Raw genomic sequence first — 72089 nt, 5'->3', positions numbered from 1 at the left:
CAGTGCCATTTCTCCTCCAAACATGGTGTGTATTATGGCATCCAAACAGTTCAATTTTGCTCTCTTCTGACCTTACTACATTCTTCCAGTATTTCACTGGCTTTTCCAAATGTTGTGCAGCAAACTTTAAACAAGCTTTAACATGCTTTTTTTCAGCAATGGAGTCTTGCGTCGAGTGCATTACAAGTGGTCCTTGGCTCTTGGACAACTCTTCTGATTATTCTTTTCACTCCTCCGTCAGAATTCTTGCGAAGAGCACCTGGTGGAAACAAATTTATGGTGAAATGATTGTCTTTCCACTTCCGTATTATGGCCCCAACAGTGCTCACTGGAACATTCAGAAGCGTGTGCCTATAACCAATGCCATCATTGTGTTCTGCAACAATTAGGTTGCGAAGGTCTTGGCTTTTACCCATCATGGGATGTGTCTTGTGTGACACCTTGGCAATGAGACCTTTTTGTAGGCCATCAGTTGGGACTGAACCAGCTGATATTAATTTCCACTTACAAGGGTCTGGATTGCTTTTTAATTACTGATTACTTTTCAGCTGTTGTCTTGGCTTTCCATACCTTTTTGCACCTCCCTTTCTTCATGTGTTCAATACTTTTTCCCTGTGTCATTTCACATTATTATACATAACTTCATTTCTGTACTTCTTTGTTTTGATTTCTAATACTTGGGTTGTTACCAACATCCGTGGACTACTTTGGAAATATATTTACTGAGAAAAATTGTGACATGTTCAATACCTATTTCACCCGCTGTATGCATTCACAGGAGGGTCAAGGGGGAAGTGGGAGTTTAACATGAAGTGATGTGAGGGGATGCGTAAAGTGTGCCTCATTTTATATGATGTATGTACAGAAGCAGCGGGAATATTGCAGTCTTCACTCAGCCATATCACAGCACATGTACTTAATGCTTTGCTACAGCTCACTTCCCCACCACTAATGTCGAAATAAGACATCAACTTCAACTTGAAGTGACACGTTATTAGTGAAGTGATAACGCTACGTTTGCATGTGTACGTACATGAGGCCTGGAATGTTTACTTGTTCTTTTGCTCTTTATCACTGGCTTTTTATCTCCTCAGTCTCACAACATTAGAACCATTTGGGGACAATATTGTAGCTTACAGAGGACCCAGAGGGCCATCGATTTCCACCTGAAGTACAGATGGATTGTTAGCAGGGTTTCTGTCCATAATCACAACAGGGTTTTGACAACAGTAATAATGATTGTCCTGGTGAATAACACACTGCGTCTGACGGAGGCTGTTTCTGCTGGGGAGCCGAACACAGAGACAGCTCAGCTGGCCTGAGTGATCACAGATGCTGAATAGATTCCTGCCTTTTCTCTCCATCATTAAGTTATGTGGTGTGCATTCCTATCCTGAGCAATAAGGGCACATGATATCAAATTCATGCCTGCTGCTCGTAAGGTAAAACAAATGTTTGAGCGTTCTTTTTGGGGACACTGCAGACATGGAGATGAAACCATTTACCTTAAAAACTTACCAAAAGGCCCATTTTCAGGTCAGGAATGTGCCTGGTATGCCAGATGGCAAGTCTAGCTCTGCTCTCCATAGTGATCTGTAGCTGTTGGTATGAAAGCTGGAGTCTGTACAGCAGTGCTCTAAAGAGGCTTACTGTTAACAGCATCTTCAGATCTTTTCTTGACTGTTGCTACTTGTTGAGCAGCACCTGACATCGTCCCTCCAGTCAGTGTTTCAGTAATTCATTATTCTCTGCTTTGTTTGAGTCACACTTAGGCAGTAACTTCAACAATACCAAGTGACAAGGTTTCCCATATGTCCCTGCTACCGGCACGAGCTGAAAGGCCCAGCCCCTGTGTGACAGCGCTGAGTGGAGAACAATGGCATTAACTGTTGCGCAGTACAATGCTCCTTTAATATTCTTTGACAAGGCACAAGCTGTACAAGCAATGGCTAAGCATCTTGGTTGTCACTGAGGTTATAAACGACTGCACTTATAGCATGTGCATCTATTTTGCTCTATTTGACCCACGCTCATCCGCCTACCCTCATTGGGGTTTGTGGCCTCGCCAGCGTGATATCATGGGGTGGGGCATAAAAAGCAGTCAACATGCAGATTGAAAGTTTTTGGGGAGACATTTGTCAGGGCAGGGTTAAAACAAATTCGCAAATGGTATGTAATGACAAGCCATTAACATAAAATGGACATATTTTAAGGAACAAAAGATCTAACATAATTATGGAAAACGCGTGACCAAAGCCCACAACATTTCACCCACCGTTTCTGAGTTTATAAAAGATTTCACTATTTCTGTGCATAGCTTGAAATATTGCAGTTCAGTCAAACTATGTGAAATAACACAGCAGTGTGTTGGCCAATCAGGTGCAAAAGCAGATTCTTTGGTAGATTACTTAATATATATCAGCTTTACTGCCAAAGTCATGAGATCATAAACTTACCATCAGGTGAGCCTTTATAATGAAACCAGAATTATTCCGTCCTCTTTTCATTACATTTGATGAGATTTCGCAAGTTTTTTTTAACTCTAATGCCACTTTGACCCTCATGCTTTCCTCAACACAAACATATAACAACAGAGGCACCAATTTGTTGACCAGACCAGCGGTCCCCAACCTTTTCCGCCTCACAGGAAGGTGTGGTGGACACAATTCTAAACACGACAAAATAACCAGCTGATGGGTAAACGTGAAAAATGACGCTTGGGAAAAAAAATTGTATTCATTCTTTCTGTGCGGCCCAGTAACAAATGGCCCGAGGACCGGTAGTTGGGGACCACTGATTTAGACCACACCCTAGTGTGAGATGTATTTTCCTGTCTGTGTGGGTTTTTTAATACTCTTTTTCTAGTAGAACAAAATTGTGACAACGTATGAAATAATCCTGGGCTTCGTATGACAATATATGGTAGACACTTGCTGCTGTGTTTCAAATGACCATATCTGGTAAAAATTTGGACTGGGGAATGGAGAAGTGGGATAAGTGTGAAGAGGTCAGGCCTGTGGGACAAACTGTTATGGCACAACCACTAAGGCAGAATGGAGGAGTAACCTTTACCTCGCACCTAATTAGGAAGAATGGAGAAGTACAAAAAAAACATCTTGTGAGACGAGTGCCTAAAACGAGCCAGTTTAGATCAGTTCTTAAGGGGTGGGGAGAATATAAAACAGGTCAGTCTGACAGCTGGCAGACTCTTTGATGGATCGCTTTTTGATGCGTGCTTTGGGGTCTCCATGTGCATCTGCGTGAATTGTTAATGTGTCTTTGTCTCTTCTAAATATATGTTAACTTTTTTTAACAATTGATTGACGTCAGATTCTTCTCAACAACCAACTCGGAGGGATCGGATTTCCTGACACTAGTCACACTTCTGATGGTGATATCATGTTCATGTTTACTATAAGCATAAGAAAAAAAACAGTCAATCAAATTACATGAAAGCAAACTGTGAGTGAGTGGATCAGGGGAAAGAAACACACACAGAACTATAGACACATGAGGCTAACGAGAGATTACAAATTCAGTATATATTATTGGGGCCTGAGCCGACTGAAATTGCAAGAATTCTTATTATTTCGGCACTTTGATCGCACTTTTGGGGACTTCATCATGTTCAAAAACTCTTGAATTTTTGCACGCGCTTCAGAAGTGCGAAAAATTTATATATTCTTCGGGTCGTGCCATTGGGGGATGAAAAAAAGTGCTCTCTAGCGCCCCCATAAGCAATTCATATGGGGACATTTTTGACCACTTTTACCGATTGAGCTGGAACCTTTTCACACAGGTGCTCTTGGATGTGCTCTACAAAAAAGTCAATTATGGTATGCAAATCCACCTACCGTTTTATGTCCGCCATTTTGAATTTTGTGAAAAACACATTTTTGCGAACTCCTCCCAGACGCCTGGTCCGATTCTTACAAAATCTCCGGCAAAATGATCATTGGCTCAATGCCACCAAAAGTTATGAAAGAATGTTGATATCTCATTTTTCATTAAAGTTACGGACCAATGAAGTTTGTAGGGTTGTGTCCTGAAAATTGAAAGGCCTATAAGTTTTTTTTTCTAACCTCCATTCTCACCAAATCATTAGGACATGTTCACATTGAGTCCTAGAACATCCCCAAATATTTTCAGAATATTTGAACATTAGGGGGCGCTATAGTGATTGTCTGTATTTTTTGCATTTACAAACGAATGAAGTCCTCCGAGAATTTAAATCCGATCCATTTCAAAATCTGGCAAGTTGATCCTGACACCCATGGGGTCAAAAAAAGAAGAGTTTTCATAAAACTACCTGGGCGTGATCGTGCATCCAGGTTGGACAATTTTTCGACAAAATGTAAAATGATATAACTCCAAGGAACATTGATATTTCTGGCTAGAAATGTTTATTTATGATGCTTGTGTAGGCCTACAAGTATTCCCATGCAGTGATTTTCGAAAAAGTATAGCGCCACCTATTGGCTTAGGTCAATGCAAATTTCTACAGTTAGATGTCAAGCTCCTAGCCCTTTAATCCGATCCACCTCAAATTTGGGAATATAAGCCTTAAGACTATGATGATAGGTCACAGTGAAAATTGGGAGTTTTGGACCAACTTTGTTGCCGTGACGACGCCATCTTCGCATGAAAGTTCAAGCACATCTTCTGAGCCTTGGCAAACTCAAACTCTTGGAAAGGTCTGTGAGTGTCCTAGGTGATGACTTTCACAGACCTGATGTGGAGTTAAAAATTCCCTCCATAGCGCCCCCTGGAAGTTTTTGACGAAGCAGCGCCGGCACTCTGTTTGACCTACAAGTGTGGTGATTTTTTAACAAATGTATTACGGGGAGACTTAAAGTCTCTGAGGACTATGCTCTAAATCAAACAGGAAGTCAGTTATAACTTTTTTTAGTGTGAATATTCCCTGTATTTTAGCAGGAGAGTGACCAATCCTATTTTAGTGACCTTTTGACTCTGCAATCCTATCAGAGAATATAGCTCTCCTGCTAAGCTGTTGGCCCCCAATGCTGTGGGAGTGATTTCAACTCCCGATGCAAGCATACTTTTTTTTTTTCCTTCTCTTTTTAGACGCGTGTCAGGCTGTTACAACAAACAAATGGATCCAGATTACTCTCCTTGTTGAGGTTATTGACTTACATTTTTACACTTCAGATTAGGGGTGTCAAACTCATTTCAGGTTCAGGCTAGATACTGATGCGGTGCACATACGATCAATGCGAACAGCTGACGAGGGGAGGGGAGGGAGAGGGGGCCCTGGCGGTACGCAGTTCAATATAATTGAATCTATGATTATCATATAATCTATGGTTTAAATACACGTATTCTGCCACATACGGGTGGAGATGCGAACACGTTTACTCTGCGATCTCCATACACTGTCTCTGCTCTGCTCACTGAAGTAACGGCAAAGGGGGTGGGGGGGTGCTGGCGGTAAGCACTCTTACTTTGGGATGTCAATCTTAAGTTCCACACCCAAAAGCACCCCTGAATTTGGCCATAGGTTCGGCCAATCATTGACCAGGAATTTGGTGCGCAGGCAAGCAGAGGGGGCGGGACAGACAAAGAGCGACGAGGAGAAAGGATGGCGGGGACATGATTGTTCAAAACACTGGCCCTTTCTCAATATGCGTTCTTGTGTGGACTTTTGTTCTCGTGGACTCGTGAAACGTCATCAGTCGCAGCCCGAGTACTGTTCCAATTCTAAAGTCCGCATCTGGCCGAGAACGGTTATAATACCCGGATGTGACTCGCCCCGCCCATTTTACCGGGCATGCATCGGAGCAGGCTCGTCTGTTCTTGTGAGAGCCAAATATCCCAGAAGGCATTTCACCTCAGCAACAACTTTATGTCGAAGTTTATAAATACTACTTTATTTAAGTAACGTAATGTAATTTTATGACTGAAGTTAGTTGTTTAAGCAACTTTTGTTGTTACAATCTGCTCCGTGGATCGAGATGTGAGGTGAAGTTAACGGACCGTCAGACCCTCCAGCACTGGGCGGTCAGCTCATCTCAGCCCACAGAAAGCAGCCTGTTTTCGGCGAGTCTTCTGTGAAATGCTCCGCCTGTTTTCACGTCTCCGTAGCGCTTATACATGAGATTTAACTGTACTATAACGAGTCTTCATACATTTTAATGTGGTGTCAGAGACTGATGTTGTTCACCGTCTGTTTGAGGACAGAGTTTAGATTCATAACTTCATGTTTAAATGTAACTTTAACGTATTGTCTGTATCCGCAGAGTGCAGCTTGTTTATTGTCCATCATTGTGCATTAAAACTAACGATGTTTTCATTAAAGGACATGAGGAGACCGTCCTCAAGACTCTAAACCGGCAGCAGAACTCCAGCTTCAAATAAACTCTGAAGCTCTGAATTATAAAATAATAAAAAATTCCACATATGAATTATTGTATAGTTCTCTGTAAGATCTTTGATGTGTGGTCAGCAGCTTGCTGTACGAGGACCACTACACTGATTATCAGCCTCTTGATATTTGAGTAACAAGACAAACGGTAGGTGTGTGTGCATTCAAATATTTTAGTATAAGTTTATTTTTTGTTACTGTATCCAACCTCCTCCTCCTAAAATGATAAAGCTAATTATTTTATGACTGATTTTATATATATATATATATATATATATATAATGGTTGTTACGCACCAGCTCCCTAGAAGGGAGGGGACTGCTGACACACCGCTGTTCAAGGTCCAAGTGTGTCACTGACCGGGGGCTTGTGGGGGTCGTGGTGCAAGCAGGACACAAACAGTTTTTACCGTGTATAGATTATTTATTTGGTTTCTACTCACACGGATTGCAGGGAAAAGGGCTGGACAGGACCAAAACAACGAAACAAACAAAAATACACAGGCTTGTTCCTATCTATAGTGCCGTAGCTTTGGCACGCTAACCAAAAATACAGGTGGTGGTCTGCCCAGGTCTAAGCTAGTGTTTCTAGACAGAGACTCACTGCGGGCAGGGCTGGACTGGGACAAAAAAAGGGCCCTGGCATTTCTGCTCAGACCGGCCCCCCACAATCGGTCGGACACAACCACCAACCAGTACACTATCCTAGCTTTTCCTGTAGATATGCATATCTACTGTTCCGTTCCCAAAAACCCATACAAGGTTGAGAACTACTGTAAGTGCCATGGACAGTAATGTCGGTAATCAGACAGTTGATGGACCCCATTGACTTCCATAGTAGAAAAAAAATACTATGCAAGTCAATGGGGTCCATCAACTGTCTGATTACCAACATTCTTCAAAATATATATTTTTGTTTATCAGAATAAAGAAATTCATACAGGTTCGAAACAACTTGGGGGTGAGTAAATGATGACACAATTTTCATTTTCCCCTCTTTAATATGACACCAAACAACATTTACCTCTAATTGTTGAGACACATCCCATAAAAAACCTATACAAACAAATTACTCACACAAAACGTCCTGATATATATATATATATATATACAATTTAGAGTATTCACTTGCCGTAATATTGGATATTGATGATATTGGAAATTCAGAAGAAACATTAGAAAATATCTAGTTGGTTGAATATACAGCTTTCAAAATGCAAAGCGGGTTTTTAACCCCCATATAACATACGTTAGCTACCTCTTCTAACGTGTAACTCGTTGGTGAGTAATAATTAAAATAATCAAATGGCATCATTTAAGTTTTTTTCTAGAGAAGAAGGGCCGTCGACGACCGTTATGAGTTTGAAATGGTTACATTAGAATATCCGAAGTTGCAATTGAATAAGTGAACTCTCAACTCTGCTAGCTACAATAACAGTGCTAAATAGCTTATGCTGTGTTATTTGACTTTAGCTAACTGAGTGGCCATTGCAGTCACTTTTAAGTGACAATTTGACAAATGACAACCTGACACTCAGACTTTCTAATAGCAACAACCGACAACGATAATGTTTGTTGCCTTATTATAATATGCATTAATTGAGGTAACTGTTAAATCGTCATCATCTTCGTTGTGGCCCAGCCCAGCCACACACACTATCCACATGCACCCGCCCTGATTAACACTCCCTCCCTGTTCATTTAGCTACCTGCTTGCTTACCGTTTCAATGACACTCTCCTGCTCACTCTGCCACACTGACACCTGCTGCACCTTCTCCTCTGCTGCCTGCGAGCTAGGTTTGCCAACCGTCCCGTATTACCCGGGACATCCAGAATTATGGGCAATTTTGATTTGTCCCGGCCGGGACAGCTCCAGTACCGATTTCCAATCACAGCCTGCTAAGTCAATGACGCGCGAAAAACTCCCGGTTGTTGTGAAGTTGTGGCGTATCAGACCAGTGTGTGCGCGCGGGTGCCGGGTGGCCAGAGCGGAGCATGTGAGGTTTTGCAAGCCCGGCCGCCGACTGCTAGCACCCCCCTGTCAGCCCGCGAAAGTGTCCCTGATTTGGGGTTGGGAGAGTTGGCAACCCTACTGCGAGCCGCAAGCACCGCTATCGCTATGGCTAGTCACCTCTCCTCCTCCATGTGCTATTTATGATGTTTATGACATGCTGTTTCTGCAACATGTCGTCAGGTTCTGTAGTAGTTTTGGAAACTGAAGCTACAGCACTAAACACGTCGGTTATTTTTGAAAATGTTGAGGCATCAACCTCTAGATTTTTTTTGGCCCGCAATTTCTCCGCAGCCCCTTGCTCTTACGTTTTTGTTTCTCCATCTTAATCCACACATTTCTTTCTAGCTTTGAGTCACTGAATGCATCTGACTGACACACGGAGAGGGAGGGGTGGAGCCTGCAAAGAGATGATTGGGCCAGCCCAGTGTCAGTATGGAAAATGAACCAATGGGCCGCTGTCCCTGCTTTCGGAGGCCCCCAAGTGCGTCGGCCCACCGGGCCCGGTATGCCCGATTACCAGTCCAGCCCTGACTGCGGGTGATGTATGCCCATGGGCCTCTAGTCTAGCCACAACGGCTCCCTTCCCCCTGGGACAAAAAGGGAAAAAAAAGAACACAGTCGTTAGTACAGAAAAATGTATCTAATATATATGAAGAACAGATATAAAAAAAAAAACTAAAACACCCACAGAACAGTAAATTCCAAGACACAATGAAAAGCAACTTTCTGCCCATACAATAACACATGTCGAGCCAGCCAGCCCCAGGGGCCTGAAGACTGTGGCCTTTTGTGGTCTTACTGGACAGCTTGGAGTTTCCACAACCGATACAAAGTAACCTTCCCGTCCATGACACATCAAAACCTACCGTAGCGGCATAAACTTCTTCAGCAAAATCTCAACCGGGAAACTACGTGCAGCCTTAAATCATCCCCAATTAGCCTCACTCCTTAAAGGTCTATCAAAGAAAGAGCCCTCGTCACCAAACCCTCACCTTTTGAACTCCTGTTCACTTATATCTTCACTATCTGTTCCAGATACACCAACCCGCACCTTGCCTTAATCTCGGGAAGTCATGTTCTCGCTGGCCTTTTTTGGATTCCTTAGATCAGGAGTGCCCAACCAGTCGATCGCGGTCTTCTGGTTGAGGGGTTTTTTTTTGTTGGTGCGTATGTGTCATTTTATATTACACTACAGCCTATCATGAGTCCTCGGCTGCGCACCCTATCAGTCTCACCCCACGTCCACAAAAAGTATGAAAACGAAAAAAGGTAGACCGTAGGTCACATTTAACCTACGGTTGGAGCGGCATTTTAAAACGGTACACGGGAGCTACGAGGGGGATTTCCCTTCAAAAACGCCTTTACGCGCCACAAAGGTGCGTGATTTGAAAACACAGCTTGCAGCACGGCAGTCAATCTTCATCAAACCGAAGACACTTTTCATCAGGATGGTTTTTGAAGACATGAGCGCTAAGGAAGAGCTACTCACAATTTTGCCATTGAAAGGACACACCGGAGGTGAGGATATTTTTAATGCTTTCATGGGATTTGTTAGCGAGACAAAACTGACGCTCTTCAAGCTGATCTCCATCACAACTGATGGGGCGCCTGCTATGATGGGCCGCACCAGTGGGTTCATTGCACTGTGCAAAGAAAGTGAATCTTTCCCGGATTTTCCCGGATTCCCGAGCTGCAGGGTATGGGTAAAGATGTAGTGAGGAGTTCAGTGAACATGTTTAAAAGCAAGCTACAGCTGATGTCAAGTAGGCTGCAGTGTGGTAACCTGCGCAACTTCTCTCACATGCACGCAGAACTACAACTTCAAGGCAAAGATGTGACACAGCTTGATAGTGCACGCTATGAGGAGCATGTGCAGAGCATCTTGTCAGAGTTTGAGAGGCGTTTTACTGACTTTGGATCTATCGAGCCTGTAGCAAGCTATGTGTGTTATCCATTTGGTGCAAGTATTGATGTTGGTTGCCGCCAAACATTGCCACCAAAGTCAAATTACTTTTCGTCTTCGAAAGCTCCGCTCTTGAGGATGAGATTCTGACTTTGCAAAATGTTATTGAGATCTTCATCTCAGAATTCGTCCTGGGCGCACGGCAGATCCTCCGACGTAGCTCCACACAACCCATCCGATCGACCAAACTAAATCAACGACACGTTCACTCATGTTAATCGCCTTCACAAATGTGAAACTTGCGGCCCGCGGGCCAAATCCATATGCAGGGGCGTCCGGCTGCCCATCCAGTGCGTCTAGGGTTGGTGGCGGGGCACTTAGATAGGGCCATGGTGTGTTCTCACCCAGTTTGTCACAGTATCACTCCACGAATCAGAAAAACTTTTAGTTAATTTCTTAGTCCGACACAGATATGAATGTATTTTAATATTTCTCAATATTGAAGACAGTACAGATTTTCGTCTCATTATTAAAGGTTAATCTAATAGATTCACTGGTACATGAGTTACAATTTAGGTTTCTATTAAAAATGTTCTCAAATGTTGTCTTGAAATGCAAATGAGGCCTTATCTAATATTAACTTTTAGGTTTTCAGGAGAAATCCAAAGACACTATTCAACAAAATAGTAAAACAAACACCTGACTGTGAATTGTGGATGTTTTCTTTCCCCACGTCTGAATGAAGACTTATTTAAAAAAAATAAAAAGCTTGAAAAATTGTGTTTTTGCTGATAGCTATATGGTTTTGAAAGTTTTATTTTTACTTGAGATAATTTTGTACTATAACTTAGGATCTTAGTGCTTCTTCTGCTAATGTCTTGGGAGTTTGGCACTTTGGGAAGGAAAGGGCCTGGCTCGTTCCAGAGATGGGTTAGGCTCCTGCCAGAGGGGAGAGCAATCATGCATTTCTGAGTTTTAATTAATGTAAATGATTGTCAATCACGATAAGACTTTAACTCTGCTTTTTGTGAGTCACTGTGTCCTTCTTAAAAAAAACTGTAAAGGAGTGCAGGGAAGAGAGTGCACGTCACTGAACAGGTTTTGCAATGAAAGAGGAGCAGCCTTATACACTCACCGGCCACTTTATTAGGTACCCCATGCTAGTAACGGGTTGGACCCCCTTTTGCCTTCAGAACTGCCTCAATTCTTCGTGGCATAGATTCAACAAGGTGCTGGAAGCATTCCTCAGGGAGTTTGGTCCATATTGACATGATGGCATCACACAGTTGCCGCAGATTTGTCGGCTGCACATCCATGATGCAAATCTCCCGTTCCACCACATCCCAAAGATGCTCTATTGGATTGAGATCTGGTGATTGTGGAGGCCATTTGAGTACAGCGAACTCATTGTCATGTTCAAGAAACCAGTCTGAGATGATTCCAGCTTTATGACATGGCGCTTTATCCTGCTGAAAGTAGCCATCAGAAGTTGGGTACATTGTGGTCATAAAGGGATGGACATGGTCAGCAACAATACTCAGGTAGGCTGTGGCGTTGCAACGATGCTCAATTGGTACCAAGGGGCCCAAAGAGTGCCAAGAAAATATTCCCCACACCATGACACCACCACCACCAGCCTGAACCGTTGATACAAGGCAGGATGGATCCATGCTTTCATGTTGTAGACGCCAAATTCTGACCCTACCATCCGAATGTCGCAGCAGAAATCGAGACTCATCAGACCAGGCAACGTTTTTCCAATCTTCTATTGTCCAATTTCGATGAGCTTGTGCAAATTGTAGCCTCAGTTTCCTGTTCTTAGCTGAAAGGAGTGGCACCCGGTGTGGTCTTCTGCTGCTGTAGCCCATCTGCCTCAAAGTTCGACGTACTGTGCGTTCAGAGATGCTCTTATGCCCACCTTGGTTGTAACGGGTGGTTATTTGAGTCACTGTTGCCCTTCTATCAGCTCGAACCAGTCTGGCCATTCTCCTCTGACCTCTGGCATCAACAAGGCATTTCCGCCCACAGAACTGCCGCTCACTGGATGTTTTTTCTTTTTCGGACCATTCTCTGTAAACCCTAGAGATGGTTGTGCGTGAAAATCCCAGTAGATTAGCAGTTTCTGAAATACTCAGACCAGCCCTTCTGGCACCAACAATCATGCCACGTTCAAAGTCACTCAAATCACCTTTCTTCCCCATACTGATGCTCGGTTTGAACTGCAGGAGATTGTCTTGACCATGTCTACATGCCTAAATGCACTGAGTTGCCGCCATGTGATTGGCTGCTTAGAAATTAAGTGTTAACGAGCAGTTGGACAGGTGTACCTAATAAAGTGGCCGGTGAGTGTATATGTAAGTGCATATATGTAAGACTGTGTGTTGCTAGGACTGGACTATATGACGATCCAGCCGTGATTTGGTTGGGAACGTGTGCGCAGTATAGTCCCAGACGTATTCTTTTACATGGTGACTTCATGTGAGAAAAGCTGCGATATTATTCCTGGCTACGTCTATTTTTGGAAATGCAGCATGTCATTAGTTACAGGCACGGCACACCACAAATTCTACCTAGCTTCCCTCTGAGTTTCCATGGAAATTTTTATACTAACAGAAAAAGACAAAAATCCTGTCCCTTTAACACCCACAATTCATCACTTGAGGAGAGTTTCTCTTTAATGACAACACATCACCAACCTCTTAGCGAGGGCTGAAAGGCTGACCTTTAACATCACATTTTGAAGCAGGGTCCAGGGGTCACGCCATGACCCCCTCAGGGTTAGGGATGAATGAGGTGTGACTATGAGCCAAAGCAGGAGGGCAGGAAGGTGGGCGGGGGCACAGACTGCATGGTTTCTGTCTGCAGTGTGTGACAGACGAGTCAGAGAGGTTTGTGTTAAGGATGCTGGAGGAGCATGGAAGTTATATATATATATGCTCAGTTCTTAATGAAGTGAACTAACTTTTTCCAGAGCTTAAACTGGTATACAGTTTCCATCAGTGAATGGCGTTTGTACATTTGTCATTCTATTAACAATGCAAGCCTAGTAGCTGGCATTTGTCCATTTTTAGGATAATTTATCCACTATGGAAAATAGGGTCAATGTTTTATTTTGTGACTCAGTTTTTATTACTGATTTTAGTGCATATAAAGTACTTAACTAAGGCTACTTAATGGAAGTTAAACATAAATAAATGTCCCCCTTATTTAGCTTGTCTCACACATCTAGCTATACACTATAAAGAATTACTGTATACTCATAGTGCATTTTTAAGGGTATCTTACAATATTTCATAGTTACTGTAACAATTTTATCCCTTGCATGTAAATGTCCTGTCAATTAATGATAACAGCAGACTGATTTTACAGTATAATATACAATTATACAAGTTCAGTGGATCACTGAACTTGTATAATTGTATATTAGTGTTTCTGTAATGATTAAAGAACATGTTTAACCGTTCATTGCTTTAAAAAAGTGACAAGACATGATCAACTGTTCCTGAACGTGATGTCAGATAACCTCAGTTCATCCTGAGCACATTTCATGTAGAGTTCAATGGATGAGTTACTCATTGCTTTGTATCTTGAGGTAAAAGCAATGTAAAATCAGGTGTAAACAAGACTGAGGATTTCTTTAAATTTGCCTCCGGGTGAAATGACCGCAGGGATCCGAGCCAGAAGGCGACACAGGCCAAGGAGACGAACTGAAACGATTTTTCCAACAAAGATCACATTTTTTCCCTTGAGGGAACACAAAATCTTTTTGCGTTACAGATTAAGTAGCCATGCAATATTACAGTTACTGGAAGAAATCAAAGATGACATAGAATCTCCCACTCAGCGTTCACATTACATTCCAGCAGTTGTTAGACTCACTTGCTACATAACAATTATTGACATCTCGATAATTTCAAACAGTCATAGCCGTATCACAGCACCTAATGCTTTGCTACAGTGCACTAGTCAATACATACAGCGGGGGAAATAAGTATTGAACATGTCACCGTTTTTCTCAGTAAATATATTTCCAAAGGAGCTATTGACATGACATTTTGGTAACAACCCAAGTAATACATACAAAGAAATAAAGTTCAGAAATTAAGTTATGTGTAATAATGTGAAATGACACAGTAATGGTTTGTCTCTGTCTTAGCCCTGTGATTGGCTGGCAACCAATCCAAGTTGTACCCCGCCCGAAGTTGGCTGGGATTGACTCCTGCGACCCTGTTTGAAGATGGATGGACCATTTAATGCAGGCTATTCTATAAATCAAATCTTCCAGTTGATTAACTCTTATCATAATAATAAGTATACATACTGAAAGTTTCAAATCCAAACACTGTTCATCATCACGTAAGAGGGAGTCATTAAAGTGCAGTGCTCTTCACCAAACTCATTAACATGTCACACATCAGGTAAACTGTTCCATGACCTCACAAAGCCGACAGGATGGCTCAACACCATTTATTCTCTAAAAATTCAACTGAAACCATGGTTAATATATCATACAGAAGATGTCCCTGGACCCATTTTGATGAGTTTTTCTTGAAACCTGTATATTTTATTATTCTATGCAATGATGGCGCCAGTTATTTACCCGTTTGCTATTTATGGTTGACAAATCAGGTCACTTTTTAACCAGCCGTCCAATCCCAGTGAAAGAGGAAAAGGACAGATACTATGAGAGTAGACTACTCCTCCATTTCCTTCAGTAATTGAACCAGACGATTGTAATCTCATCGAGATGCGTCTTCACACAAAATCCAGAGCAAGTACTCGATTATTTTAACTCCTCTAACTTTCTGTTCATCGCAACCCGATTAAACTGTGCACCTCAACATTGCTCTCAGCTGAACCTGGCTTTTGTGAACACAAGCTTTGTACAAAAAGGACACGTGATATCGTATGACTTTCACATGTACAAACAGATTACTTGTTCAGATTTATAAAGAAGTCTTTTAACTTTCATCGTTAACTTTTTCCTATGATCACTGGGCAAAAGATTAACGGATCATTGATGTTAAAACAGTGAACAAAGACATGTGTCTATGCTTAAAACCTAAAGGCCTACATTTTATAAGTTAAATTACCTTCACTAATGGATCATTAGCTCAACTAACTAACGCTAAGTCGTCATGTCTTAAAAATGCTTTCTCAATGAATTGTTGTTTCCAAAAACGCAGCATTGATGTTTGTGATGAAATTAAGTGTGGCTCAATATTCTTTATTCATTGTGGGGAGGTTTCCGTTCTCAGGCTCCATAAACAAAATGCACTGGGGGGTTCTGATGAAGACTGTTCCAGGATGTGGAAAGGATGACGCTGCAGAAAGACCAGCTTTCCACTCCAGAGCAACTCAGAGTCATTCAATTGGAACAGTCCAAACAACTCCTATCTAATAAAACCTTGCATTCTTTACTGACTTCCCCCCTACTCAGCTCACGCATTCACTAGTGAGGCTCTTTTCTGACACAGTAAAACAAAGAGGTCCTCATCAGAAAAAAACCACTCCATGTCTTAACCCATTAGCGGTGAGCACTGTGGCAGTGTGTGCCGATGCATACATGCCTACATATACCAAGTGACCGAGCATGTCAGTACATACAATACTGTTTGTGTACATGTGCCTTCACGCCTATGTGCACACACATGTGTGTGTGTATTGAAATTTCATATTGTAAAGAGAACAGTACACCAGCAAGATCCTTTGGCCCTGGCACCATCTATCTCTCACTTTCAGGGTCACAGAGGCCAATTAGCCCTTTCCAGTACTCAGGTTCCTCCCCCTAGGATTCAACACGATTAATGCGAACACCAAACTAGTGTTTTCAAGTAAACGACACTCTCTACAGACAGACACACATGCAGCAGCCATCTTGTCTTCCAAATCCAGGCCTGTCATGCATGCATTTTGTCCCTTTTCCCAAAGCAGTGTGTCTCAGAGAGAAGTCATTCTGTTGTTGTAACTAACACCCCACTTCCACTCCCCTCAGTCAGGGTAAATATATATACTGGCCCAGCCTGTCTGGCTGGCTGGCCCTGCCCTGCTGCACACAAACACACACACACAGGAACTTCTCATTTATATTACTGCATTATAAGAACTTGTGAGATGGAATTGGCCGAGCAAAGGTTGTAGCAGTAGTGAGAGAAAATGTGTGCATGTGTATGAGAGATTTGGGAATACTTGAGGCGTGTTAGGGCGTTGATGTGTATGTGAGGACATAGTAGGTTTTTGAAGTGTATCTGTATATGTGATCTTGTTGTGTTTGTTTATGTACCCGTGCTATGGCCTGAGGGAAAAACTACCTCATAATTCTCAGCGTTACTCCCTGCCAACTCCCTCTGGGAAAATTATTGCTTTCTGTTGCCTGCCTGCACAGGGAGGTCAGAAGTCTATTTTTTGTACACCATGGGACTATATACCTCCGTCTAGAAGTGGTCACTGTACAAAGGTTAGGTGGTCCTTTAAGATGAAGACGATTATACTTTGTAACTATCCCCAATCAGCCTGATAGACCATTTAACAATTTGATGCAGAGAGTTTCTGTTCTTTAAAGATATGTTTCCCAATCATGATAGCAGACAAACAATAAGATTGAATCTACAAAAATACAATAATGTGAAAGTAAAGACAGTTTTGTCAAACATAACAAACACTTGGGCCTTTTTTTGTACACAAGTATAATGTTTTGAGTCATTAATTGTCCAAAGATATTCGTAAGATTACACACATTCCACTGTCTGAACCTTAATGGTTAATGGATATGAATTCTTCGACATTCATTCAACTATCATATCTTTGGTTTTGACACAAGCATATGTGCACTGCCCTTCAGATATACTCTAATAAAACTGGTATGAAATAAAGGTGTGACATGAAAAGAGTAACACGTGATGTATTCGTGACCGTCCTCATCAGAAAAATCTCACCCTGTAAAGACCAATGTTCATATTTTCTGGAAGTGTGCTGTTATAACAAGTCTGAGGTTGTTGTCTGTTGGGAATACAAAGCCTGACTTATTTCAACTTGTATCGAAATTGAAAAACGCAAGTTGCATCCTGCGTCATAGCAACAGTTTACTTTTTATTTTGTTTGTTTCATTGTTCATCTAGTATAAGTTATACTCCAAAATACCTAAATCCCACGTTTCCATCAATGTATCAACTAGAATATTTCCTCAATCTGTGTAAAACTAATCTAGAGCCACATTCGATATCATCACACAACACACTTTGCAATTGCAGTTGTTTCAAATTGTTTCCTCATATTGCTGGGATTAAATCATTCTGTTTCCATTACATTACATGTCATTTAGCTGACGCTTTTATCCAAAGCGACGTACAATAAGTGCATTTCCACATAGATAAACTCAGAAAACAAGTATCAAGAAAGTACATTTTTCCTCAAATAAGCAGTTACAAAACATGTTATAGAAAAGTGCCATTATAAGTACATTTTAAGTGCTATCATTTGTTAGTGCTACGGTTTGCTAGTGTTTTAGTCAAGGTAGAGTCTAAAGAGGTGTGTCTTGAGTTTTCGACGGAAGATGTAGAGGCTCTCTGCAGTCCTGATGTCATCGGAGAGCTCATTCCACCATCTCGAAGCCAGGACAGCAAAGAGTCGCGATCTCGTCGAGTGCTTTTCTCTCAGTGAGGGAGGAACAAGCCGCTTTGCAGATGCAGATCGAAGTGTGCGAGTTGGGATGTAGGGTTTCACCATGTCCTGGATGTAGACTGGTCCCGATCCATTCACAGCATGGTACGTCAGTACCAATGTTTTGAACTGGATGCGGGCAGCTACTGGTAACCAATGAAGTGAACGGAGAAGCGGTGTGGTGTGGGAGTATTTCGGAAGGTTGAAGACCAGTCGAGCTGCTGCATTCTGGATGAGCTGCAGTGGTCGTATGGCGGTACCTGGGAGACCCGCCAGCAGAGAGTTGCAGTAGTCAAGGCGGGAGATGACAAGCGCCTGAATCAGTACCTGTGCCGCCTTCTGAGTGAGAAGGGGACGTATTCTCCTGATGTTGTAGAGCGTGTATCTACAGGATCGGGTCGTCACTGCGATGTTGGCAGTCAGGGAGAGTTGGGAGTCAAGTGTCACGCCGAGGTTCCTGGCACTCTGAGTGGGCGTTAACACGGATTTGCCGAAGTTAACGATCAGGTTCTGGGTGGGCGAGGTTCTTCCAGGGAAGAAAAGTAGTTCGGTCTTGTCGGGGTTGATCTTCAAGTGATGAGCGGACATCCACTGGGAGATGTCAGTCAGACATGCAGAGATCCGTGCCGCCACCTGAGTGTCCGAGTCGGGGAAGGAGAGAAGTAGTTGGGTGTCGTCGGCATAGCTGTGATAGGAAAAACCGTGCGAGCGAATGACGGAGCCAAGGGAGTTGGTGTAAATTGAGAAGAGGAGGGGACCCAGGACGGAGCCCTGAGGAACTCCAGTTGTAAGGGGACAAGGTTCCAACACTGATCCTCCCCAAGTTACCCGGTAGGTGCGACCGTCAAAGTAGGATGAGACATGTGAGGAAGGGAAGAAGATCAGGGGCGATCGACTGTAGGATATGGGATGGGATGGGGTCAAGGGGACAGGGGTGTGAAACAGGGTAGTGAGGGTGATTGGGGCGAGGTCTGTGCGATATAACTGGAAGGAGGTGGGTTGGAGAAGGAGGAGCGTATGTCATCTATTTTTCTGGTAAAGTAGGTGACAAAGTCTCCTGGGAGAAGGGTGGAGGGGGGAGGAGGACTGGGGGGTTCGAGGAGGTTAGTGAAGATGGAAAATAGTTTTTTGGGGTTGGAAAATGAGGACTCAATTCTGGATTGGTAGAAAGCACTTTTTGCAGCAGAGATGGAGGCAGAAAAAGATGACAGAAGCGACTCAAACGCATGCAGGTCATCAGGTTGTTTGTATTTTCGCCATTTCCTTTCAGATGCTCGCAGAGTGGCTCTCGTAGCACGCACCGGTTCAGTCAGCCACGGAGCTGGAGGGGATCTGCCAGCCCGTCGAGTCTTAAGCGGACACAGCGAGTCGAGAGAGGACGACAGAGTTGTTAGGAGAGTCTCTGCGGCAACGTTCGGATGCAAAAGTGCAAAAGAGTCGGTTGCGGGGAGAGCTGGTATAACGGAGGAGGCCAGGGAGGGGGGGGAGAGTGAGCGAATGTTACGGCGGACCGGTATAGAGTCGATTGATGGGGCGGGGTCGTTAGTTGGTGAGAGCGGAAGGGAGTATGAGAGGAAGTAGTGATCAGAGACATTCAGCGGAGTTACAGTGAGGTTAGTTGTAGTGCAGTTCCTAGTGAAGATGTAGTCAAGGTGATTGCCAGCTTTGTGAGTCGGAGGGGAGGGGTTGAGTGTCAGTGCAAAAGAAGCAAGTAGGAGTATGAGCTCAGATGACTTCTCTGTCAGGATGTTGAAGTCACCTAGGAGGATGAGCTGAGGGCCATTTTCAGGGAAGTTTGACAGGACGATGTCCATTTCTTCCAGAAAGTGGCCCAAGGAGCCTGGTGGGCGGTAGAGGACAACAATGTTTAATTGAACCGGGTGAGTAATGGTTACAGCATGGAATTCAAAAGACAGTGGGGTGGGGGAAGGTATGGGGTACGGGGAGAAGGTCCATTTGGGTGAAATGAGTAAACCTGTCCCGCCACCCCTGCCAGTGGGTCTGGGTGTGTGGCTAAAGGAGAAGGCAGAGGAGAGAGCAGCTGGGGTGGATGTGTTTTCCGGTGTGATCCATGTCTCAGTGAGGGCGAGGAAGTCAAGCGACTGCTGGATAGCAAAGCCGGAGATGAAGTGTGCCTTGCGAGTAGCTGACTGGCAGTTCCAGAGTCCTCCTGTGACAAGGTGCTGGACCTGTGTGGAGCGGGCGGGGTAGGTAAAGGAGGAGGGATTACGACAAAGAATTGATCTAGGCCGGGGGCGGTAGTATCTGCGGGCAGAAATTCTAACAGGTATAGTGATAAAACACAGTTACGAATGAGTATGTGAGGCGCCGCGCTCAGTTGCCCCGAAGACTCCACGAAAGACTCCTTAGTCGTCTTTGTTCTGCTTGTCTTCGTGCTGAGGGTCTTCGCTAACGCTTCACCTAGTTTCCAGTTAAATACTCCCTCGTTAGTGGAAGTCGGCTACGGCTGCGCTGACCACTCCCCTGTCGTTAGTAAACAACAGGTTGATTGCCCTCAGCCGAAACTCGTCCAAATGCAAAGCAGCAAGCACGTTGACACCCTAATCAGTGGACAACAATAACAACAACTGGCAGTCTAGTTAGCTTAAAACAAGAAACTGTAACCTATAAAGCAGTAGCAGTCAAGTTTCACTTAAAAACAGCACAAGCAACAACAAGTTTAGCAGACTAGCTTGGTTAAAGAAAATATACTCAATCCGATTTCAAGTCTCCTGGAAGTCTGAAGATCTGGTAGAAGAGATGCACAATGAATGAAATGCCACATGTATGTACCAGAGACTGATTTTTGGCAAAAGTTGTGGTTTTGGTCAAATACTTGGTTCATTAAAGTTGTAATATAACAAGATCAATAATCTAGATAAATATAGCGAAAACAAGTAAAATGCGTTGTTAATGAACATTTCAGGGTAAGTGTTGCATTTCTAATAATATATAAATTAGGGCCGGGACTTTAGCGCGTTAATTACGATTAATTAATTACAATGTGAATTAAGATTAATTAATTACACAAAAAATAACTCATTAAACATTTTTTACGCATTTTACACTTATTTATTGCACCGCGGAACGTTTCTCACTGGATGAGTTTCGGCGGACCGATTATACTGGAGCACCAAGTAGCGTTCATGACTTCAGACAACAACAAACCACAGTGAACATGAACGAAGAAGCTGACAAGACCGTGTCGGGTGGCCCCGTGAATGGGAAATCTTATTATGATAAACACACGGATGGAAGCGTCGATAAGAGCATGGTTGTGTGCAAGCTATGCAACAAGGAATTCACATCGAGCCCCAACGCAAAACAATTAGCAGCTAGCGTGGATGTACAAGGACCCACACGCAACCCACACTGCACCAGATGACTGGTTCAAGGACCAGGGTAACTAAGTCCACGTCTGAAAAAATAACCAATGTTCTGAATGTACTTGAAAGTATTGGTCTACTTAAAAAAACCTAGTTTACAGAAGGTCTACTTACCTATAGGCTACCTGAATTTCTGAAAGTACTATATTTCTAAATATGCTATTGCTACACTGGAATTGGTTCAACAAAAATAAAAATCCATGTGAAAAAAATGACTTCTCACTGTTCTCAGGTCAAATATTTGTATGTATAATATATGCGATTAATTTCGATTAATTAATTACAAAGCCTCTAATTAATTAGATTAATATTTTTAATCGAGTCCCGGCCATAATATAAATATAAATGACATCTGTTAGATAGTTTTTTTTGTACACATGACATCCATTGTAGTTTGTCGATCCCGGGAGAGGGATCCCTCCTCTGATGTTCTCCCTAAGGTTTCTTCCCTTTTTTCCCCATGAAAGGGTTTTTTTATATTTTGGGGAGTTTTTCCTGTGCCCATGTGAGGGTTTCGGGACAGAGGATGTTGCATGTGTACAGACTTTAAAGCCCTCTGAGGCAAATTTGTAATTTTGGGCTATACAAAATAAAATGAATTGAATTGCTATCACACATGCAGACCCTATTCCATCAATACAGGAAGCCTCAGGAGACATGAACTAGAGAAAGGGCCAACTTTTGGAAAAGTTAAACAGTGATGGTTCACCAGATCTTTTTGATTGAGTTTAGGAAGACTGGCTGAGCCCCTGCAGTGAAGACACACGACTACTTTACATTACATGTCATTTAGCTGACACTTTTATTCAAAGCGACTTTGCATTATAACCCATGCGTTACATTTTGCCTGGGGAGCAATTAGGGGTTTGGGTGTCTTCAACATGGCACATGGGGCAGCCGGGATTTAAACTGCCAACCTTGCGGCTCCCAGCGCAAAGGGCACTGGGTGCCACCATCGCCCTTTGCAGCTCCCACTCCCAACAACCTCCTCACCACCCACTCTCTCCCTCCACACCCCTCTAAAGCAAATGATCAATAATTCTACTAGTGGAGCATGGAAAAAGTCAGCTGAGAAGAGGAATACACTGGGTGAGAGCCTTCAAAGTGATTTTTATGGTGGTGCTGGTGATGAAGGGGCTACAGCATATCTTATTACCATCTTTCTTGTGAAGCAACCTAGGAGGCTGGAGGACACATTGTCATACCCTAACAGACACCTCAGCCTGAGCCATAACAAGAGAGTACCCCAAACATTGTGATTTATGTGGTTTCAATGTGATGGCAGTGATGTGTCTTCTTGTATTTGGCATACTGATCAGGGGCTTTGAGTGGGAGAACTCCCAAGCTCCATTCATTATTCAGGGGAGTGAGACAGATTTCTGCTTCCTAGACTTTTCCTCTGAGAGAGAGAGAGAGAGATTTGATTTTTTTTAAACGCTTTATTTACATCTTTATAGTCTTTTCAATTTCAAACATGTAATGTCAGCGCCTCCGGGCGTGTTGTAGCGAGCAGGGGGCCGGTGAGATCCCCAGCCCCGGGCTCAAGTAGATCTCGGGGAAAGGGTCTGCAGGGTCCGGCTCCACTTGGCTCTGGCTGTAGTTTTTGAGGAGGGTCCTTTCCTCTCCCGTCAGCCTCTGGTTCCACAGCTCAAGGACCCTCCTTGCCACTCGGACGGAATAAAGTCCCAGTAGAGAGCCCAGGGCCGGGGCGTCGTTCAGCATCGGCCTCACTGCGTCCACCAGCTGCTGCAGGCACAGGACTCGTGCCCTCAGCAGCGCCCCCATCAGGCCAGGGGTACCACTGCTGCAGATGTCCAGCTTTGCTGTATGAATCAAAGGTTCTTTCAACAACCAGTACAGAGAGGAAGACTGTGGTCACCTTTTACGGTTAAAAAGACTTAAAAACACCCTGATGAAACGGAGGTAGCCCATTTAGCTTTAAAACATTAGAATCAATTAAGAACAGAGCAGTATCCAGCCCCATGTTGTTTGCACGCCTGAAAATACAGCTGGCCACGTCTCTCCACACTAAATCATCTGGACCTGTGAGGTATTTTTGTATAAACTGGAGTCTAAAAGTGGCCGTCCGACTGGCCAGGTGGACAAGGCCCTGTCCCCCCTCCTCCCTGGCTAAAAACAGCACCCCTTGTGGCACCCAGTGTAGACCCCCCCCCAAAAGAAGTCTACCATTTTTTTTTGTATGTGGGCCAGGAAGCCCGAGGGAGGGTCTAAACATGCGAGTCGGTGCCACAACTGAGATGTAATCAAGTTGTTTAAAACCAGAATTCTACCTTTAAAAGACATTTGAGGGATCTTAGCTATAAAACCAGCGCTGAACCCAAACTTCCCCATGACTTTCCAGAGGAAGTTGTGCTCAACGCGGTCAAAAGCCTTTTCCTGGTCTAGAGAAATCAGGCCAGTATTAATACCCAACGAGCTGTAGACCTCCAAAACATCTTGAATGAGGTAGACATTATCTACCATGGACCTGCCATAGCTTCCCTCAGCCTGGAGGCAAAGACTTTGGACAGAAGCTTGTAATCCACACACAGCAGGGACACAGGCCGCCAATTGCCGATGTCCTGCAGCTTTCCCTTTTTTGGCAGCAGTGTTATGATGGCTCTGCGGCAGGACATCGGCATGGAACCAGAGGCCAGACTCTCATTAAACACTTCTAATAGGTCCCCTGCAAGGATGTCCCAGAAGGTTTTATAAAATTCAGCTGTGAGGCCGTCAATGCCTGGTGCACGTCGTCCGTGCATGCCCATCAAGGCGGTCCTCAGCTCCTCTATGGTTATGGGCTTGTCTAGCCACACGTTGGTCTCATCAGAGACTTGAGGTAGTTCGTCCCCGAACTCCTCTGTCAGTGGTTCCTACTCCCTGTACTCGCTGGCATACAGGGAGGAGAAAAACCCCACGGCTTGCCTTCGAATCTGGCATGGTTCCACAACTGGCTGCCCTGCGTCACCTAGCAGTGAGTGGATCACACTCTTCTTCTCCAGACCGAAGAAGTAGCCAGAGGGAGTGTCCATCTCTGTGATGTTCTGGAATCGGGACCTGACCAGTGCACCCTGGACTTTAACATCAAACAGGTCGGCCAGAGCAATTTTTTTCCCTTTGAGGACTTCAATATGTCCTCGATCTCCTGTGGACTCGCTTAAACGCTCTAGTTCCACTATATCAGTTTCCAGGTCCTTCATAGATCTAGTGATGTCTCTGGTGACGTTGAAGGTGTGCTGTATTGCACATCAAAACAACAGTCAAAAGGTCGAACCGCGCCTTGACTAAAAACAACCTCCCCTCGATGATGTGTTTGACCTCCAGTGACAAAGGATTAAAATTCAATTCAATTCAATTCATTTTATTTTGTATAGCCCAAAATCGCAAATTACAAATTTGCCTCAGAGGGCTTTACAGTCTGTACACATGCAACATCCTCTGTCCCGAAACCCTCACATCGGCACAGGAAAAACTCCCCAAAATATGAAAAAACCCTTCAATGGGGAAAAAAGGGAAGAAACCTTAGGGAGAACGTCAGAGGAGGGATCCCTCTCCCGGGATGGACAGACTGCAATGGATGTCATGTGTACAGAATCAACAATGTAAAGGATGTACAATACATTAAATTTCTCTAACTGAAATGATACAAGTTATTGCAAGTAGCAGAACAGGTGTACGGCAGGACCACTGCAGGGACAACCTCCATCAGATCGAACCACCATCCACAGAGGCTTCTGTGGGGAGGGAGAGCAGAAAGATGTTGGTTTTTGATGACAGTAATATGAATCATATTTAAAGTAATGATGATGGCAGCAGCAGGTGTCAGCAGAGCCATGAGCCAGGAGTCAGAACCAGGGTCCGCACGAAACTATGATCCACGGAGACCTGGTAGGCGAGAAAGCACAAAAAACTCCCGGAAAGAAGCTTAATTAGTGATGTACATTAATAAAACATGGATGATTGTGGGAGGAGAGAGTGCGAGTGTGAGAGTGAAAGAGGGGCTCGGTGTGTCCTAAGAAGTCCCCCGGCAGTCTAAGCCTAGAGCAGCTTAACTAAGGGCTGGTCCAGGCTAACCTGAGCCAGCCCTAACTATAAGCAATATCAAAGAGGAACGTTTTAAGCTTTATCTTAAATGAACTGACCGAGTCTGCCCCCCGGACTGAAAGTGGAAGCTGGTTCCACAAAAGAGGAGCTTGATAACTGAAGGCTCTGGCCCCCATCCTACTTTTTAAAACTCTAGGAACCACAAGTAGCCCAGCATCTACGGAGCGTAGATGCCTTGTAGGGCAATACGGTGTAACAAGCTCTTTAAGATAAGACGGTGCCTCACCAGCAAGTGCCTTGTAGGTGAGGAGAAGTACCTTAAATTCTATTCTTGATTTAACAGGAAGCCAGTGCAGAGAAGTTAATACAGGAGTTATATGATCCCATTTCTTAGTTCTTGTTAATACACGTGCTGCAGCATTCTGAATCAGTTGGAGAGGTTTAAGCGATTTACAAGAGCAGCCTGATAACAAAGAATTACAGTAATCCAGTCTAGAAGTAACAAATGCATTGTACTGTGTGGGTAGCTCGGGCTCCGGACAGAGGCACGGGACACCAGGGTGGCGGGTTTTAAATACACTTTTATTGGGTACTGTTTCAGAACAACGCGCCGGCGTTCAGCTCGCTCGTACTCCCGCTCTCCTTTGCTCGCCGCCTCCCTGTATTATATCTCGGGCAGAGCACACACACATTAGTTAATTATTGGCAGCTGGTTCTAACTGCCCTCACCTGGCACGGTTCCCCGAGCCACTCCCCCTCTCCCCCCTGCAGCCGAGCCGAAACCACGCCCGCCACCACATGCATGAACTAGTTTTTCTGCATCACTTTGAGACAGGAAGTTCCTGATTTTCGATATATTCCGTAGATGAAAAAAGGCAGTCCTTGAAGTCTTCTTTATATGAGAGTTGAAGGACATATCCTGGTCGAAGAGAACTCCAAGATTTCTGACGGTGCTGTTGGATACCAGAGCAATTCCATCCATAGAGACTGTATCACGTGACAGCTGACTTCGAAGGCGCTCTGGGCCGATCATGTTAACTTCCGTTTTTTCCGAGTTTAACATCAGGAAGTTGCAGGTCATCCAAGTTTTGATGTCTCCAAGACAGTCCTGAAGTCTAACAAGTTGGTTGGTGTCTTCTGGCTTGATCGATAGATACAGTTGAGTATCGTCTGCATAACAATGGAAGTTTATGCGGTGTTTTCTGATAACGTTGCCCAAAGGAAGCATGTACAGGGTAAATAGAATCGGTCCAAGCACAGAACCTTGTGGGACTCCGTGACCAACATTCGTGGTCCTCGATGATTCACCGTTCACAAACACAAACTGGGATCGATCCGATAAATAAGATTTAAACCAGCTGAGTGCAGTTCCTTTGATGCCAATCAAGTGTTCCAGTCTCTGCAGCAGGATACGGTGATCGATGGTGTCAAATGCAGCACTGAGGTCCAGCAATACAAGAAAAGATACAAGTCCTTGGTCCGATGCAAGTAGAAGATCATTTGTAATTTTCACCAGTGCCGTTTCTGTGCTGTGATGCATTCGAAATCCTGACTGGAAATCCTCGAACAAAGCATTGTTTTGTAGAAAGTCACATAATTGATTCGCGACAGATTTCTCCAGGATCTTAGCGAGGAAGGGAAGATTAGAGATGGGTCTGTAGTTAGCCAACACCTCTGGAGCTAGGGTAGGTTTCTTCAGAAGAGGTTTAATTACAGCTACCTTGAAGGACTGTGGTACATGTCCTGTCAACAAAGACAGATTCATAATATCCAGTAGGGATGTGCTAATTAACGGAAAAACTTCCTTAAGCAGCTTAGTTGAAATTAAAAGACCTGGAGAAGAGGAAGCCTACTCCTCCACTGAGGTTGGTGCTGTGGCTTAGGAGGACTTCCCCTTCCCGCTCCTTCATCCAGTCGGCCTCGTTGGTGCTGTCGCTATGAGTTTCTTGTAAGAAGAGAACATACTTAATCTTTTTAAATTCATAAATAGATGCTCTCTTCTTTTTATCTCTGGTTCCATTCACATTTAAACTCCCAACTTTAAAAGTATTCATTGTGAGTAGGTATGCAGAAAAAATAAGAACCAATAAATTAATTAAAACACACATTGGAGATTTCAACATTACACTTGTTCAATGCTTTGCGTACTTTGGATAACAGTTTTTTTAATCTAAAACCCTCCTCAGTTATGCCAGCCTCCTCCCTCCGACTCATGTGGTGTCTAGCAGAGGTGTAAAACAAATTTAGGTCTGGAAAATAGTCTTTTATTCCCCTTTTGCCTTTTGTTTTTTTCAAGAATGTTCCTATTCTTTCAGCGGTGTACATCTTCTGCTGCTGGCTGTTGCTAAAAAAAACTGTCGGAGCCTCACTGCAGTCTGAGAGCTCCCCTTCACTCTTGCTGTCCTCTGACTGCCTTTGTCCCCGACCCGTCTGTGTGTCTTCCCCGCCCTTGCTGGTCTTGGCTTCGCTGCCTGTATTCTGGGCCTTTTTTTCCTTTTGGGGGCAGTTGTTTGCTCCCCTGCCTCCTCCTCCTCCATTTCAGCTTCATCTACCTGTTCTCCCCACCCCCACCCGCTTGTACCTTTCCCAACTCCTCCGCCACCCTGCTCTGTTTCCTCTGCAGGCTTCCCATTCTTTTCACCCGTCTCGACGACACGGTTCACCTTCTCCACCTGGTCCAGGAAGATGACCACGGCGCCGTTCATGCGGGAGGCCAATTTAATGCTGCCGTGCCCGACCTTCTCCCCCACAGCCAACCCGATGTCCTCTACGCTACACGTGAAGTCAGCGGCGATCTTGATGCCGTGCTTCCTCGTGAGCTTGGACAACGTGTCTCCATTTACCATGGCGTCTAGAGACGCCGACCGGCGAGACACCTGCAGGAGAAAAAGAAAAACCAAATAAAGAACCCAAAGACTAAACCCTCAACTAAGGTGAAAATCAAACCATAAACCACATTAAATTAAATATATATAACTAAGGAGAAAAACAATGTAAGAAAATCGCTCAATCAGCCACTCGCTCACACGCGAGAGAGAGAGAATTGAAAAAAAAACTTTATTTCTCTATGACAGAACGTTAATCTCATCCACTATAAAAAACAACCTATAGAATCTACCCAAACAAATCTACCCTCGATTTGTTTGGGTAGATTTCACCCCATGTTTATACAACTGATTATTCACAAGTAAATAAATACTATAGATTGTTACCACTTAATGCATAGTAGCAGGGCCATGGCAGGAAACCTGTGAAGCGAGAAAGCACAAAACCTCCGGGGAAGGAACAAAGTTAGTGATGCAATGTGTACAGTAGTAGTAACAGCAATAATAATGTTGTTAGGGTACATTAATTTGGTTTTCCAAATGGAGGATCATTCTGCTTCTTAAATCTTTTTTTTTTTAAAGTTGAAGAAGTTGGAAAATATAGAAAGTCACAAAGCATCACAATATATATATATATATATATATATATATATACACACACACACACACACAAATGCAGTTTATATAGAACTATATAATTACAGATTACAGACATATAACAAATATGATCAATAAGATATATACTAACAAGGTTTCTACTTCAAAGAAATGATATGTCCACTTGCTTTTTTTCTCGCTCTCGCTTCCATCAGGATTTGCCTTTATAATTCTACAGGGAAGTGCGTGTGTGTGTGCAGCGAGCAGGGCTGGTAGCAGTAGAGGTGCAAAAAAGTCAGACATCCATGCAAATTAACCAGCATAAGGTGAAGACTCAAAGAAATGTATAAACCATGTAATGAAACATAAATAGCCTTTGCAACATTAGTGACCCATCTCCCCTTAGTATGTGTGGAGGAACGGCTAGTTAAACCAGCCCCCACAGTTCATGACTTAAGAAGTTGCTTACTGGAGAACATGTAAAACTGAAAAAAATACATTTAGTAAAACATGACTTTGTAGTTACATCATATAGTAAGCTAGAGATAGAAAAAATTATTTATAATGCTAAGCAACTGGATATTACCTCTAATCTTAATCAGAGGAAGATAATCACAACGTATAACACATCTTGGTGTAACACACACTTAAAAGACAAAATAAACAAGTTCATTCATAATTAAAAACGATTGTTGAATAATTATTCCTCTTTCAGTGTGACCAAAGATTAAGGAAGGCAGAGAAGTCGTATGCAGACAAAGAGAAACCTTTTCCTATAACGTCTTGCATTGCATCATGCAACAAATCAGGACCGGCTATTCAATCCTGGGACCTTGGGGAAGACAATTAACCCTACATTTTCTCCAGATGCATTAATTCTACGGTGCAAATTAATGACTCCCACTCTTTGGGTTATGGCTGGAGAGGATCCGTGTTGTATAAACCTCCACCCCAGAGTTTGGGTTCATGTGTTAATATTCGGCAGACTGTAGTCCTGTAGTTCTACCCATGTTCTATGGATGGAGTTGTGGTTCTGTGTGACATGTTAAATGTTATTTAGAATGCAGTGTAGTTTGCTTCAGTTCAAGGTTCTGATAATTACATTTAAAAATTCCTGAATATCAATGAGAGAGTTATTATTTAGAAACTAAAACGTTTCCATCCCCAGTCCCGGTTCCAGCCCAAATGATAAGCATTAACAACGATATAGAAAAAGACAACGCTCTGATGGTAGGTCATAGAGAAGCTTCCGTACAAAATGAGACTGATCCATAAACAGTTAAACATAAGTGACATCATCACAAAATTAAAAGTCTAGGGATTTTTCCCGACTACTTCCAATTACAGCAAGAATGTGACGTCACATTTAGGATTAATCCTTTTCTGTCAAACCTCATGCTGTCGTAATCCCAAACACAAACATGTTCCCGGGTTTATCTCCTCACTCCTGCAAACGGATGACACAGATGCCTAAGAACTCAGAGTCTCATTCACACACTGATTCTTTATTATAATGACTGATCTGAAGCAGGCCCTGATGGGAGTCTCTGATGGGAGCTGTTGAGCTTCTGTCCGCCTTTATTCAGCAGAGCAGAAGCTATATCTCTTATCTGTGTGTTTGTGTGTGCCTTCCACATCAAAGGCATCTGAGGAGCTAACCAAGAATCTCTCAAATACCAATCCTTCACTAGAGCTCAGTTTACTGTGATATCAGCTCACTGCCGATTGGTCAGGGCAAATAACATAGCTTATTATACTGCAGATAACGTTGACACCATTTACAAAATAAATTACAGATACAGATTTCCCAGTTAGTAGCTGCTATGCTACATGATACTTTGCTGGAAAATAAGCCATCATAAAGACTTTAACAAAAGGAAACCAATTGTCGCAGTGGAAAAATGTGTTGAGATTGAATCATGGTTATAACTTGAACATAATAACAACAATGAATAACCCACAACAGGGTAAAAGCCCACAACACAACAGCTTGTGACATATTAATAATTGTACATTTATAAAAAAAATCCTCGCCGAACTGCATGCTGGGTACAGCTCACAACAAGAAGTAAGTAAGTAAAGAAGCTACATGAAAACACGGAAAAGAGCGATACAGGAGGAACAACGTGAGACCAGAGATGCACCAACACAACTTGTGCCCAAGAGAGGAGCTGTGTCTGTTTGAAGGGTTTTTGGTTTTGGTAAATCCGACGTAAGTTACGATCACAAAACGATTCATTGCAAAGTCTTTTGAGCCTCTGGTGGCAACACTAGCAACCACAACAAGCTGGCAAACAGCTGTTCGGGAAATGAACAGCTGTTCCGGTAGGCTGTTTGCAGCCACAACAAGCTAACGCGCTGTCACGACCTGGCTCTTTAGGCCATGACAAAACTGGGAGTTGCACGGTTTTAAAGCGGTTTAATTGTTATTTACTTAACATCGGATAGGCAAAGTCATCAAAAATTACAGGTGGGATGTGAACGTCAGTTTTAACAGTAGTGTAGGATGTCCATGAGGGTAGAGTGTTAGATGTGTGTGTTGTCAAGTGTCTCCAACTAAAACGAAAACGAAGACCAGCCAGCGGCCGCACCATACCATCGGACTGAGAGAGAAGAGAGTCAATGAATGAACAATGTGTCTTTTAATCTCAGGGCACCATACCCAGGTGTCTTAAATCACCAAACCCCGCCCACAGACCCAAATCCCACCGGGAGGCCGCTGCCTCCACGCTAACAAGCTAACTCGCCGGCCAGTTGCAAGCAAGTTGGCCAGCAGCAGCGAGCAGTTGTTCCGGTAGGCGTTGTTTTCCGGGTCAATGAATTAATGTGTTTACTAGAAAAAACAATACCGTAATATACAGGGATATCGTCAGAATGTTTCTTAATACTGTGATATGGATTTTTGGCCATACCGTGCAGCCATAGGCTAAATAATAATACATTTAATTCATATTGTGCTTTACATGGTAGGTTAGTCAAAGACACTTTACAGTAAAACCAGTGCATTTAGCACATACACACAGATACAGCAATAAAACCAACAAATAAAACAATCACATTAAAAACCAATTACAATAAGAGTACAACTTTCCTAGTAAGTAGATATTTTTAAATCCCTTCCACATTCAGTCGGTCCGCGATTGTCTGCCAGGCTTTTTCTCTCTGTATAATTACAGCTGCCGTATTCCTTTTTGCATATTATATGCTTCACCTCCTCATATATTTCCGTGATCAGTTGCTTCTCAGCGGGTGAGAAATATGCTGCGTGCGGCGCGTATTCTCCATTTCTGCATCAGTAAATCTGTGATCGATACCGCGTCTACTTAAGAAAGCCGTGGACGCGCACTAATCCCAGCTATGTACTACTGAATCTACTTAGCTCCCCCTTCTCATCCCGGCACAGGTGTGTGTGTGTGTGTGTGTTGTTGTTGTTGATTTGAGGCAGAAGAAGCAATAGAAGTCCTGTTTGTGGTTGAGTCTGTTGTGTTATAATAGGCTGTTAGTTTGTTTTTTCAGGTGAACTCAGCGTGGGAAACTCCACAGGAGGTTGATTGTAGCGTGGGAATGCAGACACTCCCTGTGTCTGCATTCCCTCATCACAGCCGTCAGCGTCCGTCCTCATCTGTCGCTTGTGTCGTTTGGGCTCCTCACCTGTCGGCAGGGAATTCCAGCAGGGGACGTGGTAGTTGTTGGGGGTGTGGGGGCTGGATGGAAAAACTTCTAATTAAGGGAGAGGAGAGATGTGCGAGGTAGGCAGATAAGTAGGAAGGGAGAAGAGCTGATTTTTTTTAACTGATATCAACATTGAGAGTAGTCTGATCTTTTTTAATTATGTACGTTTAAAACGCTCTTATATACTGTTGTAATGCTTTAATGGGCTTGTGGTCTAAACAAAGACTTGTGAAATCAATGCAGCAGAGACTATTCAATTGTGACCTTCATTTGCTGGTAATGTTGCAGGATCTGACATTTCCCAAAATGCTAATTATGGAACACGTCGGATAATATTGTGTAGTGGACCTTGATTTGTGATGCGCCTAAAAAAATGTAGCTATCACCTATAATGACCTGACTTTTTAGGTTTCTGAAATATTTAAAGTACTCATTCAGACCTCTCAATAGTTTTTCTTGATTGTGTCACCATTTGGAAAACAACGTAGCCATAGCTTCATGCAAGAGAATATGAAGACGTTTGTGGATAAGACCAACACAGCTCATAAAGGTTCTTATTATGTATCTTACTTCAAATAATTATCTTTTATGTTATATTTTTTGAAATTATATATTTAGAAATTTAAATGCAGCATTACCTAGTTATACGAGATATATAACTAGGTGACTTCCGAATAAATCAGACACTATACAGACACTACATTTATGGATTCATTATTGGTGTGCTACCTCAACATGATGTGTGGATGGGAATCTGCTCTGTTCATAAAAAAACTTTCAGAAAAAGAAAACTTTCAATGAAGACATTTGATTTTTCTACTAATTTACCAAATATGCATTTTCTTCTTGTTAATGACAGCAATATCTCCCTTACCTTGTTGGCCTCCTCTCTCTTCCCTGCTCTCACTCTGTACCTCACCCCTCCACTGTGAGATTCTTATGGCAGAAGAAAGTGTAGATTTCAAAATCAGGGGCTCACTGCTTGCCCACAGTCTATCAAAACGATCCCTGAGGTCATATCCAAACTTTATCAACACAAACAAATGCTGGAAAGGAGTGAGATGTGTATGGGTGTGCGTGTGTGTATTACTGGGTGTGAGTTTGCCAGTGTCTCGCATTCCTTAGCCTGTTGGCATTCAGCCCACATAGGTCATGCCGGCAGGCTTTTGTGTTCCATCAACCTCGGTGTCACTGCATTGCGGCATGGGAGTGTGTAGGCATGTGTGTGCGTGTATATAAATGTCAGCGAAAGTACATTTGTTGTTGTTAAGTTGTAGGTGAGTAGCACTCAGCTGCAAAGGCTTTCAAAGAACTTATGGTAAAAGAGTGATATGTGTTAGCAGCAGTAGTTGACTACACTCGCTGCTCTTGGCTCTGATATTTATTGTCCACGTATTGTTTTGCTTCATTGAGCAGAGCAGAGACAGTTTAAGGAGATCGCAGAGTAAATGGTCTGCCACTGGAGTGCATACGTCCCGACGTCAGCGAACCGTCGGCCGAACCGCCAGCGCCACCCCATCCCGTCAGCCGTTCGCGCCGATCGTCAGTTCGGTCGAAGGCAGTATCTGGCCCGAACCTGAAATGAGTTTGACACCCCCGCGGTAGATGGTCAATGCTTGCTTAGCTGAACATGTTCACCTATCTCACTCACCTCACTTACTCACCTATCAGGGTGGGTTTTCAAATGCCTGATAAAATTTGACATGGTTGAGCGAGAATCTTTTATTGTAATGGCGCATATTTTGCATTGCAGGCTCTTTTGTTGCAGTCTTGTTGGAAGATTTTGAACCCGAAGCTCACGACAAATGGCACAGCAGCGGCCGGTGCATTCGACATCTTTGACAACAAATTGTTGTCCTCGTGTGTGGCCGCGCGTGCGCAGCCAGCAATATATGTCAATGTACGTGTTACGTAGGCAGGTAACGGAGGGAGGGGTATAGCGGGCTCATCAGATGTTTCCTAAAATTAAACAATATTCACGAGTCCCAAAGCTCGAGTCCGAGTCGAGTCTGAAGTCTTTCGAGGACGAGTCTGAAGTCAAGTCTGAAGTCACTGTGTCTCAAACTCATCTCTGATACAATGTAACGTGACACCAACATAATGTGACTTACATGGATAACAGACGTAGCACATCAAAGCATAACAGGTAAGGGGAAAAATTATTCTGCCCAGTTCCAAGATTGCTCAACTGTTGGGATCACAATCACATTTGATCACAATCAAATAGGGACGGAATTTCCGACTTGAGCTCAAGTGTCAAGATAATGGACAATTTAGGAAAACGCTTAGAATTGTTCAGTTATCTGGAATAGCTCTTTTTTAAACTGGCAACTACACTCATAAAAATGATTCAAGCCCTTAGATTTGACAAGTTTTGAAAGTGTTTATTTGAATATCTATTAAAAGATGAACATATATATACATATATATGTATATATATATATATATATATAGATTAAATCAATAGCAGCAACATAAAATGGTTTAATAGTTTCACTTATGAGAAAATGTATGTATCCACTCGAATAAATTCATTAATTGAGAACTACTGTTTGCGCATATGCCACATTTTGCGCTTTTAGCGTCGTTCTGCCTTTTTTGCTGACTGAAGCTGTCTGCAACTACGAAATGCCATTTTATTCACAATTAAATAAATGAATAAATACGCGGAATAAATAAATGAGGAAATAAACACATAAATACATTAAATTATTTCATGTTACTTTTTTTCATGAGTCCATATTTATTTATTTCAAGAGACTTTTATTTCATAATGACACTTTATTTCACATTCATATATGCAAATCAGGGGGCGTTGGCTATCTCTCACATTCAGAAAAGACAACAGAGCCAAAGGCTGGCAGTGAAACGACTAGAAATAGGCTAGGTTAGTTGTAGCCTTCTTATATTGCTGTCTATGGTTGTAGTAGCAGATAAGGTACTGGTTCATTCATTACACTGTCTGAGAAAAGTATCTCAGACTTATTGAGAGCGGCTGCCAACCGCCTCGATGGGATGGAAACCACCACTTACAACCAAACACCACCTAGAGCTGCCGAAGTGGGAACCGCAAGCCCTAGTATTTCCAAAAAAACCTCAATATGTGTCAAAATAGTATCTGCAGATAACCCATGTTGATCGATTTGATCTGCTAATGCTAGCATTCTATCTCGGAGCCCACCGATGTCTTCCATTATGTCAACACTCTCACGTCCCTTAGCCAGCCTTTTTTTGCACACGCCTCTGTTCTCTGTTCTTAATGTGAGAGATAGCCACGTCCCCTGATTTGCAAATAAGAACGTGAAATAAAGTGGAATTATGTAATAAAAGTGCCATTATGATATAAAAGTCTCTTGAAATAAATAAATGTGTACTTATGAAATAAAAGTACCATGAAATAAATACATTTATTTAATATTTATGTATTTATTGCCTCGTTTATTTATTTCACAATGTATCTCAAATGCATATTTCATGTATTTATTTATTTAATTAATTGTGAATAAAACGGCATTCCATACATCCCTGCCGACATCGTTCCCTGTCACGGCTTCGTAGCAAGGCCAAAGTGCATAAGTTAGCTTAGTAAATGTTAGCTAACGTTAGCTAAAATTACAGACCAGAGAGCAGTTAAAGCCAACCACGCACGGGTCTTCCCTTCACCTCCACAATGAGACAGGCAGGCCAGCGCATGCCGGTCCCAACAGTTGTGGAAGTTACGTTCTTTTTACTGACAAATATGTTGTAGGAATTGCAAAATCTGCTTATACACACGAGTAATGCGTCTGTTACACGGACATCAATGTAACATTCAAATGGACTCTTTAAGTTATTACTTGACAGAACATTTATACGTCTGCTCACTGAAATGGGTTTAAAGCTATTCATTAAGATCATGTAGTAAATGTATTTCAGATTTTTTAATTGTTGTCTTGTATTTGTTAAATTGTCACACCTGTATGTCAAGTTGCGTTTTTGTCCTGTCTCCACGGTTGTTTTTTGACTTCCTGCTTTATTTTGGAATTAACTCCTTCTCGTTTTAGGCCCCTTGCCCTTCCTCATGTGACACCAGTCTGATTGGCCCTTTCTCAATACCTGAGACGGGGAGAACGGACTTGCGTTTCCGCGAGAATAGTCTCGGGAGATAGACTCGGGAGTCCTGACTCGCAGGTTCGGGAGAACGGAAAACGGTCATTTCCGCAATTGGAACAGCAGCTGACTTGATGACGTCACCACGTCAGCTGGTCTTGCTAATACGTTTTAATTTCGTTTTTGACTTAAATATTTTACTATTAACAAGCTTTTGTCTCATTTTCATTTAAAATTAGAAATGGTGTATATATAATATTGAGCACCATATATATAATCAGTCATAAAATAATTAGTTTTATCATTTTAGGAGGAGGATGTTGGATACAGTAACAAAAAATAAACTATTAAACTAAAATATTTGAATGCACACACACCTACCGTTTGTCTTGTTACTCCATCAAGAGTCTAATAATCAGTGTAGTGGTCCTCGTACAGCAAGCTGCTGACCACACAAAGATCTTACAGAGAAATATACAATAATTCATATGTGGAATTTTTTTATTCATTATTATTATAATTGAGAGCTTAAGAGTTTCTTTGAAGCTGAAGTTCTGCTGCCAATTTAGAGTCTCGATGACGAGTCTCCTCGTGTCCTTTAATTAAAACATTGTTAGTTTTAATGCACAATGATGGACAATAAACAAGCTGCACTCTGCGGATACAGACAATACATTAAAGTTTCATTTAAACATGACGTTATGAATCTAAATGTCCTCAAACAGACGTAACCGGTGAACAACATCAGTCTCTGACACCACATTAAAACGTATGAAGACTCGTTATAGTACAGTTAAATCTCATGTATAAGCGCTACGGAGACGTGAAAACAGGCGGAGCATTTCACAGAAGACTCGCCGAAAACAGGCTGCTTTCTGTGTGCTGAGATGAGCTGACCGCCCGGTGCTGGAGGGTCTGACGGTCTGTTAACTTCACCTCACATCTCGATCCACGGAGCAGATTGTAACAACAAAAGTTGCTTAAACAACTAACTTCAGTCATAAAATTACATTACGTTACTTAAATAAAGTAGTATTTATAAACTTCGACATAAAGTTGTTGCTGAGGTGAAATGCCTTCTGGGATATTTGGCTCTCACAAGAACAGACGAGCCCTCTGATGCATGCCTGGTAAAATAGGCGGGGCGAGTCACATCCGGGTATTGTGACCGTTCTCGGCCAGATGCAGACTTTAGAATTGGAACAGTACTCAGGCTGCGACTGATGACGTTTCACGGGTCCACGAGAACTAAAGTCCATATAAGAACGCATATTGAGACAGGGCCATTGTCTCCCCTGATTCCTGATTGTGTCCACCTGTTCCCACACCTCCCTCATGTGTACTTATAGTCTGCGTCACCCCTTGTCCTGTGCCAGTGTGTTGTGTCGTATTGCCCTGCACGCCAGCCTCACGTCTCGTCACGAGTCCAGTCCAGTCCAGTCCAGTGGAGTTTGTCCCTTCATTTATTGATCCTTCCTTTATTTCCTCATTACGAGAGATTTTGATTTCTGCACTTTGAACTTTTGAGCGACATCCTCGTTAGAGAGATTTTTTATTATTTTTTATTTTTGATCGATTCCCTTATATCCTCATTATTTTTTGCATTTGAGATTTTGAACAATTCCCTTGTATACATTGTATATAATTTTGATTTTTGAAGAATAAAGAATTGTCAGCTGAAGCCTCACTCTGCGTCCTCCTCCTCCTCAGCCACCATCTGCCTTACATAAATTGATAGTCCATTCTAATTGTTTCATCTGTAACATTGACTTGCCTGTGACTTTTGGAATATTCCAGCATTTCACTTTTCTAATACATTTCTCATCTTTTATAGTTTGCTCAGCATCACCATTGCTCTTGAGGCAACCTCTTTATGATAGTAAGAATTATTATTACTTTATTATTACTATTACTACTATATTTTCTTTAACCAAGCTAGTCTGCTAAACTTGTTGTTGCTTGTGCTGATTTTAAGTGAAACTTGACTGCTACTGCTTTATATGTTACAGTCTCTTGTTTTAAGCTAACTAGACTGCCAGTTGTTGTTATTGTTGTCCACTGATTAGGGTGTCAACGGGCTTGCTGCTTTGCATTTGGACTAGTTTCGGCTGAGGGCAATCAACCTGTTGTTTACTAACGACGGGGGAGTGGTCAGCGCAGCCGTAGCAGACTTCCACTAATGAGGGAGTATTTAACTGGAAACTAGGTGAAGCGTTAGTGAAGACCCTCAGCACGAAGACAAGCAGAACAAAGACGACTAAGGAGTCTTTCGTGGAGTCAAGACAAGCAGAACAAAGACGACTAAGGAGTCTTTCGTGGAGTCAAGACAAGCAGAACAAAGACGACTAAGGAGTCTTTCGTGGAGTCAAGACAAGCAGAACAAAGACGACTAAGGAGTCTTTCGTGGAGTCAAGACAAGCAGAACAAAGACGACTAAGGAGTCTTTCGTGGAGTCTTCGGGGCGCCTCACATACTCATTCGTAACTATGTGTTTTATCACTATACCTGTTAGAATTTCTGCCCGCAGATAGTACCGCCCCCGGCCTAGATCAATTCTTTGTCGTAATCCCTCCTCCCTTACCTAGCCCGCCCGCTCCACACATGTCCAGCACCTTGTCACAGGAGGACTCTGGAACTGCCAGTCAGCTACTCGCAAGGCAGACTTCATTTCCGGCTTTGCTATCCAGCAGTCGCTTGACTTCCTTGCCCTCACTGAGACATGGATCACACCGGAAAACACATCCACCCCAGCTGCTCTCTCCTCTGCCTTCTCCTTCAGCCACACACCCAGACCCACTGGCAGGGCTGGCGGGACAGGTTTACTCATTTCACCCAAATGGACCTTCTCCCCGTACCCCATACCTTCCCCCCCCCACTGTCTTTTGAATTCCATGCTGTAACCATTACTCACCCGGTTCAATTAAACATTGTTGTCCTCTACCGTCCACCAGGCTCCTTGGGCCACTTTCTGGAAGAACTGGACATCGTCCTGTCATACTTCCCTGAAAATGGCCCTCAGCTCATCCTCCTAGGTGACTTCAACATCCCGACAGAGAAGTCATCTGACCTCATACACCTACTTGCTTCATTTGCACTGACACTCAACCCCTCCCCTCCGACTCACAAAGGTGGCAATCACCTTGACTACATCTTCACTAGGAACTGCACTACAACTAACCTCACTGTAACTCCGCTGCATGTCTCTGATCACTACTTCGTCTCATACTCCCTTCCGCTCTCACCAACTAATGCTAATGCTGGCACAATCTGATGTTTTTCACTGTCATTTGTTTAGTGAGATGTGTGCTAATTATCCTGTTCTCCTTTATAGGATTATGCATGTGGAATTGCGGTTTGGATCAGGATTTGAGATTGATATTCATTTACATTGTCAATAATTCAAATACACAATGCACTGTACAATGTATTTGTTGTATTGGATGGTCAGTTCTGTAAAAATACAGATCCATTTACCAATTCCATTTAGTTTGACTGAGAAACATTCTGTCTCCCACCCCCCCTCACCTAATTCCATTGATCACATTACTCCCATGAGAGATAAACACTTTGCCTTAACTTGCCTTCTTTTGCCCATACCCCCCTCTTTCATCTCCAAAAATGTGTTTCCATAGAAACAGAATGGCTTCTTTTGCAGTGGTGTCTGCTGGTAATTGGATTTAAAAATGACATCTTGCTTTCAGGGAGCATAAGAGCAAAAGCTATTTGTTCAGTGTTTGCAGAGGGAGACATCGTGGATGTGCTTAGGACAGATGAGGAAACTGGAAACAGGGCTGGGAACACGCCGTATGCGCTAATGAGAAGAGCCATTTGTATATCATAGGAAGTGTCAAGGCAGAAATATCACACAAGAACAAGACTCAGTTTTAACATGTACATGTGGGAACAGTTCGTTCCTTTGATGGCAAGAGGGTCTTTGAATAGAAATACTTGTGTATCGGTCTTTGTTGGGATCAAGCTTACACAAATATACAGAGAAAACCCAAGCAGCTCATCAGTAACTCATCATTTCATCATTAGATGGAAACATTAAGCCTTGCTATTAATCTATACAATAGCATACAGTTATTGTAAAGATATAGCAGTGTAAATAGGTTGCTCTCCCTCTGACTCCCTGATGACACAGCCAGGTCATCTGTATATAACTTTTACTATATGTTAGAGTGCCCTGCTGGCGAGCTCCACAATGCTCTCCACTGTGCTCATGTGGTGTTTACAGCTGATAATGCCACTTCCAGTTCCTCAGAGAAACACTTTGTCAGCACCATTTTTTGCACTGTTAGGCCCTAACCACTGGTTCAGCCAGCGCCATGTTAAGGAACTGGTGTAGGAAATTTAATACATGGTATAGAGGGTTGGTTGATGTTTATAACATTTAGTTGATAGGTGATTTTATATAATATAAATTGCATTGAAACAGCCATTTGGGTCATAGTTTAAGGAACTCTCAGGGACATAATTCCACAGGAAAGCTCCGAATAAGTGGGACCGGTTCCCTGATCCCCTAGGGTTACCACGGGATTGGGATGCTGTGGTGGGGTTGACGATGATATGGTAACAGTGTAGGTGAGATGTTTTGGATGTGTGATTAAACCTCAACAAGGTGTGCAGCCAAATAAAAAAAAGTTGGCCCAATCCTGAAGTAATGTCAATTAAATGAACATCTTTTTTTTATGCACTGAAAAAAAGAAAGATCGAGGGTTGTTCAATTTACATATTTAATATATACTACATAATTTATTTATGTTTCTTCCAGAAACATGATACATTCTTTTAAAGGCATTCCATTTTGAGGAATTAATATCTACATTTTTCAATCATTTGAAGAAACAAAAAAGTTATATTTAATCAGTCAGAAATGGAAAAGCCTGCCATAAAGATATCAAAGAAGTTATTTACATTAGATGAACTGAATAAAGCTATACTGACTTTCCCCCACAAATGGTCAGACAAAACAAACAAGCCACATGTTGTACCTAAGAGCTTCTTGGGTCGGAAAACTATTGATGGTAACGCTCATGAAAACTGGAGCCCACTGAGGTTACTCCCATTTGTAATAGGATCTCTTGTCCCAGCATGGCTTGTGTTGATTGATTTTAAAGATATTGTGCAGTTAGTTGTTACTCCTGTGCATACAGATCAAACCATCTCATTCCTCGAAAGGAAAATTGTTGAGCACAGACAGAGGTATCAAGAGCTGTTCCCTGGTGTCAGAGTTCTACCCAAACACCACTATCTTGAACACTACCCGCAGATGATAAGGTGTTTTGGCCCTCTAGTTACAGTTTGGACAATGCGATTTGGAATGCATGCATGTACTGTTTAAAAACAGAGGAGGACAAATAGGCAGACGCCTAGAGACCATCATGGCACCCATGGTTGAAGTAAGTATACTCTGTTGTTTTGTTTTTCTGCCTTGAATAGGATGATGTTGATTTGGACGAGAATGTGTCCTGAAGGCACTCTGTGTGTACCTCAATGAAGACCCAGAAAATCTTGTGAGAGAGTATGTGGTGAGTATGATTGCTTAGGTGTTAGTATGTTGAGATGTTATCTTTCACATTATGCGTCAGATAATATAGTAGTGATTTTTATATCAAATTGGGTCGCTGCGTGTGTGAATTACCATTTGGTTTAGACATTTACAAGTAAATACAGTAATACTAAATGCTGGGTATTTCCAGCTTTTAAAATTAATAATACATTCAAAATTAAGATAATGCTATCCTTCCCTGAGCTTCGGTTAATTCTAAGATATTTTTCCTTCTTATGTTCTGCCATTTTATATTAGGCAATTGCAGACAAATTAGTGAGCATATTTGTTTATTATTTTTACTTCACTATACCCACATGGCATATAGTGTAATCTCAGTTTTTCTTATTTTCTGTATTCTACAGGCAGCAGATGAGTCCCTCATCCAAGAATGCATTGAGGAGACCACTATAGGAATATACAGTACGTCTTAAAACAAAGAGATGCCAGTGATAAACCAGAAGGTATTGGAATCGTCCTCGAAGGCCAGGCTGTTTAGCAGGAGATGGATAACATTGCTTTAGCTGCTGCCATGTTGTTCTGCCTTATATACACATTGAACCCTCGTGAACTCAAGTACACCTTCGAAGTGCTTCAAAAAGGTGGTCATGGAGCTTGAAGGTAACACACTCCCCGAGAATGCCCAAGTCCTTCAGTGATTGACTTCATCAGTGAACTGTTGTGTTTTAGTCATAATTGAGTAGACGGAAACTTGATGACTGACCGGTGAATCCTTTTCCCTCTGTTTTATAAGTAATGTTCAGTATTTATTCAAATGACAAACTTAATTGCTTGTAAGACTACATTTTTTCATCTACGTCTTGTTGTTTTACCTCTTTTGGGGTGGGAGCATAGAGCATAATTTAAACACTGCTTTTTTTAAACTACTTCAAAGGTGTTGTGTGTATCATCACACCATTACAGCTTGTAACTATTTACAGTGCAATGTTCTGTTTTAACAAAATTGGACTGAACTTTTCAGTTGTCAATGTGATGTCACTTACTGTACATCTTGGATGACACAGATGTACACAGCAAGTTGTATTTTAGTAGCTATGGATGTTTATCATGCAATGTCTTGAATTAATAAGTGAAGATATGTTGGTCTATTGCCACATGTGCTTTTGCAAATTTTAGTAAATGTAGGGTGGGGGTTAAATTACAAATCGGCAAGTAATTTAAACATATAAAGTATACCAAACTCAATAATGTCCGATTTTCCTGTGAAAGTTGGATAAACTTCACAAAAAGTTATGTTGGTATAACTGATGATAATTGAATATCCTAAACATTGAAGAAAAGCATTCATTTTATATACAAAATAATGTTAGTTTAGCAAATGATAATCTAATATACCTACCATAAAATACATATTTAACAAATAATAATATGTTGTTTTGTGTAAACAACTAATCCGTGCAACCGATGTCCATATGATTTTTACGTAAATCCAACAGACTTTTCTTTCAGTGTGTATATCTTTTGGACAACATTTTTTTAACTGACCGTACAACTATGAAACAATGCTCAAATAGGAAAGGTTGGCGTCCACACTCCATAACGTCTCTCGGGTTACGTATGTAACCTTCGTTCCCTGAAGGGAATGAGACGCTGCGTAAAGACGCTGTGGGAACGCCCCTGCGTGACCGCGTCATGAAGCACATGTGAAATCTAACCAATAGCGAGCTGGTACGTCATAGGCGAGGACGCCGGACCGGCCGCCACCTAAACTGGATGGCGTAGCCGACATCGATTGTGTGCAGGACCCATTGAGATACGTTAGGGAGGGCTCGCCACTCACCCAAAAAGTTTCTCAGGGGCTCCGGCCCCTCAGGTCCGGTCTCTGGAAGTCTCGGGTCTACAGACACCGCGCCCTGTAACAGCGTACTGGCAGGGAAGCGCTGATGTAGTAGAGCCGGAACCCTCCTCAAAGGGGGGTCGTCGGGGAAGGAAGGAATCGAGCGCCTCTGCCTGCCACCTCTCAGCGTGGAGTTTATCCGCCACGGCCCCAATGGCACCTCCAAAGAGGGTTGTGGGGGAGAGAGGGGCATCCAGGAGGAAGAACTTGTCCTTCTCCTAGGCTGGAGTGGCTCAGCCAAAGGTGCCGCTACGTAGCCACCATGGCTGCCATGGAGCGGCCGACGGACTTCGCCGTCTCCTTCGTGGCTCTCAACGCAAGGTCAGCCGTGTGCCTCAGCTCACGCACTGCCTCCGGAGTTAGTTCCGTCCCCTCGGCCACGTCGGCCAGCAGCTCTGCCTGATACGCCTGGATAAGCGCCATCGCATGCAGGCAGCACGACGCTTGCCCCGCCGCCGAGTAAGCCTTGCCCACTAGAGCCGAGGTAGTCCTCGAAGGCTTCGCGGGCAGCACCGGTGTCCTCAGCAACACGGCCGCGGGGGAAACATGGCCCGCCAGGGCCCCCTCCGGGCGATATATCGGTATAAATGAATATATCGATATATTTTTTAATGGGATATGGAATTAGACAATTTCGCATACATCGATATATTTCAATTTGCGCTCTGCAAGCAAGCTACCGACCCGGAATGCTCTGCACTGCTTCTCGCCCTCGCCCCGCCCATCCTCGTTCACGCGCAGAGGGGGGAGGGGCAGGGGGACACACGTCAACAAACATGGAGGAAGCAACAACGTCTGCGCAGTGTACGGAGGAAGAATTGGTTCGTAAAAAAAAGCAGTGGCTCAGTAATTTGAAGATTACGATGAGCAACAAAACAACGTAGGGAGTGCCATAAACAGGTTACAGTAGGGTTGCCAACCATCCCGTATTACCCGGGACATCCCGAATTATGGGCAATTTTGATTTGTCCCGGCCGAGACAGCTCCAGTCCCGATTACCAATCACAGCCTGCTAAGTCAATGACGCGCAAAAACCTCCCGGTTGTTGTGACGTATCTGTTAAAATGAGCAGTGAGGCTGGCGCTGCTCATTGTGCGCTGCCCCCCCCCCTCCCTAAAACAACGGCACAAACTGCTATACTAAGAGTGTGTGAAACTGCGCGCTGCAGAAGCCGCGCGCCAGAAACAACCCGAACAAGCTCCAGCCCCGAAAAAAGTGACAAGTGGTGTACTATAACGAAAGCTGTGTCCTATCACATTGCTAAAGATATGGTCCCTGTTCCAACTGTTGAGGAAGTCTGATTCAAAATGCTCTTGAAAACGATTGACCCGAGACATGAGCTTCCCAGTCGCAACTACTTTGCAAGAGAAGCACTGCCACAAATGTATACTGAAGTCAGGCAAAACAGGATATATTTTTATTTATATGTGCACCTTATGGAGCTTTGTTTTCAAAAAATACTCCTGTTATTATTTATGTTTACATATTATTATTTGAACGGCTGAGCATTTGTTTAAATTTATTATTTATTCATTTTTATTTATTTGATTTTGCAACTCCTTACTGAAATAGCTGGTTTATTTTTAAATTAAATTTAACGACTGATGACATGTCATATTTGGCTTTGACTTTGCTTTGACATTTGCGTTCAGGTTTTCTTCCCTTTTAATGTGGAGAAAATATCGGGATACATACCGTATATCGATATCCAGCCAAAATATACCGGGATATGACTTTTGGTCTATATCACCCAGCCCTAGCTCCACGCCTAAGCAGACAACACACAGGTCGTGTGAGTCGCTGCCCGTAATAAACCGGGTGCAAGGGGGAACACATTGGACAAACCGCTCAGCCATTTCTAAGTGGAAAAACTTCACACGCACTAGATGAAGGCACAGAGATGAATGGTCCTGCCCTTCGGGTCCCTTATAGCGCCCTGGTCCGACGTACCAGCTCGCCATTGGTTAGATTTCACACGTGCTTCATGACACGGTCACGCAGGGGCGTTCCCACATCGTCTTTACGCAGCTCGAGTTCCCTGAGAGGGAAGTAACTCGTTGGCATTACTTTAAAAAATCATGAAAAGTATTTCCACATGATTTAATTGGTTTCTCTCTATGCTAAACAATTACCTTACTCTAACACTATGTTATCGGGTTGGGTTAATGTAGTTTTGTAGAGTTTAATTGATATGAATGGTTTAGTTTTAACTAGATTTAGATCATTTAGTTCAGTTCAAATTAAACACATTTCACCTATTCATTCGCATTATCTTAACTCAATACAATTAAGTTGGCCAAACATAACTTCTTAGTGCTCACAGAAAGCCATTCAATCAAATGGAAATCCTTTCCATGATTTTAGTATTGTTAAGTCAAAGAATAAGTATTAAGCGCAAACAATGACACAAATAAAGAAACCTTGTACACTGAAAAAAGGCCTGTTGAATTTACATAAAAAAATATGTACATCGGTTGCACATATTATATTTATGTTTAGTCAAAATGATTAATTTCTATTTAGTATACAGAATTCTTATTTGTAAAATAAACATTATTTTCTCATGTAAATTCAAAGTGTTTCATTAATGTTATTTATATTAAATTATTCTGATGACCCAACATATTTTTTTAGTGTTACTTTAAAGTTTGCCTTTTATGTTAAGTGTAATCAATTCTCACCTATTGAAGCAACAGGAGATTTTTATGTAAAGTATATGCAATGTTGTTCTGTTAAATTAACTTTTTCTGCTCAAGTTAGTCTCAAAGATCCTGAATGGTTTTCTGTATAAATTCTACATGCTAAAATTATTTCTGTATGGCGATTTCTACTAATCTCTCACCTACAGGTTTTACTCCTTTAACATTTTCGAAATAAATACGGCAAAACAAAAACGTTTTGTTTACAACTGTATTGTCATAGAACAATAGAAGGTCCAGCGTAATGTATACACAAACACATTCACAAACAAATCTCATATTAGAACAAAGCACCTTTTTCTTTCACAAGAAACACTTGGTACGCAAGTTATCAAGAGTGTGTAGTAAACATTCATGACTGCTACAACCTGAGGCAACATTTTTGGTCCTTAAAACACCTTCTGAATTACATCAAACCAGCATCAAAAGAATACTATACAGCCAGGTTAATGCAGGGATGTCGTGCAAAATATGGCCAAAAAACATTTATTACATTTACAATGTATTAACAAAATAAAAGTACACATGTAAGAACCATTATTGTCCTGTGCTTGAAAACTGAAATTGCTCCTTTGACTGCGAGGGTTTTGAAAAAAAAGTAATATTAAGAGTAATGGCTTGCTTTCCCACCACTACTATATGTCATTTAAGAATGTGCAAAATCCAAAAATCACTTCCAAATTTGAAAATAGGGTAAACTGTTGGAGCTCTTCAACACATATGACAAATGCTGACACTTAAATGAAAAAGGCACATGACCATGAGAAAAAAAGAATACACTACACTACACAATAAAAAAGCACTGTGCGTGCTGTAACGCTGTCTGATGGCTCTAGCCCATCACAGAACATGCAGGTGACTGGTTCCAACAATCCTACTGAAAGTCCAATGAAAAATCAGCAATGGTCCATATTGCAAAAGAAGATGGTGAAACTGTTGTACCCATCTTGCCATTAAATGGCAACAGTTCACTGATGGGAGTCTGTTTTTGAGAGCCTGGGCTTTCTTTGACAGTGTGTTGCCGTCCAGCTCCATCACAACTTTCTGGAGCACTTCGAACCAGTACTTAAGTTCAGGAGGGTAGTACATTAGGCATACATTAGGCCAAACAACATGGCAGCAGCTAAGGCAACGAATCCAGATCATGCAGTACCACCTGGCCCTCCAGGACAATCCCAATGTCCTCTGGTCCATCAGTGGCATCTGTGTGTTTCACAACACATATTCCCAGCGTGGTCTCCTCAAGGGCTCCTTGGTTCAGGTCTTCGTCTTCTGCCTGCAGAGTGCACATTCACAAAAAGAGAGTCATATGAGAAAAAATAAAAACACTTAAAACCTTAAGTTTCCTCAAATAATGGCCTGGACCTTTATTTACCTCCACAGCAAAGGGTACCAGGTCTGCAGTATGTCCTATTTTTTTATTATACTTGAGAAATTTAGCCAGTACCAAAGCAATACTTATATATATTTTCTATAAAAAGGTCATAGTATTTTATGTAACTACAAGGAATCTGTCAGTGAATGTTTTTTAATTATACTACAATTAAATGGAATACCAAGGTCAGTGACTAACAATTCTGTCATTATTAGTTAATCTATTGTTTTCTCAATGGTTACCCATCATGAAAATTCCCACAACACAAAGCAACATAACATCATAGTGAAAAATACATTTTGTGTTTCATTTCTGATAGCTCATATTTTAAGACATTTCACTCTACTGGTCTTATAAAAAAGTCAAAATGGATATACACAAAATCTATTCTAATTCTAATTAATTATTTTTTAATTTCAGTCTTCAACGTATTTTAGGCTACTACCAAACATGAGCTAATTTTAGACCACTTTCTCTAAAATTCGAAACCACTACCATACGGATATCTAAATAGTTAGCTAGTTTTTCTTTTTCTTCAATAACTAGATGTTTTAGAACTTCATGAAGTATTTAACATAAATCTCAAAACTACTGAATCCTAATATACTCACTGTGTATTCTCTCACTAGATTTTCTGGATCCTCATTGACAGACTCTTGAGTATACATTGCCGCCCAACATCAACATCATCATCCTAAGTCAAGAGAAATAAGCAGAACAAGTCATGGGGTTAGAGTCCTTACCTCTATCAGATGTGTACAAATCAATAGCCCCCCCTCCACACAAAAAAATGCATTCTTACTTGATTCATGTCTGCCATAATGCTCTGTAGCCGCTTGCCTATCTGTCCTCCTCTTTTTTCAAATAGTTTCACAGGTCTGTCAGACAGCACATCTAGCTGTGGGAGAAATCTGGATTGCAGGGGCATGGTGGTAATGCACTTGAATTCTGCATTTATCTGAAAACAAGAATGGTCAGACAAAAAAATACTGTTACAATACCTTGGAAAGGAATGCATTAACCAAACATTGTTTCTATAAAAGCTTTCACTGCATGATCAACATATTCAGTCAAAAAATATATTCAAAAAATCATTATGAAAACATGCTCTAATCAAATATCATAAATCACATACCTCGCTTACATCAAACAGCGCTGGCCACCTTGCCTGGAAGTCTTGTTGCATTGGTGCATCACGAACCAGTTCATATCTCCTATATGAAAATGTTTTTTCCATTTTCATCCTCACCATCTCCCGGTTGTTCCTTTTCTTAATATCTGAAAGAAGTTCCACTCTTACACTCTCAAGCCTCACATCAGTTTCTCCGGTAGGATAGGGGGGGCAGTAGTTCACTTCGGATCGCCTTGGTTTTTTGATGCCAAACGCAGCACTTGATTTGCCCTCTGGTTTGTGCTTGAGAGTTTACCATCACCTCGCGACACTCCAGCTTCCTCAAGTGAGTGCGGTAGATTGCAAGTTTATTCTTAAAGCTAGCTTTCCATCCAGCATATCCAGGGAGGGAGCCTTTCTCAGTCAGACAGGGATGCTTTGAGATGAGAGCCTCTCCAACCATGTTAAACTGTTTATCAGTGACATAAACTCTGTAGCGGACTATTTCTTGCACCAGTCCCTCTAAAATCTTTGACTTCAGTTTTGGATCTGGATTAAGCAATGTACCCTTTTCTCTGTACGCTGCATTGCCCTGCTCAAGTTTGAGTTCGGCATCATACCTAAACTGAGGAACATGGAAGACACTGGGCCAAAATGACCTTGAGCTGAAAGACTCTGACTCTGGTGAAGAGAGTATGTCAGTATCAACATTCCCACTAGACAGGGTCGAGGATTCTTCAAGAACGTGCTGGTGCGGAGCAGGAACTGAAGTGGACGGTGAGATTTCTGTCCTGGGAATTACTCTGATGGTACCCCTATTCTGTACTTCATCTATTGAAGTGAGATTCATAAACTCATTTCCAAATAGTGCATCCATGAATTGTAATCTGAAGTTTGAGTTAAGGCCACATTGTCTTTGTACCTCACTAACAAGTTCATTAACAGATTCAGGAAGTCTGTTTTGGAAAGTCAATCTTTGGCTGCTGTTGTCACCCAGGATTACTTTGAGAATGGTCCAAGGATTCATCATTCTGTTAAGAGAAAGATTCAATTATTACAAGGTTGCTATATACTGTCTAATAATCCTTTAACTTATAATTACTATCCTGATGGTTAACCAACCTTTTACGAGGACATGCCTTTTTAAGGTCATTATACGATTTGGTCGAACCACATAATCAGCCAATGGATAGGTGTCACTGAGAGCCACAAGCTTTGTTTCTCTTGATGGTGACAAGCTTAGTTCAAAGGCTCTGTAGTGTTCAATGTACCACCCACACAGCACTTTCACGATGAGGAACAACTCCTCATTTATAACACACATCTGAACAATTTCAGGCTATGCCACCGCTTGATGCGTTCTTAGCAAGATGTATTTCAGATGTGTTAGGGTATTTTGACCTACTGGCATGAGCCACTTGCTCTTTCAGTACACCAACTAGAACTGTGGACGCACTTGGTACATCGAGGCTAGATTTACCATAAGACGGTGAGTTTATGTGGAAAGCGATCATCAGCTGATGTTTGGAAGCCAAAGTCAGAGGTATATTCTTAAAGCAACTTGTGTGCTTCACAATCTGCTTAAAGAAACTATGTTTGGACTCAAATCGTATTGTCCAGAGTGCGACTAGAGGGCTAAAACACCTTATCATGTGAGGGTAGTGCTCAAGATAGTGATGCTTAGGTCGAACTCTGACACCAAGGAACAACTTTTGGTACCGCTATCTGTGCTCAACTATTTTGCTTTCAAGATATGAGATGGATTCATTAGAGTGCACAGGAGCAACAACTAACTCAACAATATCTTTAAAGTCAATCAATAATAGCCATGTTGGCTCATTTTCTGGCACTAGAGGTCCAATCAAAAACGGGAGAAACCTCAGCAATTTCCAATTTTCATGGGCATTGCCCCTAATAGATTTACGACTCAAGAAATTCTCTGGCACAACGTGTGGTTTGTTTAATTTGTCTGATAAGGGAAAGACAAAATAGCTTCATTCAGGTAATCGAATGTAAATACTAGAGATGAGCGAGTACAGCATTATCTGTATCTGTCTCTGTGGATTAGGCGGGGCCTAACCTGGAAGTAGGAAGGATTTAACCCGAAGTTGTCGGGTTGTCTTGAAATGGGCTGGGCTTTAACCGTTATGCTCTTTTTTAAGCATGCAATTGACCCTTCGCAGGGAGCTTGATTAACAAGTGATATGACGAATCATACATGAACTTGAAAAACAGTGTACTGTACTGACGCATTTCTGCGGTTAAAACAGCATTCCTTCTTAATTCTTATGTTCATTTATGTTTATCACTCATTATTCTGTATCACTGATGATCATGAGAGAGGGGAAGTGTGTGTGTGTGGCTTAATTTGTAATATTATGGTGGCACATGGAGTAGTGCAGTGCGCTGGGGGCCGCAAGGTTGGTGGTTCAAATCCCAGCTGCCCCATGTGCCATGTCGAAGTGTCCCTGAGCAAGACACCTAACCCCTAATTGCTCCCCAGGGAAAAATGTAATGCACCGGTTATAATGCAATGTAAGTGGCTTTGCATAAAAGCGTCAGCTAAATAACATGTAATGTAATGTATTTGACAGTCAAACCACCACATTAATCCAGATCTTTTATTTTTTCTTTCTCCCATGTAATGTAATGTCATTTAGTTATTTAACACAACTAGTCAACGTCAGACACTGAGTGCGTGAAGAGAGCCAGAAGGTTAAAAAAAACTCTGATGACCGGCAGAGAGAGAGAGTAGGTCAGTGCGTGAAGTTAAAAAAAACAACAGGTTAGAGCCAACTGAAAAAATAATTTCCGACAGGCAGAGACGCAACGCGAGTCGCATTCTTAAGAGCCACGTCTTAACAAGCCCCACGTTTACCTGAACTCTACTAGTTAAGAACAACAAACCGAAGTAAAAATAAATAAACCTGAAGCCGAAGAAATCCTTTAAATTTATCGGGAAAGACCCGCGAACCTGATGACTGAGGGAGGGAGAGAGGAGTTCTGTGTATGAGTGAGCCGAGTGGGACGCAGCAACACAAACAGTGTGTGTGTAGGGGAGGGGCGCTGTGACTACCAGCCAATCACAGAACGCAGACACAGACAGCTACCCAATGAGGACTTTTATTCAATCCGAGCACAGATATTGACTCGTATTACTCATACTCGGCAAAATTGCTTTATCCGTACCGGATACTCGTGTATCCGGCTCAACTCTAATTACAGGGTTTACATTTTTTAACCCGTGGTGTTAAAACATTGACAAACTAACAGCTGATTATAGTATTGAACAATATATTCTTTGCATAAGAGGATGGAGGCAGATATTCCCCTTTACACTCAAAATGTGACCAAATAATGGTTACTCAAATAAATTGTGGCAACAAAGTGACAAATAATATAATTAAGTAAAATGTATTGAAAACATTAATTAAATCTACAAGAGATATTTAGTAAATCCAAATTAATTTCACAAGGAAAATTGATTTATATTTACTTATACTTTTTAATGACTGAATATTTGGGTGAAATTGACTTATTTAATCAATATTTGAGAGACATTCATTTACATTCACTGAAGATTTATTTGAAATGGGTTTATATAATTTTTTTAATTTACTGAAAAAAATAAGTCTGGACTCTGACGTTTTCGTTTTCCTGTAGGTTTTCATCTTTTGTATTGCAAAGTCACATGAAACAGTGTCTTCAACAGCATCCTGAAATAACAAGAAAATTGAATATTAAGCACTTACATCCAAAAGATTAGGTCCTAATTGAACATCTAAAAAATTACTTCTACGTCCACAAATATCTTATTTTAGATTCACTAACAGGCAGGTCATATGTCAAATAATTTATATGACAGTATAAGCTCATTCCTGGAGCTCTTAAGTCATCCAATGCAACTAATACACATTCAGTTGTTGGTGTAATCAGATGTAACAATCTGATAATGATTATTATCATCAATGAAACTGTAAAACCCAGCAGCTTCTGCCACAACTTACTGGTAGAAATAACGGTATGATTGTTGTGATTTTACCGTACCAAGACGTGACGGGTAGAAGAGATGATCACTTTCTTTATATGTCAACATATGCTTTGACTTACATCAATCACACTCTTTTATGAGTTGATCCATCGACTCCACGAGGTAGACCTGGAATGAGAGCATCGCTGGTCGTGGTAATGTTCGGGTTGCTGAGAGTCTGAAATGACAAAAATAAACATTACAAGTTAAAATCATCCACTCCAATCCTAAATTCCACAAAACCAGCTGTGACTCAAGTCTTCATAAACTCCCACAAAACTGCACAAGATATTTAACTGGAATAGTATATATTCTGTACATATGTAGTACAACGAATCCAGACATTCTGACTTTGAACATTCTAAATTGGAATATTGATGTGTGAATATTATGGAATCTAAAATGCATGCAGTGGCTCGGACATGAACTTTGATTCAAGCTGCACAATGTGATTCAGGGAAACCCATCCTGGAGCTGTAAGACAAATAATGAAATCAGCTTTAGAGCAACACATATTACGAGTGTACACATGCTTCTTAATGCTGTGTTCACACCAGAGCAGTTTACAAACAAGTGACTCAATTCGCCTTGCGTGCTTGTCAATGTCCCGACATCTTCACATCATGTAGAGAGCAGATTAGAGCCAAAAAACCTCAAATAGCCCACGAGTAAGCTCACGTGACTAAAGAGCGTCCGGTGTGAACACAGCGTTGTAACATGCATATTACTGCTTAACAGTAACATTTTGGGCTATACAAAATAAAATGAATGGAATTGAATCCCTATACTAATTTCAAAATCTCCATGGTACAAATTGAGTTAGTCTTTGAGGATCAGTCTGGGTGGTTTTGCTGTCCCAGAAGGGCAGACTGGGGCATTAGGTCACGAGTTGTTTTTGTATTTGGTTTCTATTAATCACCCTTCCGTCTCGTTTCAGACACTGCCTCCCTGTGTGCTGCCGCCCCCCGTGATTACAAGCCCCACCCTTATTGTTTACACCTGTGTCTCGTTCCTCTTTGAATTTAGTCTTTGCCGACGGCTTGTTGTGTGCCAGTTTGTCTCTTGTTTCCAATGAGCTTACCAGCGATCTTCCTCAGTGTGCCTTCCGGTGTTTCGACCCTTTTCTGTCCACCCGCCAACCTTTGCCTGCCGACTTGGATTTATCCACCTTCTCTATCTGATTACTCGTGTACTGAACCTCTACCTGAATTAATCACAAGATTTGCCCCTGACTACCGTGCCTCGAGTCTGCTTTTGAATCCAGGTTCTTGTGGCCCCAGCTCTCTAACAGAGGGTACTGTCACTCACTGACTTTGTCACTAACCAATACATTTTTACATTAGTGATTTTTCTTCAAGGTTGAGTCAAAATACAATGCATTTTCAGAATATATGTTTATATAGTGCCAAGCAGACCACTTTACACACTGCTAAGCAAGCTCATAGGCCAAGCTAGCTGCTGGGCTACTTCCATCTTAAAATCTGACGTTACCCTCAAGGTCTTATGAGGACCACAGTGTCCCTAAAAGGCTGTGGTTTAAAAACGTTCTGGCTGAATGTGGGGAGATTTTTCGCACTTTTGCTGTCACATTATGGAGAATTGAGAGCAAAGTGCACAAGGACAGCAGGAAAAGTTCCACGAGGTGGAATTCTGCCTTAAAGATCATCAAATGTGTGTTTTAAAATAACATTGCACAACAGTGTCTTTTTCAAAGTGATTACTCATTAAATGTAAGATTTAGTCTTCAGAAGAAAAACAAACATTGTGATTAATGAATTTTAAAATGTGCGATTGATTAGTTAATTCATTGACTGCCTAAATATATATATATAATATTTCTTCAATGATAGACACATCAAATATATATATTTGATGTGTCTATCATTTAACCAGATCACCTTAGACTTTATACCACATTCTTACTAACCTGTTTAATTGCTCTTCATGTATTTCTATGGTCTCCATCCCTACACCCTCTCTTAACGGCAGAAAATAATTTCTGAATAATGAACTGCAGAACAACTAAATTAATGTCTTTTTGCAGTATGTCAGGAATTTCTACTCCAAGTTGAAAGGTTTTCATTTGAACTCTTTCATGCTGTGACAAAGTCTTGTAAGATGTAATTACAGTGAGCATAAACCGACTAGTACGCACAGGCGGGAAAATTCACACACAGTCACGGCAAGATGAATGAAGGACCTAACCGCAGACAAAAACAGAACACAAAAAATAATTATGTTCTACTCATCCAGTGTGCATGTTAAAATGGGAGCAGTGTATATTTTTGTTACTTCCTCAGTCTCTGTTTAAGTTCAACCCCTCCTGTTCTCTTGGTAGAAATAAGCGCCCTTTGACCACTGGATTGGGTCCTCATGTGGGCAAGAGCATTTTGGTTTCTGCAACTGTATAAATATTTTTGTGTGTGTCGACAGGGAAGACAACTATTCACCTTTGACCTTTTCCGCAGGTTAGCAGTCGAATATGCCAAAGCTAAGACCAGCAGCATGCATTGTACGCTCCTTCCTCCAACATGTTTACTTTCATCCTTCAGTTTATTCCAAACTATGTCTGAGCACTCTTGCCTTGTATGACAGCAGCAATAAAGGACTTCACAAATAGCAATATGTAGGGAAAGTTATGGTCAGAGTAGTAAATAATTGCCAAAAATATAACAAAACAATCCCAGCAGAACATACTGCTAAGAATATTATCAGAAAACACCGCATAAACTTCCATTGTTATGCAGACGATACTCAACTGTATCTATCGATCAAGCCAGAAGACACCAACCAGCTTGTTAGACTTCAGGATTGTCTTGGAGACATCAAAACTTGGATGACCTGCAACTTCCTGATGTTAATCTCGGAAAAAACGGAAGTTATCATGATAGGCCCAGAGCGCCTTCGAAGTCAGCTGTCCCGTGATACAGTCTCTATGGATGGAATTGCTCTGGTATCCAACAGCGCCGTCAGAAATCTTGGAGTTCTCTTCGACCAGGATATGTCCTTCAACTCTCATATAAAGAAGACTTCAAGGACTGCTTTTTTTATTCCTGATATATCAAAAATCAGGAACTTCCTGTCTCAAAGTGATGCAGAAAAACTAGTTCATGCATTTGTTACTTCTAGACTGGATTACTGTAATTCTTTGCTATCAGGCTGCTCTTGTTAATCGCTTTAACCTCTCCAGCTGATTCAGAATGCTGCAGCACGTGTATTAACACGAACTAAGAAATGGGATCATATAACTCCTGTATTAACTTCTCTGCACTGGCTTCCTGTTAAATCAAGAATAGAATTTAAGGTACTTCTCCTCACCTACAAGGCACTTGCTGGTGAGGCACCGTCTTATCTTAAAGAGCTTGTTACACCGTATTGCCCTACAAGGCATCTGCGCTCCGTAGATGCTGGGCTACTTGTGGTTCCTAGGGTTTTAAAAAGTAGGATGGGGGCCAGAGCCTTCAGTTATCAAGCTCCTCTTTTGTGGAACCAGCTTCCACTTTCAGTCCGGGGGGCAGACTCGGTCAGTTCATTTAAGATAAAGCTTAAAACGTTCCTCTTTGATATTGCTTATAGTTAGGGCTGGCTCAGGTTAGCCTGGACCAGCCCTTAGTTAAGCTGCTTTAGGCTTAGACTGCCGGGGGACTTCTTAGGACACACCGAGCCCCTCTCTCACTCTCACTCTCTCCTCCCATATTCATCCATGTTTTATTAATGTACATCACTAATTAAGCTTCTTTCCGGGAGTTCTTTGTGCTTTCTCGCCTAGCAGGTCTCCGTGGATCATAGTTTCGTGCAGACCCCGGTTCTGACGACACCTGCTGCTGCCATCATCATTACTTTAAATATGATTCATATTACTGTCATCAAAAAACATCTTTCTGCTCTCCCTCCCCACAGAAGCCTCTGTGGATGGTGGTTCGACCTGATGGTGGTTGTCCCTGCAGTGGTCCTGCCGTACACCTGTTCTGCTACTTGCAATTACTTGTATCATTTCTGTTAGAGAAATTGAATGTATTGTACATCTTTTACATTGTTGATTCTGTACACATGACATCCATTGCAGTCTGTCCATCCCGGGAGAGGGATCCCTCCTCTGACGTTCTCCCTAAGGTTTCTTCCCTTTTTTCCCCATTGAAGGGTTTTTTCATATTTTGGGGAGTTTTTCCTGTGCCGATGTGAGGGTTTCGGGACAGAGGATGTTGCATGTGTACAGACTGTAAAGCCCTCTGAGGCAAATTTGTAATTTGCGATTTTGGGCTATACAAAATAAATTGAATTGAATTGAATGACACACAAGACAAGGGAAGGGCAGTGGATTCGTGAACCGTGACAGTACCCACCCCCCTAAAAACGCTTCCTGGCGTCCCTAGCCTCCCCTACCTGTTGGTTGTAATCATCGATAAGGGAGTGGTCCAGTATGTCCCTAGCCGGAACCCAACTTCTCTCCCCCGGGCCGTAACCCTCCCAGTCCACCAAATACTGGACTCCGCGTCCCCTCCGCCTAGAGTCCAGAACCCGATTAACCGAATAGGTGGTCTCCCCTTGTATGAGACGTGGCGGTGGGGGAACCGGAACAGCCGGATTAATGCGAGCGTGAGTTACGGGTTTAATCTTGGACACGTGAAAGACTGGATGAACCCCCCTGTGGGATTGCTGACTCCGCCCACTTCACACACCCACACATGACACACAAGACAAGGGAAGGGCAGTGGATTCGTGAACCGTGACAAAATCAGCTTGATCATATCACATTTGCCAATGTTCCCTCTAATACATCAAAGTTGGTACAGGTCAATTTCCTCAGAATTCCCATAAAGCAGATCAACTTCCGGTTTGAAGCTCCTTGTCACCCAGCTGCTCCATTCCGGCAGGACACCAGATACTAAACATTTCAGTTTATCTTAACTAGAAAATGAACAATTGTGTTATGTTTTTATGAATCACATTTTAGCCCAAGTGAAATTTTAACTTGTTTTAACCTTACGCCAAATAACTAAGCCTGTACACTGACTCGGTACAAAGACAAGAAAAGATCTTAAACCAAACCCATATAATGTCCTTTTAATGATTAATCAATGCAAAGATGATTGTATAAGATTTGTGTGGCTTAAATCCTGGCCATCACACAGCTGCACCCCCCGACATGCAAGGGGAGGCAAAGGCCTGTTCATCACTTCTCGCAGCTTCGATTAGTATTCTTTTTTAAACTATTTTTTTGGCTTACCACTATCAATAATTCAATCATTTCTGTCATATGCATTCATTTTATTGTAGATCTTTTTCATTACATTTTTTTTAAGAATGTACACATCACATAGCAGATAAAGACCCTCCTCTGCTGTTCTCCCGGTTTCTTTTCTCTCCCAGTTTAAGATATTTTTTTTGGAGGGTTGGGTAGTTTATCCTGTACCAATTTGCACTATAGTATGTTCAATGGAACGAGGTAAGAACATAAAGCCTAGATAAAGATTCAGATAAATTCCATTGTATTTCCTTCAGACCAAACTGGTGAATTTACAAGACAATTTGAATATCGTCTGACATTATAAAGCATCTGACAATATCTGATGTATTTTGGTACATATTTTAGGAATCCCACAAGTAAAAGACGAATATGTCCTATATTGTGAAGTAACCAATTTACAAATAATTGGTAAATGAGCCAAATTGTTTCAATTTGCAAGGTTGGATGAACCTGTTTTATAAAGAAGATAAAATAAAACACTTGTGTATCCTTCCACTAAGAAAACTCTTTTAGGAGCAAAAAGTTTAAGTTAATCCGCCATTGCAATGTAGTTTCCTAACACTCAAAAACACAATATTTCCCCCTGCAAATTCATGACTTTCTCAAAGCTACCTGATTATGGAAGTAAATCTGTGCCATCGGGGTTTGAAATAAAAAGTTGATTGAATTTCTAGCACTGAATATTTATGCATTGAAATTATGTACCTGAATGTTTTTCAACATTAAAACACCGCAAAAAAATTCAACCTAAAAAAAAAAAATGTTGAAATATTCGAAATGGAGGCTACAATATTCAACCCCCAAAAATTCAACCTTGGCACACCAACATCCGGGACACTAAGGAAGAGCAATCGATTCTAGATTCAAGATCAGGAGCGTGCGTCAAGCTAAAGGAGCGAGCACCCAAAACACCTTCGGCTTCGGATTGTATCCATGTCCAATAATAACGGGACTTTAACTCTTCTTCATGCCATCAGTGTGGCAACGTATGAAGAAATACATAAAAGAACATAATGTTCACCCTGAACCAAAACGTTTGCTTGCCACTGACGATATGCAACTCTGTTATAACTATACAAATCAGATGATATCATGTGAGCTCGGTTGGCCGAGTGGGTAGCACAGCCGCTTTGGTTCGAGTCCCGGTTGTGGCGGACTTTTAATAAATGTTCTTTTATGTATTTCTTCATACGTGGCAGTGACGTAGTGCTCACTTATACAATCGTATTCGCTGCAATGGATATGGGAGGCATTTTTTAACATTTTTATGGAAGTAAATCTGTGCCATCGGGGGTTGAAATAAAAAGTTGATTGAATTTCTAGCACTGAATATTTATGCATTGAAATTATGTACCTGAATGTTTTTCAACATTAAAACACCGCAAAAAAATTCAACCTAAAAAAAAAAATGTTGAAATATTCGAAATGGAGGCTACAATATTCAACCGCAAAAAATTCAACCTTGGCACACCAATATGCGGAGGCTACAATATTCAACCCAAATAAATTCAACCTTGGCACACCAACATCCGGGACACTAAGGAAGAGCAATCGATTCTAGATTCAAGATCAGGAGTGTGCGTCAAGCTAAAGGAGCGAGCACCCAAAACACCTTCGGCTTCGGATTGTATCCATGTCCAATAATAACGGGACTTTAACTCTTCTTCATGCCATCAGTGTGGCAACGTATGAAGAAATACATAAAAGAACATAATGTTCACCCTGAACCAAAACGTTTGCTTGCCACTGACGATATGCAACTCTGTTATAACTATACAAATCAGATGATATCATGTGAGCTCGGTTGGCCGAGTGGGTAGCACAGCCGCTTTGGTTCGAGTCCCGGTTGTGGCGGACTTTTAATAAATGTTCTTTTATGTATTTCTTCATACGTGGCAGTGACGTAGTGCTCACTTATACAATCGTATTCGCTGCAATGGATATGGGAGGCATTTTTTAACATTTTTATGGAAGTAAATCTGTGCCATCGGGGGTTGAAATAAAAAGTTGATTGAATTTCTAGCACTGAATATTTATGCATTGAAATTATGTACCTGAATGTTTTTCAACATTAAAACACCGCAAAAAAATTCAACCTAAAAAATTTTTTTTTGAAATATTCGAAATGGAGGCTACAATATTCAACCGCAAAAAATTCAACCTTGGCACACCAATATGCGGAGGCTACAATATTCAACCCAAATAAATTCAACCTTGGCACACCAACATCCGGGACACTAAGGAAGAGCAATCGATTCTAGATTCAAGATCAGGAGTGTGCGTCAAGCTAAAGGAGCGAGCACCCAAAACACCTTCGGCTTCGGATTGTATCCATGTCCAATAATAACGGGACTTTAACTCTTCTTCATGCCATCAGTGTGGCAACGTATGAAGAAATACATAAAAGAACATATAATGTTCACCCTAAACCAAAACGTTTGCTTGCCACTGACGATATACAACTCTATTAAAATATACAAATCAACTGAAATCCCTTAAGCTCGGTTGGCCGAGTGGGTAGCACAGCCGCTCTGTGGCACTACGTTATTTTGCGCGACACGGTTCGAATCCCGGTTGTGGCGGACTTTTAATAAATGTTCTTTTATGTATTTCTTCATACGTGGCAGTGACGTAGTGCTCACTTATACAATCGTAATCGCTGCAATGGATATGGGATGCATTTTTGAACATTTTCAGAACAATATGTTTGCAAATGTGTGACGACTCAAGTGACGGAGGCAGACAACACCTGCCTACCGGGGGGAAACAAACACGCACCCGTAGCCAAACCAGTAGGTTCAAAAACCAGTAGGCACGTAACACCGGGGGAAAACAAACACGCACCCGTAGCCAAACCAGTAGGCACGTAACACCGTCACTGAAAAATGGGTTCTCGTTTCAGACTTTACGAGCAAATACAGGATCCCTTTGAGATAAATTCTAAAGCCTCGCATTAAGACGTACATCCCTTTACGTAAGACTCTGCGCTACTTGCAGGTCGCTGTGTTGTGCCAGATCCTCAATAAAGTTTACCCATGGTCATGAAGACTCATTTAACGTTACGTGGACTTTGAATGTCGCTTAATACCCAACTGAGATCGGCTTGTGCCGCTGTGAAAAAGGATCCTTCCACCGACGCTACTGCGGTTATTCCTGCATGTCCTGTCGGGTTTATGCGTCTGCACGCTCCGTTAAAGCCGCTGCCGCTGCCCCCCACTACGATACAGCGGCTCATCTGCCTCTTCAAGCGCGTTCCTGGTTTTCAAAACTCCGCCAATCACTCCTAACAGCTTGTCCAAGGATCTCAGCATTATTAAATGAATTCAAAACTAGAAGAAGAGGCGTATTGTGAGCGGCTGTACGCTCTCGTTTAACTTCCGCTTAGTTCATGTCCAACACAGTCTGTTAATGTACAAATGTCAGCTGTCTATTACGGAATCTTACAGACACAAACCACACTGATGACATGAAGAAGAGTTAAAGCCCCGTTATTATTGGACATGTTTACAATCCAAAGCCGAAGGTGTTTTGGGTGCTCGCTCCTTTAGCTTGACGCACGCTACTGATCTTGAATCTAGAATCGATTGCTTTTCCTTAGTGTCCCGGATGTTGGTGTGCCAAGGTTGAATTTATTTGGGTTGAATATTGTAGCCTCCGCATATTGGTGTGCCAAGGTTGAATTTTTTGCGGTTGAATATTGTAGCCTCCATTTCGAATATTTCAACATTTTTTTTTTTTAGGTTGAATTTTTTTGCGGTATTTTAATGTTGAAAAACATTCAGGTACATAATTTCAATGCATAAATATTCAGTGCTAGAAATTCAATCAACTTTTTATTTCAACCCCCGATGGCACAGATTTACTTCCATACATTTTCAGCACAATATGTTTGCAAATGTGTGACGACTCAAGTGACGGAGGCAGACAACACCTGCCTGCCGGGGGAAAACAAACACGCACCCGTAGCCAAACCAGTAGTTCAAAAACCAGTAGGCACGTAACACCGTCACTGAAAAATGGGTTCTCGTTTCAGACTTTACGAGCAAATACAGGATCCCTTTGAGATAAATTCTAAAGCCTCGCATTAAGACGTACATCCCTTTACGTAAGACTCTGCGCTACTTGCAGGTCGCTGTGTTGTGCCAGATCCTCAATAAAGTTTACCCATGGTCATGAAGACTCATTTAACGTTACGTGGACTTTGAATGTCGCTTAATACCCAACTGAGATCGGCTTGTGCCGCTGTGAAAAAGGATCCTTCCACCGACGCAACTGCGGTTATTCCTGCATGTCCTGTCGGGTTTATGCGTCTGCACGCTCCGCTAAAGCCGCTGCGCCCCCCCCACTACGATACAGCGGCTCATGTGCCTCTTCAAGCGCGTTCCTGGATTCAAAACTCCGCCAATCACTCCTAACAGCTTGTCCAAGGATCTCAGCATTATTAAATGAATTCAAAACTAGAAGAAGAGGCGTATTGTGAGCGGCTGTACGCTCTCGTTTAACTTCCGCTTAGTTCATGTCCAACACAGTCTGTTAATGTACAAATGTCAGCTGTCTATTACGGAATCTTACAGAAACAAACCACACTGATGACATGAAGAAGAGTTAAAGCCCCGTTATTATTGGACATGTTTACAATCCGAAGCCGAAGGTGTTTTGGGTGCTCGCTCCTTTAGCTTGACGCACGCTCCTGATCTTGAATCTAGAATCGATTGCTCTTCCTTAGTGTCCCGGATGTTGGTGTGCCAAGGTTGAATTTTTTGGGGGTTGAATATTGTAGCCTCCATTTCGAATATTTCAACATTTTTTTTTTTTAGGTTGAATTTTTTCGCGGTGTTTTAATGTTGAAAAACATTCAGGTACATAATTTCAATGCATAAATATTCAGTGCTAGAAATTCAATCAACTTTTTATTTCAACCCCCGATGGCACAGATTTACTTCCATACCTGATGAAGATGTCCTGCCTTGTTTATTAATTGGATTCTTTTTAATCTGCAACGGCTTGTCATGAAAATCTGAACCAATAGATGGACTGGATATACAAGCCTTTATGGTATCAAACCACCAATCACCAATTGAAGAACAAACGTGCTTTCCACACACCCACGGTCACCCTATGGACAGGAGATCCTGAGGACAAGCAGATCGTATTAAAGCTGATTAGATGAATATAGTTTGGCCCCGTGGACATACTCTAATAAATATACTAACGCAAAGAGATAAGAAAGATAGGGCACATTAACTGTTTGGGACCTGCTGTCCATCTGCTCTTTGTAACACACACTACCTTGCTGCACGCTGAAACTAATTCACCTGACGACAAACCTGTTGACAGACGTTCCACAGCAGACACACAATGTCTGCCTGTCTCTCCCCGTTGCTGTCCATCCAACATTCCGGGTCGTCAGCCATTTGTGTTTTGTCAACAGCACACACACGCACACAGCTCATAGGGTAATGTCCCCCCAAGGAGCCACAGCACACTAACCCTTTCCCAGGATTCTACTTTTCTACCAGCCTCTCGACTACATTTCATGCTCCATAACTGTCCTTAACTGTGTTTTCTTTCACACACACTTGCAGACACACCTAACAAATATTCCAAAGCTGCTGATCAGACTAGTATGTTAGATGCATAAGCTTGGTCCAGCTGGAGAACAATGTTTTATTAGTATGATAACTGGTATTGTAAGAGAAATAATACCAAACTAAATAATGAAAAGAAGAGAGTTAAAATATTTGAAAGCTAAACACTCTTTGCTCCTGCAGATGGACGGTGTGACAGCTGGAGGCCTACTGTGGACACATGGCGTGGCACAAGAGCAAGTTGTTGTTTCTCATGTGTGTCAGAGAAGTCTATTCTTTGTGTTGAAGTAGCATGCATGCTTTTGAATAATCACACAGTCAAAATGATATGACATGCAAACTGAGAGGTGCCTTGGTTTTGTCCATCAGTGTTTCTTATATTAAGAGGAGGTGCAAAAAGCACATTAATTAATTAATTAATCAATCACATTCAACAACACATACAGCCCTTAATGTAGCCATAATCATAAGGAAGTGACTGCATTAACAGCAATGAGGTCCTGGGTTAGTTTCCGCCCAATGGCCTTTCTGTGTGGAGTCTGCAAATTCTCTCCGTATCTGACTGGGTTCTCTCTGGGTAGTCCAGCTTCCTCACACAGTCCAAAGACATGCTCCAGGGATTAGGCTAATTGGTGGCAGACACAGTCACCTCATTTAGGACTAGGCTATACACTTTCTGCTTTGATAGCACTTATAGTTAGGGCTGGCTCAGGTCCGCCTGCACCAAAACCTATATAAGCTCTTCTCTCTCGCCTTCTATAAGAATTCACATCTCTTCAACCACGTATTCAGCTTCTTCTGAGTCTTGTGCTTTATCGCCTCACAGACCTGCTCTATCATTAATAGTATTAGTTACATGGCTATTACTTTCATATTAAACCCACAATACTGACTTTGCTTCTTTCCTAAAGTGTCTTTGTGGGTTCCCTCCTCACAGTATGTCGGGTTGACAGGGGGGGAAAACAAGGGCAGGTGATTGCAAGTGCAAGGAACACAAGGACATAAAGAAACTAAATTGAAATGAAATCTGAAATTAGTTGACAAAATGTGTAGATTGTAAAGCCCTCCGAGGAAAATTTGTAAAATGGGATTTTGAGAATATTATTTTGAAAACGTATTGAATGTGGACATTTTTCAACTTTAATATTTGAATTATATATGAAATGTAATAAAACTGTATAAGTGTAGGGTCTCCCACACACAAAAACGCATATAACAACCTTCATACAGTACAATTCACTCACAGCGAGTTATCGCAGGGAGACATGCCCTCATGTAAGGAGCTGTTACCGACCGTCCTCGGCTTGTTGAAAGAAAATATGCCAGAAGTGAGATCTGGAAATACTTTATTTATTATCTTACGTATTATTTTGGTCTCAAAGAGGAAATGTCCGGGTAAAAGAGGACGTCTGCTTTGTCTCGTGTTGAACTTGCTTGATGTTTGACTGTTGTTGTTGTCAAGCTAGCCGACACAGCTACAGGCTGCCAACTCTCACGGTTTCCCCGTGTGACACACGCTTTTGCATGTTTTTACATGCATTCACACCACACGACCAATTCCCTACACAATGGTTCATCTCCAACCGAGTTAACGGTGAATGGCGCATGGTGACTATTCGCTGCACGTAGCGTTCACCCCCCAGTCGGATGTAGCGTTCAAAGAAGTCGACGCGAGAGCACTCAATACTAGCATCACTGTCCAAGCCTGTTATAACCAGCTTGCTAATATCGCTAACGAGATGTCTTGTTAGCGGCTAAACTTTCTTAACACTCAAACATCAAGCAAGTGCAACGCAAGATAAAGCAAGACAGCAAATAAGTTACTGAATAGTCCAAAATTGTACCAAATAATACACACTCTATGCAATTTTCAGTGTGTTTTTTCAATAAAGGGGAGAAATTGCCCTTTAATGTACGCACCCCACATAGCTTTAGTTTTTTTCCACTTCAAACACACATCTGTATAATTATGTAATTCATACTTACTTAATAGGCCTACATAGCCGTGTATAGTCAATGCTATGATTTGACCATGTTTTCATTAATATCGTGCTGTGGGTTAATACTAATATGAATGCTATTTGTTAAGTGTTCAAAAAGCTGGGCAGGAACAAGCTGGTAAAAAAGGGAACCTCACAGGTTTGTTTTATTTATTACTATCATGAATAAATATTACAGTATCTTATTTGTGGTATCGTAATATTATGGCAGGTATAGTATCGAAGTCATCATTTTGGTATCGTGACAACCCTACACTGAACACAAATTTCACACTTTCCTGACAAACCTACTGTAGTTACCAAGAGGTCAGTGCCGGCGCTCCGCACACGCACATCACGCGCTGCGCGTAGGGCACCAAGTGCCTGGGGGAGCACCAAAAAATCATCACAGTAGGCTACTAGTATAAATGACAAATAAAATATGTCTAAAGCATGTTAATATGCAAAAGCAATACAAAGGTAATAGGCCTAGACCAAATCAATGGAGAAAAAGGGGAACCTCCTGTGTGCCCCCCCCCCCCTCCCAGTGGTTTGTTCGATTATGCCTCAAATCTCAAATGTGGCAGACAGCTTTGAAATGGCTTCGAAAAGGCATCAAGAGTCGGGGGCGGAAAAAAGAAAGAAGAGACAGCGGCATGATGCTTGCACGTCGCTCTCAGGTAAGACAATGTTTTAAATCAGGGGTCCCCAAACTTTGTCTCGTGAGGACCTTTGCTAGCGGTCACCGGGCGGCCCGAAGTTTCTGTTACCGTTACCGTTTTTGTTATCATTGATGTTACCGTTATCGTTTCTGTTACCGTTAGCAATAATACTAGCAATCATTCCTTAGGTTGCTAGCTAGCTAGCTAGAAATGGTATTTCTGATTACGCTTAAATTGGGCCTGCTATTTCTTTTAGTCATCAGAGATAGAGGCCCTTTCTCAATATGCGTTCTTGTGTGGACTTTTGTTCTCGTGGACTCGTGAAACGTCATCAGTCGCAGCCCGAGTACTGTTCCAATTCTAAAGTCCGCATCTGGCCGAGAACGGCCCTGCACAGAGCAGCCTGTTTTCGGCGAGTCTTCTGTGAAATGCTCCGCTGGTTTTCACGTCTCCGTAGCGGTTATACATGAGTTTTAACTGTACTATAACGAGTCTTCATACGTTTTAATGTGGTGTCAGAGACTGATGTTGTTCACCGTCTGTTTGAGGACAGAGTTTAGATTCATAACTTCATGTTTAAATGTAACTTTAACGTATTGTCTGTATCCGCAGAGTGCAGCTTGTTTATTGTCCATCATTGTGAATTAAAACTAACAATGTTTTCATTAAAGGACATGAGGAGACCGTCCTCAAGACTCTAAACCGGCAGCAGAACTTCAGCTTCAAATAAACTCTGAAGCTCTGAATTATAATAATAATTAAAAAATTCCACATATGAATTATTGTATAGTTCTCTAAGATCTTTGTGTGGTCAGCTGCTTGGTGTACGAGGACCACTACACTGATTATCAGCCTCTTGATGTTTGAGTAACAAGACAAACGGTAGGTGTGTGTGCATTCAAATATTTTAGTATAATAGTTTATTTTTTGTTACTGTATCCAACCTCCTCCTCCTAAAATGATAAAGCTAATTATTTTATGACTGATTATATATATGGTGTTCAATATTATATACCATTTCTAATTTTAAATGAAAATGAGACAAAAGCTTGTTAATAGAAAAATATTTAAGTCAAAAACTAAATTAAAACGTATTAGCAAGACCAGCTGACGTGGTGACGTCATCAAGTCAGCTGCTGTTCCTATTGCGGAAATTACCGTTCTCCGTTCTCCTGAACCTGCGAGTCAGGACTCCCGAGTCTATTCTCGCGGGAACGCAAGTCCGTTCTCGCCGTCTCAGGTATTGAGAAAGGGCCATAGTCAGGTAACGTTAGCCTAGTTTGCTTTGCACTTCAGGACGCTTTTTTTGCGGTGGTTATCAATTATGTTCAAACAATCTTATTGTGTAGTGAAAAAGTAGCCTAGCCTAGTGACACTTTCACAACGTAATGAAATGATGAGTGGCAAACTGCTCTTGGTAAGGTTAACTTTGGAAAAACCCTTCGACTGAACGTGATGTGATTTAGGGAACGTTTAAGTGGTCTGGCTGTCATCAGCATCAATGGGGACGTGGCTCAGAAACTGTCATATGCCCTGATAGCTGATTTTGCAGCTAGGAAATGCAGGCGTGTGCCTCTGTAGGGCCTTTGACAACTGATGGTAGTGAAAATGTTTGTAATATAGTTCTATCGGATAGCAGAATGGTCTCTTATAGAGATGGTAAAGTAAATTCTACTGTGCAGTTTGCACTTTATCATTATTATTTGTACTTATGTATATTATTTACTGAAGAAATGTGCACATTATTACTTACACGGATATATACTTGAATACTTTCTGCGTTTATAATTTTCAGTTCCAAATCTGTGTTTTTAGTATTTGGTATTTATAATTTAGAAGTTATTTGGGGAATAAAGAGAACCTAACTAAGACATTCTGAATGGTTGTTATTCCTTTGGTGGTGGTGGTTGGTTGGGGGGGGCACCACCAAGCATTTATGCTTAGGGCACCCAAATGGCTAGCGCCGGCCCTTCAAGAGGTGACCAGAAGACAACCTCAAGGCGCATTTTCTTCATCATCAACACTTGAAATGATGAAAGCACTTCCATCATAACTTTCATTTATTTTAAGAGTGATAATAATGTAATAATGAATACTGTACTATGTACATGACTTTACATGAACATGTGATTAAATAAAAATGTACTCGCGATTGTTCAGCCCCAATGGTGATTTAATGTTCCATTAAGAATATATACATTTCTGTGTGTTATCATTCTGAAAAAAATAAAACAGACTACCTCCTACCTGTGATGGATGGAATGTTCTACATTTTCCGTAGTGGAAGATAACACACAATGTTTTGTTTTTTAACATTAGGGCTTCCTACTTCTGCTTGTCTCTGCCATTCAGCTGCATATGGGATGCAAATAACAAGCACCATTAAACTGTGGCAAAGGTGGTAGAGAGAAGAAAGCGTAAAAGAGAATAAAATATCTGGCAATGTGGCGTCAAAAAAATGGAAAAGCACAGATAAAAGGGAGATCAAGTAAAAAGGCCAAGAGGTAAGGATATGTCAGTGACAGACAGTAAAAAGAAGAAATAAACCGTTCTCATGAATCGTTTTCCTCTGCATTGTGTGACTGTCCAGTTGTGCGCACACCATACCTCTTTCTCCTGCTAACTACCTGACAAAGCAGAGAAGTGTCTCAAAGCCTTGGCAGGCTGTTCGCACTGAGGCATCAGAAAGCGAACCTGGCGAATAAGCTCATGTTTGAGGGTTCCTGAAAGCACTGCTTTTCTCTCAGCCATAGCTCCAGGCCTGTCGAATGACTCTGCCAAAAACAAACCTTGAGAAAGGAGGATCGTGCAGAGGAGACAAAGCACAAGAAACCAAACGTGTAGGCGGTGTTTGTGAAATTACAGAGGACTCCAACAGGGAGAAACTGAGAGCCATTGAGAGAACTAAAGTTGAGGAATAAATCCAAACGCAAGTTTTAAGAACATTTTTCACTAATATACAGGTCCAAACACCACATAAAGCAACATTTAGTGCAAAAGCAACAACAACCTTGAAAACCAAAACATCATCAGTTTCTGGCTTTTACTTTAGGTGCTGTATTATTGTTCCAAACATGACTCTGATCTGCTAGTGCCTCTAACTTTAGAATAAATGAGTTTGCTGGCTGCTTTTAATAGTCCTCCTAAAAGGTTTGGTCATTGAGATTAGTGCCAATTTCTCTCTACTATCTGCTAAAGAATCATAAATCATTGATTAATTAATGCCTCTTTTTTGTATAGTGTAGAGCAGAGGTCACTACCTTGCGAACCGCGGTCCGGATCTGGACCCGGACAAAGAGCTAAAAAAAAGACTAAATGTGAGAGCGCAGGTTTCGACCGGTGCAGCTTTGATCGTATTTAACTTTGGTGGCTTAAAGCACAGACCAATGGCATTCACGTAAAAATATCCCACGTGATTCTACTCGACCAATCGAGTCTTTGAATTCCAGACAGGACGATGATATCGTCTCAACGAGAGAGGTAGCAGCGAATTACAAATGAAAAGACGGTAAGAAGAAAAGATAGCGACATAGGATGGTTTATGTACTGAATGTAATGTTAAGGAAGATGTTGAATATGTTCTTTTTAAATATAAGGAAACAAATGAAATGGCAAGAGGTTGAAGCTGCAATTGATAGGCTTAAAAATGATATTCTAGAGGAGCACACTGTATAGTAGGTGGCGGTATACACTATTATAGCTGTAACCCGCCAAAAAGAAGAAGATAGCGAAATTTGAGAAAAAGACGAGTGAGAAGGAGAAAGCCAGAGAAAGAGACGGACGGGGGTGAGAAAAATGAGGAACAAAAAGGGAAAAGTGGACAGAGAAAGTAGAGCTTTTAATCCTCAAATGTACGGACTCGTTTCTGTGCATCCACTTCAGCAGTGAACCTGTGTCTCGTATGCTTAGAAGCCGTTGAAACGCCATCATGAGGTGCAATGAGCTCCTCCATGTGGAGGAGGCGTCAGGAAGGGCGCAGGAAGTGACGGAGGAGGTTTTAGGTGTTGTCCAGGAGGTGACGAAGGAGGGAGAAGGTGTGGCTCAAGAGCTGAAGGTGAAAGTTGGAGGACAGGTAGAGGCAGGCAGTGGGCTGGACATGGAGGCGAGCAGCTTAAAGACCCTCTGCTGAAGAGGAAGAACGGCAGCAGATCGTAAGTTTACAGTAAATCCTCTGAAAACAGGGCTGGCAGCTGTAGGAGCTTCAGATGCTACATTGTGGAGAGGATGAAGGGGTTTCTGCATAGATCTAAAGTTTAAAGAGAAGTTCAATTACTTGTCTGACACACAGCGAATTTATCAGACTTTTTCAGATCTCATATGAGCAGTGCAGAGGAGGTCTCATAAGTCGGAAGGTTTTCAGACTACAGAAGATAAAGTTCTGAAGGTAAAGAAAAAGTTGCAATGGCAATGCAAAATATCATAAAAGCAGCAAAATTCCTCACAGCTACTTGTGAAAAAGCAGCAACGGCACACAGGAATCTTGTTTAACTAGAAAATGCATTTCCTGCAGAAAATGCGTTGGAATGCAGAAAGCTGAAATTAATTTCAAAAAGTTGCTTAAAGTACAGAAATGAAACAAGCTGAAATTATTCTAAACATTGCGGAAAGAATAGAAACAGCTGAAATACATTTAAAAATGGCTGAAAAGCTGAAATGAATTTGAAAACACAGAAATAATAAAAGCTGAAATAATTTCAAAAAGTTGCTTAAAATGCAACAAGCTGAAATTATCCTAAACATTGCTGAAAAAATAGAAAGCTGAAAAGCTGAAATGAACTTGAAAGAATTGCAAAAAACTGAAATGGGAGAAGCTTCTATGAATTTGAAATGTGAAATAATAAAAGCTGAAATTAATTTCAAAAAGTTGCTTAAAATGCAACAAGCTGAAATTATCTTAAACATTGCTGAAAGAATAGAAAAAGCTGAAAATACAGAAATGAGAAAAGCTGAAATGAACTTGAAAAAACAGAAATGGGGGAAGCTTCTATGAATTTGACAAAATACAGAACTAATAAAAGCTTAAATTACTTCTAAACATTGCTGAATCTTTTTCATTCAAACTAAATGAACTTGGTAAATGGACTTGTACACCGCTTTTCTAGTCTTCTGACTACTCAAAGCGCTTTAATACTAGATGACATCTCTCACCCATTAATACACTGATGACACAACCTACCATACACAGTGGCACCTGCCCATGTGCACAGAATAAACAAGACAGTTCAATTCAATTCAATTCATTTTATTTTGTATAGCCCAAAATCGCAAATTACAAATTTGCCTCAGAGGGCTTTACAGTCTGTACACATGCAACATCCTCTGTCCCGAAACCCTCACATCGGCACAGGAAAAACTCCCCAATGGGGAAAAAAGGGAAGAAACCTTAGGGAGAACGTCAGAGGAGGGATCCCTCTCCC

General features: G+C 41.8%; 1 protein-coding gene and 1 long non-coding RNA gene across 2 annotated transcripts; both read right to left on the bottom strand.

Annotated features, from left to right (window-relative positions):
* Positions 1-17802: 17802 nt before the first annotated feature.
* Positions 17803-47970, bottom strand: LOC134132802 (uncharacterized). The gene is given in 9 exon segments (XM_062564906.1): positions 17803-18798; positions 18830-18902; positions 18904-20223; positions 22834-23167; positions 23833-24150; positions 24313-24580; positions 27242-27333; positions 27970-28264; positions 47833-47970. Coding segments are annotated over 9 exon segments (3834 nt in total).
* A 713-nt stretch (positions 47971-48683) lies between these two features.
* LOC134132841 (uncharacterized) lies at positions 48684-50189 on the bottom strand. Its single transcript, XR_009957027.1, has 3 exons — positions 49190-50189; positions 48857-49012; positions 48684-48748 (listed from the first exon to the last, which is right to left on the bottom strand). It is a non-coding gene; the product is annotated as an uncharacterized LOC134132841 (long non-coding RNA).
* Positions 50190-72089: the final 21900 nt, after the last annotated feature.

Source organism: Pungitius pungitius, chromosome 10 (genome assembly GCF_949316345.1).
Source record: "Pungitius pungitius chromosome 10, fPunPun2.1, whole genome shotgun sequence".
Lineage (NCBI taxonomy): Eukaryota > Metazoa > Chordata > Actinopteri > Perciformes > Gasterosteidae > Pungitius > Pungitius pungitius.
This window is presented reverse-complemented; position numbering and strand designations above follow the sequence as displayed.